The following is a 54,442-nucleotide window of genomic DNA, read 5'->3' on the forward strand; positions in this document are numbered from 1 at the left end:
TGTTGGGAACACATGGCGAGTCCTACATTGTTAAAAGGACAAACAAAGCCTACCGGTTCGATATTGAACAGTATGCCCACCACCGCCAGTTTCTTGACAAAAGAAAACTTGCATCGCATCCATTTGTAAGTTGTAATTTCTAAAAATTCTTCGATAATTCTCTTGTTTGATATTATTTTGACTGAAATATTTTATTATTTTCCCAAACTTCATCTATTTGTGCCAATTTGAAATGGAGCATATTGCTGGTTGTGGATTGCTGATATCAACAAAAAAAAATTCTATGTGCTTGACCCTGTCAATAAGCTGCCAAAAAATATACGTGATTCAAGGAAGAAACTGAACAAATTTGTTGTAAGTTATTTTCTTGTAAATTATTCAAATTATTCAGTACATGAAATGAGTTCGGTTGAATGTTGTTAATTTATTTTTTTAATTTTTGCATACCTTTCAGGGATTAATAATTTCTCAGATGAGGGTTTATGCTGGGGCAGAACCCTTAATGGAGGATGGACTAGGAATAGAAGCAGAGTATATCCTACTAAATGGTCAATGTACAAAGTAAGAATCTTCCTCTTCTATAGTACTATTTTTAGTATGTTTTATTTTATATACTATTAATCGTATTATACTCGATTCTTGCTTAGTTATGATTGTGGAATATACGTCATGAAATGGCTCGAAACAATTGATCCACAAAAAATCAAAAGTAAGATGAGATATAAATATAGAGCTTGGACACAAGTTAGTACTTTCTAAATTTATAAACTTCTTTCTTTTTTTATTTTAGTTGGGTTCATTTCTTATGTAACTAATTCCTTTCAATTGAAATGCAAGAAGAGATTGATAGCTTCATGTACCAATGTGATTTGGAAATCTGAAGCAATAAGACTCCTGAAACCATCTGATGCCCTCTCCAGCCCTTATTGTAAATTCACATCTGGGATTTAGATAGTAAATAGCATATACTATGATTGGCTGGTTGTAATTAACAATATTTTGTTTAACTTGTTTAAAAAGCAAAAAATGCTTACTTCAAATGTATATATGTCAATATTAATCTAAATGTTAGTGCTAATATTTATATTTTATCCAAGATAGATTACTCATCTGAGATATTAATTTATATATCTGTTGGAACTGTCTGGCTGCTATTTTATTCCAAGTTCTCAGTGATTGCAATCACTGTATTTACCAATAAATTACGAACTCCAAAAGAACACAGTAAACCAAAATTAATACAATAGGCGAACTGAAAGTTGGAAACACACTGAACCCCTAAACCCTGAACCCTAAACACTAAACTCTAAACCATGAACCCCTAAACTCCTAACCTTAAACCCTCAACACAGTGAACCGAAATTAACACACTAGGCGAACCGAAAGTTGGAAATACAATGAACCCCTAAACCCTAAACCCTAAACACTAAACACTAAACCCTGAACCCATAAACACTAAACCCCTAAAACCCTAAACCCTAAAACCCTAAACCCTGAACCCCTAAACACTTAAACCCTAAACCTGAAACCTGAACCCTGAACCATGAACCCTAAACCCTAAACCCTAAATCCTAAACCCTGAACCCCTAAACCCTGAACCCTGAATCCTGAGCACTAAACCCTAAAACCCTAAACTGAAAACCATAAACCCTAACCCTTAAACCCTAAACCCTAAATCCTAAACCCTGAACCTTGAACCCCTAAACCCCTAAAATCCTAAATCCTTAACCTCTAAAACCTTAAACCCTAAACCCTGCACCCTGAACCCTGAACCCCTAAATCCTAAACCCTCAACCTTAAACCCCTGAACACAGTGAACCGAAATTAATACACTAGACGAATAAAAAAACTGCATATATCAATATAGAATTTTACAAAAAAGGTGACTATTCATTAAAGACTAACAACATTTAGAAATTAATCCTGCCATAACCATGGTGAACCAAAATTTGCTCATGGGTGAACAAAAATTTACATTAATAAAAACTAAAACTTGTACAATCCTCTATTGGATAATTCATATCTGGTGCATTGTAAAGAGTGGAGCTTGACTGAATCGATGATCCAGAGTCTAAAAGGTTCAACTACAAAAGACATAATTAATTGTATATTAGCAAAATGAACAATTAAATTTTTAACTAATCAAAAGCAAGTCAATTTTACCTCACTTGGAGCTGTCTTTTTATTTTTCTTCATGGCATTTGAGATCTTTTTCCAAGATTGATCCAAGTCTGTTCTTGGGCCGACCTCTTGTTTTGACACGTGGTGGGCTTTGAAGGTCATTCACATTGCTTAATGTCGCTTCTTCGTGGGTTAACAAACTTTTTCCTTTGCTTCTCTCTTGATATTCTTCCATCTCCGCCATGAACTTGTCAAATGCTCGGTGCAAAATTCCTATCAACTTTTCAGACTCGGATGCAAATTCACATATATTGTGCAACCGAAATACCAATTCATCAAATCTCTTACTTCTTAGCTCCAGTAGAGATTCATCTTGGCTGCTCTTGATGTGTGTATGCCTCCTCTTTATGTTCTTGCTCCAGCGTTCCAATATGTATTTCGGTGCCACGTTATCCACTCGCTCAAAGCTTAGGACGCTTAGGGAAGGGCAGCACAATATGCCTCTAGACTCAAACAGCAAGCAATGGCACTTTACATCTCGTAATACTGAGTCGTAGGCGACGACAAACTTGTTGAATGTGGAGTTAGAAACCTACTCTATGACTTCATATATTGTGAAACCTAGGGTGAAATGCACTGATCTTGTGATACAGTTCACTTTACCTCTGAATTGAGCTTGAAGTTCCCTGAACTTCTCATGGGTATATACATGCTGAAAATGTGCCTCTATTATTGATTTTGTTGCGCACGGTATCACAATATGAAAATCTGCAGCATCAAATTCTCTGTCTACTTGCTCTCTGCTTGCTAGACAATTGTCGTATTGTTTCACGAATTGTCTCAATGAGCTATTCCGTGTGATGAACTTGTTGAAAAATGAATGCATGCTCTCGCTCCTTTGTGTGCTTCTCATCCCGACCCAAAAGTGGTGATCCAAGTAAACTGGAATCCATATATGCCGATCCTCGTACAACTCTGCAAACCAAAGTGAACCCATAAGGTGTGGTAAACCGAAAATAGTGCATGCTTTGGGGAAAAAAGATATGAGCATGAAAATAATTCGAATTGAAATCTCAATTACCTGAAAGCCACTTGTTGCCTCCGAGGCCGTATTTTCTAAGGAAATCGATCCAGTTTTTGTCAAATGCTTCTTTTGTGTACGAGTTCCAAATAACACGGCTCATCTCTTGTTCAATTTTGTTGTGTCCCTTGTAGGCATTTAATTTGCTTGGGATCTTCTTCATAATGTGCCAGATGCAACAGTAGCGAATTGTTGTTGGCATGCATAGCTCAATTGCCATTTGAATCGATGCACATTGATCGGTAAGAATACCTTTTGGTTCCTTTCCTCCCATGCAACGTAGCCAACACTCAAATAGCCATTTGAATGATTGGATGTCCTCATTTTTCATCAGCGCGCATCCAAGAAGTGTCGACTGGCCATGATGATTCACGCCCACAAAAGAACCTAAAACCACATTGTACCTGCATAAAAAACAAGCAGACGGTGGTGAACCAAAATATATACACGCACTGAACATAAAAAATATATATGAATGAACTAAATACATGTTTGTGTTTAGGTGGTGTCAAATGAAACCATGTCTCCGAAATAATCAAATGCAGTCCTGCTTCTTGCATCAGCCCAGAATACATGTTTAATGCAGTGATCGCCTTTAAGGTTAAGCTTAAAGAAGAAATTTTGGTTCTTCTCTTTCATTCTTACTTGATACTTCCCAAATTCTTTGGCATCGTCTTCTTTAGAAATATTTCGTACTTCCCTTATAATGTAATTCCTTACATCTTTTTCAATAAAACCTAGTTCACGGTGGCTGCTGCCATAAATGATTGGTAAGTTTTGCTCGGTCTGATTCCGGCTTCCTCGTGGGTTTCGATGGTGCGACGCACAAACATGCTAAGCTCCCTGTGTTGTTTGAGCATCTCAACCTGGTCTAGACAACAAGGATGTGAGTGATTCAAAACAACTTTGGAAATCGTCCAAAGACCAACAAGGAAAGAGGTTTTCACTGGAGTGTCTTCTATTAGATTTGTCCAGGACTTGGGCAAGTATCTTGGGGTTACCCTTAGCCATTCTAGGGTTACCCATTCAGCTTTCAATAGTGTCCTAGATAAGATTCGGAGTAGACTAGCAAGCTGAAAAGGGAGTTTACTCAATCGGGATGGTAGACTCTACTTGATTAATTCCGTTGCAGTCGCTATTTCCACATACCAGATGCATGTATCTATTTTTCTCAAAGGAATCATTAGTAAATTGGAGTCTATGATGAGGAATTTTCTTTGGAAAGGATAAGTTGATGGAAGAGGGTTGCATCTTGTTAGTTGGAAGGTACTGGTTACTCCAAAAAATCATGGAGGTTTGGAAATTAGGGATCCTTATTGTGTGAATATTGCTCTTCTTGGGAAGCTAGTTTGAACTTTTTTCCAACAGTCTGGCAAGTTATGGGTCCAATTGTTGGATACCAAATACCGATCATCTCTATATGATTATTTTGGTTGTCCTAAGAACAAGGACTCTCCCATTTGGAGGAGTCTTTGCAAGGCTTGAGAAGTGTTGAAGGATGGATTTGCTTGGTGTATTGGGGATTTGAACCAGAATTTTTAGTTTTCTAGCTGGAGGAGAGAAGGGCAGGTATCTAATGAGATGGATTATGTTCACATTTCTAATTCGAACCTCCGGATACAAGATATCTAATCGGTTGGTAGTGGCATTTGGATACTCTTTATTCTCCTTTATCTCAAAATCTGAAAGCTAATATTATTTCTTACAATCCAGATGTGCAAGCAGGCCCGGAAGTGGGTTGGTATTGGTCTATGTCTGCTGCCAAAGTCTATGATTCACGCAATGGTTACTTGTGGTTGTGTAAGCAGTTGTTTGGTTGGGAGGAGCCGGAGAATTGGCTTTGGCTTTGGCGCCAGCTTGTTCCGGAAAGCACAAGTTTTTAGCTTGGCTGTGTCTTAAGGAGGCTCTTCCTACTGCAAGTTTTTTGTTTTTGGAATTACAACGTACGTCTCTTCCCTCTATTCTAAATGGTTTTTGGAATCCTCTATCCATTGGTACTTTCAAGATTAATTGCAATGCTAGTTATCCTGGTTCAGGTGATAGTGTTGGTTTTGCTTGCGTTATTAGATATTGTAATGAGAGTTAGCAAAGGGGATGTTTGGGAATAATTGAGAGCAATAGTATTCTTTAAGGAGAATTGGTTGCTATTTGGAGATGATATCTCTTAGTTTGGGATGTAGGTCAGCGAAATGTTATTTGTGAGACGCATTGTGTGAAAGCGTTTAATCTTGTTATTAATCACCAAGATGGTTTTGAGTTTATTCATTTGTTGCTGCTCAAAATAAGGGATATCATGCATTGAAATTGGCGTGTTAACTTTCGTTTGATTATGAGAGATACAAACGCAGTGGTAGACACCATGACAAAAATGACAGTAAAATTACAACTTTATTATGTGAAATTTCTTTCTCTTTAAAAGAAATTTAAGAATAATCTTAAAAAAATTATCATTCTATTTAAACACTTCTTTTATTTTTTTATTTTTTTTGTTTAGTTTATTTATGCAATAAAAAAATCTAATCTGACGTGTAATCGCTCCCAAATAGTGGTTAAATTGTGGTACAATACGGAAAGTCGGCAGGCTATCCTCATTTAATTAGGCTTGAGCTGCTACCAACTTACTAATTAATGTATTGAATTAAACATGTTGATGTCAATCACACATTAAAGAATGATGCATCAATGAAATTGAGTAAAAGGGGCTATTATACAATTTCATAGGCTTCTGAATCTGTAAAATAAGGGTATTGCATTAAAGTTACTTAACATTAAAAAATAATGTAGATTAATTTTTAAGAAACTTTTAGTCAACGTTTTAGGTTTTAATAAAATTTAATCATTTACCTTTAACTTTTTATTTCGTTCGACAAATTAATTTTATATAAAAAGATTCATATGAAAATTCTAAAATTTTTTACAAATTATTTTATTTTTATTAAATAATAATAAAGATTAATTTGTCTATTTTTTTATTAAAATATAATGTGATGATTAATTTATCTAATAAAATAAAATATTAAAGACTATATTAATTTGGTAACTAAAATTTATTAAAAAGTAAAGCATTTGATTCAAAAAAATTAAGAATTAATTTGGAGTATTATTAAGGAAAAAAAAAAGATAGAAAGAAAGTCCCAAAAGGTCTTATAAATAGTAGTAAGACTTGGATAAAGTGTCCTTCAAGGGGTAAAGATAAAGAGAATAAAAGTAAATATTCTTTTTTAATTATAATTTATATGTATTAATTTAATTTTTTATTTTCAAATAAATGTTTGTTATTTAATTGACTTTTTCTCATCTATCCTTAAAATAATTATCAAAATCTGCTAGATGTTGATATTTATGGATAAATGACAAATGTGCGATATTCAAAGTTTGGGCTTAATAAAATTCAACACCAATTAATATGAACTTTTAGAAATAAAAATAAATGCTTCTGCAATAAAACCGAATTTGATAAGTAAATAGTAAAAATATAATTATTTTATTAGTTTTTATAGTTTTAATAAATTTTTATTTAGATTTTATATTTTTTAATTAAATTAAAATATTAAAATTAACATAATATTTTTTTAAAAAAAATATATGATTAAATATTTAATTATATTTTTAATTGAGAATATTTTAAATTTATAAAAAAATATTCAATTAATTTTAATATTTTTTATAATAAAAAATTTTAATTATAAAATTAAAAATAATTTAAAAATTTAATTAAAAAATATAAATATTTAATTAAAAATTAAATAAAATTATAAAAACTAATAGAATAATTAAAACTAAAGATAAATCACCACGGGAGCGATTTTCGCTATGGCAGTTTGGCTTCCAAGCATATACTTCATGATGTAATGTAACTAAACTACTAACAATATATTGAATATAAAAATGTATTAATAGACATGTAGACTAGTAAATTATAATTGTATTAGAATTAGTATTATTAATAAGCTAAAAAGGTTAAGTGAGGCAGATGTCAAATGTAAAAATGCTTTCTGACTTGGCTTGGCGAAAATTCAAAGCAACTGAATATTATATATACTAGCTACTAGCTACTACTTAGTTCAATGGATTCTGACTTCGCTGAAGATTGAGCATGGCATTATTGACCTTCACCAACCCAATATCACAGCTTCTTAATTTCTTCTCCTTCCATACTCGAGAACAATTAGTAATGTTGACGGAGGATCGATCCGGTGTTTTGAACTATATGTGATGTGTGAAATTTTGAAGATCCATCGGTTGAGTCTATTTGAAGAGAGTCATAGAGAGTGCGACAAATTTTATCCGGTGAGGCCAGTATTATTAATTTTTCGCACTTATTTAAACATATTAATGAATTAACTATTAAATTAATCTAACTTAGTCAATCTAAGAGAGTTAATTGTAGGGTTTCTTAGCTACACTGATTCCCTTAGTTGGGCTTGAGTTTCAATTTTATTGGGCTTTAATCCTGTGATAATATTTTATTCGAAATTTTGATTGCATAAGCTAATACAAAAAAAAAAGCTGATCATGGAATCAATATAGCTATTAGGGGTGCACAGACCCGGTCCAGTTCGAAGGTCCGGTCCGGTTTCGAATATTTTAGGAACTAATTTGGTATGATTTCATTTGGTTTAGGGTCGGTAAGGGTCTCAAAAATAGATCCAGTCATTATTTCGGATCGGGTCCGAGCCATAGTTCGGGTCACCCGAAGTCGGCCTAGTGGCCCGGTCATCATACACAATTAATATTTTTTGTTATTAGTGATGGATCATGACTATTCTTATGTGAAATTTAAGTATTGTAAACCTTAATATTTTGTGTTATTAGTTATTATAAGACTATAAATTAATGTTTTATGTTTAGAATACATAAGACTTTAGACTAATGTATAATATTGTGTTATTTGTATTGATTTAAATATTTGGTATTATTAAACAATATTAGTATTGATTGTGGTTTTATTTTAGTATTGATTGTGGTTATATTTTAATTTTAAAGAAGGATTGGTTCTTGTTATATTTTTCTAAGTGAATTTTACCATGTTAAATAATGGTTGGAGTCTTGGAAATTTGGATATTTTTACATGTTATCTTATAAGAAGGTATCAACGTAATGTAATGTTAACGACTCGATTTTCACCCAATTTTCACCCGGTATAATTATAACGCAAAAGTGTATTAATTTTATCGGGTCTAAAGTTGAATTCAGATCTAATAAATAGACCCAATGTATATTTTGAGTCGAATCTGAATCCCATCAAATTCTGCTTCACCCGCTCATGTGCACCCCCTAATAACTATTGGCCTATAAGCCTATTGCCAGTTCGCACTTTGCAACATCAGTTTTTTTCTTTTTTTTTCCCTTTTTTAATATATATAAACAAAATCAGTTAATATTATATGAAATTTTCGTCTTTCAGAAGGTATTGTATGTTGGCAGTTTTGATGGGACTAGTCCGAAAAAATCCTCTTAATTTTTTTAAAAAATATTAAAAAACTAACCAATTTTATAATTTATAATAATTAATTAATTATTATTAATATTTTTAATATTATAAGATTATATTTAATAGTATAAGATTATTTATTCTTTTATTAATTAAATACTCATCCTTTAATAAAAAATACTCATCCCTTAAACTTTCTCTTATTTTAATAGTAGAATATGATTTTCCGCCTTATATTCTTTTAAATGAAAAAGAAATTCAATAATAAAATATTACACTTTACTAAATAACTAAACAAAAAATTGAAAAGATTCACTCTCTCTTACTAACAGGGCTTTGGGAATTTTGGATGGCATGATATGTTGGCCTGCATGACTTAGTAACGGCTGACGTCCCACACAAAGACTAGACTTTGAAATGAAAATACATGATTAACCTTGACTAACAGCAACCGCTCAATATCTTCATCCTTCCTTGCAAAAGGTACTTACTGTTTCATAATATGAAGCGACATCATCAGGATTAAGTTGTACAACACATAAGAGGTTTTGCTTCACCACCTAGAAAATACAAGTACAGAAGCTACCATAAGTTAGTAAGCGAGGATTACAGCACGCACCAAAAGAAAACACAAACGGAAAAAGCGAACAAAATAACCAAGAGAACAAATATAACGTGATACTAGTGATGGCAAAAATTACCTAAAGAACTCTGTAGCTGTATCGTTAGTGTCCTTTGTAAGTTGAGATCCTCAAAAACATTACCATTATATTATGTGTAGACTTTAGTTACTAATATAAATTATATGTTAAAATATAAATATACATTAAAAATAAATTAAATCACATATATATTTATACACAAATATATAAGTGATTTATTTTAGTAGTTGATTTTGGTGTTTGGATAAAAACATTATTATAAGTAAATATAATATCCTTAGAAAAAGGGTATCCATCAAGCACCAGTGGTCTAGTGGTAGAATAGTACCCTGCCACGGTACAGACCCGGGTTCGATTCCCGGCTGGTGCATATTTTTGCAGGTTCTCTTTTTTTTTTCTGGGTTAATAAGCTCTTGTTCGTTTTATTTTTTGAGTTTTTGATGGTCAGATCCTTTAACCATTTTGTAAATACAAAACTTCAGTTGGGCCAAACCATTTTTTCAAGCTTAGCTCCAACTGTACTTCGCATAGTAATTGGTCCAAGCCTTTCTTCCATTACTGATCCAAAGAAGAAGAATAATAAAAATCTAGTTATCATGTATTTTAAGGATATATTTTAATAGTATAATAATAGGTATTTTTTAAATTTTTTTACGTATTTAATACATTAAAAATATAAAAAATTATTTTTAATAACGTTTAGCAAAATATTTTTTGTGATATTCTTAAAATATATCATTAAAACAGATGTAAGCAAGATTCTAATAATAAATATGCTTATTAGGTGTTACTAAATACTAAGGTGATGGCGTGATGCAGCATATATATAAACACTAGAAGTTACTTTGTAAAATATCTAATTAAGATTTTCTTTTATTGGTGAACGTGGACATAGTCCACAGAGTTCAGGATTACTCCATAAATGTTTAATATTTTGTTTCATAAATACCGCTTCTCTTTCGAAGATTATTTCAGTCGATTTCGAGACAGTCTCTTATATTTAGAAGAATATATATATAATTTAGAATTTTTTAAAAAATAATTTTATTTGGTGTATTAGGAATTTAAACTAAAATTTTATAATAGAAGTTGATAATAAGACTATTTAAAAATAATTCAGAATCATAATATTTTACAAAAAAATATTTATTATTTGAAGAAGATATATTTTAATTTGGAACCTAAGATAAAAAAAATATTATTTGTGAAATAAATTGCGTGAATATTTTTACTCTTATCAATAATTTATAGAATAATTCTGATTTTGTTGATTTTTTAGTAAAATTTTGGATATCACGTACTACAAGAGAACCGCCTCTTAGCTGCACCAAATTACCAACGTTCTCAGAAAACACCGCAGGTCAAGTGAGCTGCTGTGGTTTTTGTTGCGTTTCCAGGCTCCGCTCCTAATGACCCCGAATTGGTGGCTGTTTTGAACCCCAACTGCATCTAATAACCTGTTGGGGGAGGGGTTGTTCCATTTAGATACCCCCACCAAAATAATTTGGCGGCCGAGAAATTAAAAAGGAAGGCAATGGAGGATGAAGTAGCACCCGAGAAGACAAAAAGATAGGAAATGGAGGATGAAGTAGCAACTGGGAAGATAAAGATGCAGGCAATGGAGAGTGCTCTGATATGTCTATTTCAAGGGTAAGCTGAGAAGCTTCCATCAGAAGTTGTCGCATGGATGAATTCGTTGGAGGGACAGATTAGAAAGTAGATCTTAGGATTGTGGAATTTCTTTTTTTTTTTAAATATACATTTTTTTGGTGTTGACTATGCAACTCTTAACGAGAAATACATTTTATTGATATTTGGATAATTATATGAATTTTAGATTTAGTTTTGCTAATGTCGTTTTCCATTAGTTTATTTTTCAGATATAAAATAATTTAACATACTAATATTAAGAAATATTCCAAAAATAACAAAAAGAAAACAAAAAGAAAATCCTAGTACATTCAAATTAAAAAGAGCATTGATTGTCAGCGTACAATACAATATTTTTGCGGCCATTTAACCGAAACATAGCGGTGGTTATAAAATAGCAGTAGAAAATTTGAAAAAAGTGATATGAGATAGCGGCGGTTTCTAACCGCCGCCAAATACATTTGAAGAAAATAACGGTTGTCAACTAGCAGCAGTTTTAAACCGCTGTCAAATTTGTGCTGAAATAAACCTTTAACAGATAGCGGCGATTTTAAACCGCTTCTAAATCCTGCGCCGCTATTTCATGATTTTGCGGTGGTTGTGCCAGCAGTTCTTTAGAACCGCCGCAAAATCATATTACCACCCTCTTACAGGCGTCGCTTAACAAACCGCTGAAATTCTGTTTCGCGGCGGTTTAAAACCGCCACTAATCTACAAAAGAACTGCCGCAATTTTGCGCTTCCGTTGTCGTACGGTTGATCTAGAGAGATAAAAATAAAGTGATAAATATTATGACAAAGACTACAACGAAGACTCGTACTCATCAAACAAATTTTCGTTGTCTTAAAAAGAATTTGAGCATTCAACGAAACCGTTTTATGTTTTAAGTAATTTTTTGTTTTTTATTTTTTTAATTTTATTTATTCTGTTATTACTTTTCAATAAAAAAACATAGAATAACTGTAACATACATAAGTTATTTACTTAATTAATAGCAAAATCGTATATCAATTCAAATTTCAACATGATTTTTGTTCATACCCTGACCCAACGATAAGGCCCAGGTCCCAACAAAAGGCCCAACCCAAAAAGGTTGAGCTTCGCCTTGTACCGACCTCCTCCCTATGAAGTCGGTTCCTATCACGACTAACCCTAAAGAAGTCGGGGACGAAGATTAGCTGGCAGATAATCACTCATTCAAATGAGTAACTGCCCCTAAAATCTCTCTACCCACTTCTAGGAGCCATATCTCAACCTCCCTAAGATAAAGGAACAGTTATCCACCTTAAAAGGCGGAACTACTTCAGCGGTGGTTATTGGTTCACCATTATAAATACACTGACATTCCTCAGGTATCTCTAAGTCCCAATGCTCTCTAGACCTACTCACACTCTTGCTGACTTAGGCATTGGAGTGTCTTTGCAGGTACCACCCCCCATTCTTTCACATACACAACTCGGAGGCGGCTCCCAGACGTAAACCAAGTCGTAGACCACACTCCTCCAACGCTTGGGCCTCACAAACAAGCCCAACCACCGTCCGGTTCTAGGTAAGCCTCGGAACATTGGCGCCGTTGCCGGGGACCCGAGAGATCAACCAGTGATGGCGGACAGATCCCCCGAAGAGGGTCATGTGGAATCAGATTCTGAACAAGAGAATCTGGACGCCGGAAACAATGACGCAGACTTGACCCTTCACCAGGAAACCAACGATCAGCACAGAGAAGGTACCTCCGGAGTCAAAAATCCGAAGGCGAATTCTTCAGAAGGGCGCGAATCGGAGAAAGATGGACCATCCCACGCAACTGAACTCATGGGATTAGTCCACGTCCACCAAAGTCGCCTGGAACAGTTAGAACAGGAACGGGAGCGACAAAGGGAGACTGAGAAGAACCTAAAAGAGGAGATGGAACGACGAAAAGAGCTAGAAAGAAAACTCTTGAAGTTAGAATCCTTCCTCAAAGGTCAGAACTCCCGTGAAGAACGAGAAGAACCGCCCCTAGGAGGGGAGGATCCTTTCAGCGAGGACATAATGAGGGCAAAAGTTCCGAGAAACTTCAAAAGCCCCGATATGGACCTCTATGACGGAACCACGGATTCGAAGCATCACTTAAGCAATTTCAAAAGTCGAATGTACCTGGCTGATGCTTCCGACACTACGCGATGCAAAGCTTTCCCGACCACCCTATCGAAAGCGGCGATGAAGTGGTTCGACAGCCTCCCTCCGAGGTCGGTCACCAGTTTTGAAGACCTCTCAAGAAAGTTTTTGATGAGGTTCTCTATCCAGAAAGACAAAGTGAAACATGCGCCAAGCCTCCTGGGAATAAAGCAGGAGGTCGGAGAATCCTTACGAGCCTATATGGAAAGGTTCAACAAAGCATGTTTAGAGATCTAAGACCTACCCACTGAGGCAGTCATAATAGGGTTAGTCAATGGGCTTAGAGAAGGTTCCTTCTCACAGTCCATATCCAAAAGACACCCCATCTCCTTAAGTGATGTGCAGGAAAGAGCTGAAAAGTATATCAACATGGTGGAAAATGCTAAGCTGAGAGATCTAAGTTGGCAACCTGGGCACCTTCCCTCAACAAAAGAGAGGGAGAGGGAAACCAAGAAAAATAAAAAACTCGGCCTCGATAGACCAAGGAAATATCACTCTTATACCCCTCTAAAGGTTTCTATAGTGGATGTATACAGAGAAATTTCCAATACCAAAAGGCTGCCACCTCCCAGACCCATTAAAAATAAAAAAGGGGTGAGCCGCAGCGACTACTGTGAGTACCATAAAATATATGGTCACTCCACAAATGACTGTTACGACCTTAAAAATGTGATAGAAAAGCTGGCTAGAGAAGGTCGGCTTGACAGATATCTCATAGAAAGGTCGGACATTCATGGGAAGAGAAAGCGAGACGATATGGATAGAAGAGACCCACCACCGCAGACTCCGGAGAGACATATCCATATGATCTCAGGAGGGTTCGCGGGAGGGGGACTCACCAAATCCTCTCGTAAAAAGCATCTCAAGAGAATCTACCAGGTCGGAGGAGAATCATCCGACCTCCCTACCATTTCATTCACAAAAGAAGATGGGCAAGGAATAATCCCTGGACACGATGATCCAGTGGTAATAACTATGATCCTAGCAAATGCCCATCTCCACAGAACCCTAGTAGACCAAGGAAGCTCAGCGGACATCCTTTTTAAGCCCGCTTTTGACAAACTAGGGTTGGATGAGAAAGAATTGAGAGCTTACCCCGACACCTTATACGGATTAGGCGACACGCCAATAAAGCCACTGGGATTTTTGCCCCTCCACACCACTTTTGGAAAAAGGGGAAAAATCAAAAACTCTGAGTGTAGACTTCATAGTCATCGATGTAGGGTCAGCATATAATGCTTTAATCGGTAGAGCTACCCTTAATCGACTCAGAGCGGTGGTATCTACTCCCCACCTTTGTATGAAATTCCCGACCCCAGCGGGGATAGCAATGGTAAGGGGAGATCAGAAATTGGCAAGGAAATGCTACAATGAAAGCCTAAACCTGAGAGGAAAATGCAGAGAGATTCACACAATAGAACTTGGTGGTGCAAGGGCTAGAGAAGAGCTGCGACCACAGCCGGAAGGAAAAACCGAGGAGATACAGGTAGGCAAAGAGGAAGGAAAAAATACTCACATAGGAGCCAACCTAGGGAAAACCCTAAAACAAGGGTTGTCTAAGCTCCTAAGAGACAACTCCGATCTCTTTGCCTGGAAGGCCTCCGACATGCCTGGGATAGACCCCGAGCTCATGTCCCACAAACTCTCGGTCTACCCGGGGTCCCAACCCATGCAACAGAGAAGGCGCAAGCTCGGCCCAGAACGAGCCCTAGTAGTAGAAGAACAAGTACAGGCGCTCCTAGAAGCCGGCTTCATCAGAGAAGTCAAGTACCCAACATGGCTAGCCAATGTAGTGCTAGTCAAAAAACAAAATGGCAAATGGAGAATGTGTGTCGACTATACCGACTTAAATAAGGCCTGTCCTAAGGACCCTTATCCACTACCAAGTATTGATACCCTAGTAGACTCCAGCTCGGGGTATCAATACTTGTCGTTCATGGACGCCTACTCGGGGTATAACCAAATCCCGATGTATGAGCCAGACCAGGAAAAGACATCCTTCATCACGCCCAGAGCAAATTTTTGCTATGTGGTCATGCCATTTGGATTAAAAAATGCAGGGGCCACATACCAAAAGCTGATGAACAAAGTGTTTGCTCCCCACCTTGGGAGCCTAATGGAAGTATACGTCGACGACATGCTGGTGAAAACCAAGAAAGAAGTCGACCTCTTGTTAGACCTCTCGCGAGTCTTTGACACCATAAGGTTACACGGTAGAGGCGGGAAAATTTCTAGGGTTCATGCTGACACAAAGAGGGATTGAAGCCAATCCCAATAAATGTAGAGCTATCCTGGAAATGAAAAGCCCGACCTGTTTAAGAGAGGTCCAGCAGCTAAATGGCCGACTCACAGCCCTCTCCAGATTCTTGGCAGGATCAGCACTAAAATCCCTTCCACTGTTCTCCTTATTGAGAAAGGGATATCAGTTCGAATGGACTCCTGAATGCGAGGAGGCATTCCAGGAGTTCAAAAGATTCTTGAGCCAACCTCCGATTCTGACCCGACCTGTAGCTGGAGAAGACCTCGTCCTATATCTATCTTTAGCAGACAAGGCTGTCGCGTCAGCCCTGATAAGAGAAGACGAAGTCGGCCAGTATCCAGTGTATTTCATCAGCAAAGTTTTACAAGGACCCGAGCTAAGATACCACAAACTAGAGAAGTTTGCCTACTCCTTAGTAGTAGCCTCACGAAGGCTATGGCCTTACTTTCAAGCTCATACAGTAAGAGTCTGCACGAACCAACCCATGAAGCAAATCCTCCAAAAAACGGATGTCGCAGGGAGAATGGTTCAATGGGCAATAGAGCTCTCTGAGTTCGACTTGAGGTATGAAACTCGGACGGCGATTAAAACCCAGTGCCTCACCGACTTCATTGCAGAATACGCAGGAGATCAAGAGGAAAAGCCAACTACATGGGAACTCTATGTAGATGGATCCTCAAATAAAACAGGAAACGGTGCAGGCATAATATTGGTGGATGAAAGAGGAACCCAAATAGAGGTTTCCCTCAAATTTGAATTCCCAACTTCAAATAATCAGGCCGAGTATGAAGCCCTGATTGCCGGATTGAAGCTGGCAGAAGAAGTCGGTGCTACAAAGGTGATGATATACAGCGACTCACAAGTGGTGACCTCCCAGATAAGTGGAGAGTATCAGGCAAAGGACCCAAATATGAAGAGGTACTTGGAAAAAACTCTGGAACACCTTGGGCGCTTTGCAGAAACCGAGGTCAAACACATAGCTCGGGATCTGAATAGCAGAACAGATGCCCTATCCAAGTTAGCCAGTACCAAGCCAGGAGGGAATAACAGAAGCCTGATCCAGGAAACTCTCCAGGAACCCTCCGTGGTAAAAATAGAAGACAAACAAGAGGTCCTTGAGGTAGCCGGTTTAAACCTCGGATGGATGAACCCCTTGGTCGAATACATGAAATTCGACATCCTTCCCAAAGAGGAAAAAGAGGCCAAGAAAATTCGGAGGGAAGCACAACATTACACTTTGGTGAGAAATATTCTCTACAGAAGGGGGATATCAATGCCATTGTTAAAGTGCGTACCGACCTCAAGAACCCCCGAGGTGTTAGAGGAAGTTCACAGTAGGATCTGCGGGAATCATCTCGGAGCAAGGTCACTAGCCAGGAAAGTGATCCGAGCTGGATTCTACTGGCCGACCTTGCAGAAAGATGCCACAGAATTTGTGAAAAAGTGTTAACCATGTCAGATGCATGCAAATTTCCATGTGGCTCCCCCGGAAGAGCTCATCAGTATCACTTCTCCATGGCCCTTTGCAAAATGGGGAATGGATTTGTTAGGTCCTTTTCCCCATGCCCCAGGACAAGTCAAATACTTGATCGTGGGAATAGACTACTTCACAAAGTGGATAGAAGCAGAACCATTGGCCACCATATCAGCCCAAAGAAGCCGGAGGTTCCTCTACAAAAATATCATCACAAGGTTTGGAATACCCCATTCCATTACTACAGACAACGGAACCCAGTTCACTGACTCTACCTTCAAAAGCCTAGTGGCCAGCATGAAAATCAAACACCAGTTCACTTCCGTGGAACATCCACAAGCCAATGGACAAGCCGAGGTAGCCAACAAAGTCATATTGGCAGGGCTGAAGAAAAGACTACAAGGAGCAAAGGGAGCTTGGACAGAAGAGCTCCCACAAGTATTATGGGCTTATCGAACGACGCCACAATCTGCCACTGGAGAAACACCTTTCTGACTTGTTTATGGCGTAGAAGCCATGATATCAGTAGAAATCAGCGAACAAAGTCCAAGGGTGATTCTCCATGATGAGGACAAAAACATACAGGGGCACAAAGAGGAGCTCGAACTACTCCCCGAAGTTCGAGAGCAAGCCCAGATAAGAGAAGCAGCGTTGAAACAAAGGATGACCACCAGGTACAACAAAAAAGTCATTCGAAGAAGCTTCACCTCAAACGACTTGGTCCTGATCAGAAACGACATTGGAGTCAATAAATCAGGGGAAGGAAAACTCGCTGCTAATTGGAAGGGACCATACAAGATTAGAGAAGTCCTAGGAAGAGGTTATTATAAGGTGACCGACCTAAATGGCACCGAGTTACCAAGGTCGTGGCATGCTTGCAACATGAAAAGGTACTATAGTTAAAAGCGAACTCTACTCCCTGATGCACTCTTTTCCCTACTTCATGATTTTTTCCCAAAAAACAAAGGGTTTTTTCTGAAGAAAGGGTTTTTAACGAGGCATCATAGTAGAGCCTAAGGGGAACAAGTTGTTAAAAGCCCTTAGTAGCAGTAAAAAGTACCTTTCCAAATAAATAAAGATCTTTTTCAAATATCTCTCATAAAAAATCCTTCTTGTTTATTTTCTTTTCTACGAAACGCGCCGACTTAAGCTCGACAAAACGTGAAAATCCCATGAACCGACCTAGATGGTCGTCAGGATAAAATGACGAGGTACAAGTCGGTGTAAAGAGGTTATATAAGTTGATCGTAAGAAACTCGGAAACACTCCGACTTATAAGTCGAAATGAAAACCCGAGTAGAGAAGCTCGGAAACACTTCGACCCGTAAATTGAAATGAAAAACCGAGTAGAAGAAAAACGCATCGCAAAAATAACCTAAGACATAAAAGCTCAATAAACCACAAAGTTGAGTATAAAGGAATAGTGGAAAAGAGAGATCGAAAAAACCTAAGGCCAAAAGACTGTCAAGCTCATAAAGACAGACAAGCCAAAGAAAAGGTTTTTCAAGAAAAAGGTCGGAGAAATTTTCTAAAGTATCAAACAAAAACAGAAAAGCATGCACACAAAAGGTAACTTAAACCCTTATAAAAAAAAAGGGTATTTATAAATATTTTTTTTGTTACCCTTATCCAAAAAAGGGTTTTTTAAATATTTTTTGTTTACGGCCTTAAAAGGCCAAGAGAAATGTCAGTGTACCATTACTACCACAGATATAAAAAGAGTTCAAAAAAGGGGGGGACCCACAGGCCGGGCCCCCATATAGCCAACAAATTTTTTAAGTATCACCACCGGGAGTAGTAGGATCACCACCAGAATCAGGAAGAGGAGTCAGAGCGCCATCAGGACCAGGGAGAGAGGCACCTACAGGAGTTGGAAGAGAAGTCTCGGGAGTCTCGGAAGAACTCGGAGCATTGTCTGGACGGGGAGGAGACTCTATGATTCTCTGACCCCGAGTCTTCAACTCAGACTCAGATACAGGTCGGGGAGGAGACACAATGGCCCCATTAATGACAATTTTGTCAGGGTCCAAAGGAGAGAGATCCAAATCGGGAGCAAGGACGCCGACCTGCTCCTTAAAAATCCTCCAAGCCTCCTCGGCTCCCTCAGTAATAGAGTCCTCCAACTCGGCGTAAGCAGTCCGAGAATTCAACAAGTCCTTCCTCACCTCCACGAGATCCTTGAACAAGCTTGAATAACTCTCCTGCGCCTTCTTCCTCAAGCCCTCCTCCATATTGCATTGGGCTTGTAACTTTCTCCCCTTCTCCCGAAGATCATCCATCTCCTCCCTCAATTTAGCGACCTCCTCCTCCAACTCCTTCTCATGTTTCTGATATATGAGAAGCCTTTCCTCCAACTCTTCAACCCTCGAAGTTGAACCCAGAGATCTAAGAGGAGTCTTCTCAAAAACATCAAGAAACTTGGTGCACACCGCCGCCGCCCTGACACTCTCCTGAGCCAGAATAGTGAGGTGGTTCCGAACAGAAACATCATCCATACCTATACGGGTATGGGGATAGATGTATTTCCGGACAAATGCAGGAGCATCCACCTTAGCCTCACCTTCAAAAGAAGAGGAAGACTCTAAAGTCTTACACTTCTTCTTCTCTGGCTCAGGAGAAGGTCGGGGGGAGGGGCGGGTGAAAAGAAGCCGAGGAAGAAATAACAATAGGCCGAGAAGGGGTCCCCAAAGTTTGAGGAGGAGGAGGAGGAAGAGAGGAGCTAGTTACCCTGGCACCGCCAGCCGTGGCGCGAGATCTTGCCCTGGCCTCCTGGACTCTCTGGTAAGATTCGCTGGAATTCTTCTTCGCCATCTCTGTAAAAGCAATTATTAGCCAAAAAATTCAGACAAGTCGGAAAAACAAGATACAAGTCGGAAACAAAGTATAAAAGACAAAGGCTACCTAATTGTGCCTGGACAAAGGACGGCGACCCCTGGAGAAATTTTTTGGTATCCAGATATGGGGCCCTCCCCCACACTTCTCGGAGGAACCCCACAATGGCTGCCTCCACCTCATCCAAGTCATCCAAACCATATTTATCGCAGGGGGAGGCCTCCAACCAATACAGAGAAAAGCGAGGAACAAAATTTTCATCCAGGAAAAAGGGGTGGTGACCCTCTACACTTTGAACTTTGAAAAAATAATTTTTAAAGTCATGGAAGGATTCATCAAAAAGGGTGAAAACTCTCCGACCTTGTATGGCTCAGAAAGACACACATTGCTGCTTGTTATTTAGCCCACTGAAGGGCTTGGTCATATGGAAAAGATAGAAGAAAATTCTCAAAGAGGTCGGAAAATCTAAGGCGTGGCTGATAAACTGGTAAATTTTCAGAAAACCCCAAAAATTGGGGTGAAGTTGGGTAGGAGCAACTCGGCAGTGACGCAAAACAGCTATTTCAAAATCAGAAAATGGAAGAAAAACACCCAAACGGGTAATCATGCTTTCATACATGTAGAAAAAATGAGGGACCTCCTCAGTATCCCTCCCAAAACAAACCCGGTCTTCCAGACCCGGGACCACCAATTCATACTTCGACTCATCCTCCTCAGAAGTACAAATATGGTGATGAGTGCGAAGGTTGGTGATGAACTCGGCATCGACCAAGGGTTCCTCCCCCAAGACCGTAACATCAACCCACTGAGCAAGAACTTCTACAAAAGACATTTTTCCCTAGGGTATGATGAAAACCTACAAAGGGAAAAGAAAAAAGAATAAAAAACGAGAGTTCCTAAGGGGCATGAAATCTAACAACCTACGACGTCACCTTCTCTCTCTCAAAAGAAAATAAAAGGCATACAGAAGCACTTAATAAAAGGGAAGAAAGAACCAACCTTTGCCTAAAAAGGAGTAGAGGAAGATGAAAGCCTTCAACGAAAGTATCCCACGAACAGATACGAAAGTGTTCCACGAACAAATGAAAGGAAAAAAATTTTGAAAAATCGAAGAAACGAAACAACGAAGGAAGAGGGAAGCATTTATAAGCACGTTAGGGGCATAATGGTAAAAATGGAAGCGGTCATTAATGAATGCACCGTTACCAAGGTAATTAATACCTACGCACACCCCTAACGGATGCGACGTTTGATTAGATGTAACTGTGAAAATCAAAAGTCACGAAAATTCACGTCGGTTGCAAACAAATCACGTTGGTTCCCTCACAAGTCGGTTACGACCCCGAGTAGAATACTCGAACCCAAATTTTAAAGGAAATTGGGCTCGAGTAGGGGCACTGTTCATACCATGACCCAACGATAAGGCCCAGGACCCAACAAAAGGCCCAACCCAAAAAGGTTGAGTTTCGCCTTGTACCGACCTCCTCCCTATGAAGTCGGTTCCTATCACGACTAACCCTAAAGAAGTCGGGGACGAAGATTAACTGGCAGATAATCACTCATTCAAATGAGTAACTGCCCCTAAAATCTCTCTACCCACTTCTAGGAGCCATATCTCAACCTCCCTAAGATAAAGAAACAGTTATCCACCTTAAAAGGCGGAACTACTTCAGCGGTGGTTATTGGTTCACCATTATAAATACACTGACATTCCTCAGGTATCTCTAAGTCCCAATGCTCTCTAGACCTGCTCACACTCTTGCTGACTTAGGCATTGGAGTGTCTTTGCAGGTACCACCCCCCATTCTTTCACATACACAACTCGGAGGCGGCTCCCAGACGTAAACCAAGTCGTAGACCACACTCCTCCAACGCTTGGGCCTCACAAACAAGCCCAACCACCGTCCGGTTCTAGGTAAACCTCGGAACAATTTTCATGCCCATATATAATTGTAATTTTTTTAAGCTGTGGAATTATTTGAGTTTTATAGTTTTCACGATTGAAAAAATATAAGTGTTATTTGATAGCTAGAATAATGTTTTTTTTTTAATTTAAAAACAAAATCTCAATAAGCTAAGGCATGTACCTATATATCCTTGGTGAGTTGATAGCTGAATGCAACCACACATGTAAACAATTGCCCAAGCTATACGCGTATATAGTATAACGTACCAGTAATCCAAATAAACTAATTAATATAAGTACATAAGTGATTGTTATGGTGCGTAAAAAAATAGTGTTTTTATTAAAAAATAAAAAATAAATATTTAATTTAAAAATAAAAAATAATTTTAAATATTTAAAATTTATTATAAAAAATAAATTAAAGTTAAAAAGGACCAGGTGTCCAATGTATGTTATCTGTTTTGTGCCATGTTATACATATCCTCTATATATTAAGAGTTATATCTTCTACCAGGTGGCTACTTATTTGATATACGCAAATAGATAGGTTCTAGTGTGAGATTCAGATATGCATCGTAAAAATGAAGAAAAAAGAGAGTTCTAGCTAGCATGGAACTCAGCATGAAACTCAGATATGTGTGTGAACTGTGATTTGATTACTCCATCAAATTAAATAAAGAAGATTGTTCCTTGCAATTCATCAACTAATAATTTTTCTTAGTGTAATAATAATAAAGGGATAAGTATGATTTTGGTCCCTAATATAGGGGTCGAAAATTTATTTTGTCTCCAGTCTTTTTCGCTATAAAATGATCCACAAAGTTTTAATTTGTTTCAAAATCGTCTTTCGAACAAAAATACCCCATTCTTTCCCAAATCAACCAAAAGCGAAGCTGAACCCAGAAGCTGAACCCAAAAGCTGAAGCAAATAAGAAGCAGAAGCAAAAACAACACTAATAAACTCAGAACTCAAAAAATCATCATCATAAAAACTCATAAAATCATCATCTGAACTCAAACAAACAACAATAAAAGAAGAACAACAATAACAAAAGAACAACAAGAACCCAGAACTCAAAATCATCATCATTGTCAAAACTCAGAACCCAAAATCAGATAAACGAAAACCCATAACTTAGAATTCAGAAAAATCAATCGATAATGGAATAAGAAGAACAACAACAACACAGAAACTAAATTGATAATCAGAAGCATGCAGAAGCAGCAGAAACCACAAAAAACCAGAAACCAGAAACTGGCAAGGAGCAGCGACACCAGCGGCCGAGCGAAGAGGAGGAACAGAAACAGCGACCGGCGCACGACATTCACCCCTCGCGGATCTGCTGGCGCCGACGTCGAGTCAGGAAGAGGAGTAGCGGCAACATCTGGCAGTGAGATCCAGCGGAGACGACGAGGAGCAGCAGTGGTGGCGGTAGTGAAGAGTGGCGGCGGCGAAGATCCTTCCCCTTCTCCCTCTTCTTCCCGAAACCCCCCTTCTCCCTTCGCGTTCCCTTCCCCCTCTCCTCGAGGAGCAGAGCGGCAGCGGCAGCAAAGAACGGCGGCAGTTATGAAGACCGGTGGCGGCGACGAAGACCCTTCTCCTTCTTCCTCTTCCTCCCGAACCCCCCTCCCCTCTTCTCCCTTCGCGTTCCCTTTTCCCTTTCTCCTTTACGCTTTAAGAAGAAGAAGAAGAAGCGGGGAGCGGCGGGCAGCGGTGCGGCGGCATGACTTCTCCCTTCTCTCCCCTCTCCACCCTCTCCGAAGACGAAATAAATTTTCGACCTCTACGTTAGCGACCAAAATCATAGTTATCCCTAATAATAAACGAATACAGTTACTCATCCCTTTTGGAATAATATAACATATTCTAGACATACTCGTCAAACTAATTAAAGGCCGAGAGAAAAAAAAAAAAAAAACACATCATGTTCTGCATTTAACATAAGCATGTTCCACCTGCCTTTAATTTGTCCAGTCTATCATCCACAAAGTCGTACTTTACTTTATTTTACATTTTGCAATATATACTAATAAGTTAAATATATATAAGTGTTTGAATAGTTGCCATAAATAAAATAATATACCAAATTATTCCGCATGTCAATAATTAAACAATAATATTATATGAATAATAAATATTATTATTTTAAATTAATATTTGTTCACTAATAATTTATACTCATATTTATAAAAATTTATATACATAAATTAATATCATTTATATTTATATTTATTAAATTTACATACATAAATTAATATAATTTATTATTTATTAAAAAAATTGAATATTTATATTTATCAAATACTAATTACAATTATTAAAAATTATTACTTTATAATATTTCTTATAATTAAAATGGAAAGAGGCATATATAAGAATTTAATCAATTATGTTATGTATATACTATAAAATTAGTTATTAAAATTAATTATAAATATAAAATATATATTAAAATATAAATATATATTAAAAATAAATTAAATTATATATATATATTTATATATAAATATATTAATAATTAATTTTAGTATAGGAATAAAATTTTTATTTATTATATTATAAAAGATACACCCTGATGATTGGCTATTTATGTATAAAACGGAGAGTGGCTACAGTGAATACACGTATTGTATTCGTACCTTATTAACATGAAAACGACAAAGGAGCGAGGTAGTTGATTGTCAATGTTTGTGTTTGGATCGCACCGATTAATAATTTAATATGGATGTCACATTCACATTCTAATAGACATTCATTCAGCCATCGCATTTGAAGTGGTCCTAATTTAATTTTCCAACATATAAATTAAATTATTATTATTATTATGTTGAAGCTGAAGAAAATACCAACTGCAGTTGATTCGCCCGTATTCACACAAGTTGCGCGAGGAAGTATAAAATAAATGGATAATTTTTGTCCTCATTTTGGTGACTCTAACTGATGATCGTATGTGTTTGAGATTTGGATGAGAATAGATGGAGACTAATGAAAGCATGAAGACCAACGTGTCGATCTTATTGTTCATGATTGAGGACAATATAGATCTTAATCATCTACGTGTATGGTCAAAGAAACAAGTCATATCAACGGTAGAACATTCAACATTGTTTTATCCAAAATTGTTTGTTTTTACTTTTTATAATAATATATCGTGGTGATTCTAGTAGTCTGAAATGTGTTGATTTTCTTGCATTATATTCGTTTATTTAACTTGCAGGAATGTACCCGAAAAACTTGGAGTCCATCTGAGGAATTTTCTTTTAGAAACAGTTTTGTTAACTAGTTATAGCAGTTACTTTTATTTTCACTTTTTTAAAGGTGTGTTTTTAACCTATTTCTCTTAAAAATTTTAATAACAGGAGATACACGAACAATTATAATTTTATATTTTTTTTAAATAATTTTTTTTTGAATTTGTTTAAATTTTTATATAAATATTTATTTTTCTTTTTCTTTGTTTTATATTATTTTTTTTCTTTTGAAGAATAACAAATATCAGATTTTAAAACTTTTGGTCATAGAACTATTTTTTTCACAAATTTAAATTGATAAAAGGAAATACATAAATTATTATATCTCTAACTATATTAATTGCATATTTTATATTTACTTTTAAATTGGTATAAAGATAAATATTTTAAGTTGATATTCAATAATCGTGTATTCGTAAAAGTAACTATTATTATTAGTATTATTATTATAGTTATTATTTGAATAATCATTTAAAAAAATTATTTGATTATTGATTGGTATATAATGTAGAAAAGCAATTTTAAAAAAAAGAAATTGATAAAGTAATAACATGATAATTATTTATCATTATTGAATATGTGATTTTTATTATATGTAAGTCTTATATACTATAATTATTTAAGACTGGTTAAATTTTTTTTCTAGTAAATTCAAGGTTCTGAAAACCGAACCGGTCATCGAACCGCTCTAGTTACTGGTTTATTGGTTCATAGGTTCAATCGTAGTTGAACCAAAAAAATCGTTTTATAATAAAATAATAAATAAAATATAAATAAACACATTAAAATATAATTATAGTCTAATATAAATCTTGAAATATCATCCAAATTAAAAGTATTACATAAACCAAAATATAACACCTTGGTATTTTCAAAAGACTCAAAACAAAAATATTAGTGTAACACCCCAAGAATGAACAAACACATAAGCATAAAACAACATGAAGTTAAATAGCAGAAAAAGCTGACTCTTACTCACTCAAACCAGAAAATTAGTTGCAGAATTTCAATTTCAATTCAAGAGAAATAAACAAACAAAACCTACCTATCAATTAGTTGCAGAATTTCAATTTCAATTTCAATTATTCAGTTGAAACAAGCAAACAATTATTCAATCAATTATTCAATCACTATATCAGTTCACACTTCACAGTTCACATAAAAACAATTATTCAATCACTATATCACTATATCAGTTCATAGTTGAATAACTTGAATCAGAGTTCACAAAACTTCACTATATCAGTAAACCACATATCAGATATCACTATAAAAGAGACAATGGTTGCAAAAGGGGACAGAGACACCGACAGACAGAGACAAAGACACTGAGAGAAGCAAGTATGTATACCTCAAAAAACCCCTTATGTAAACAATGGAAACAATGTTTATTCACGATGAGTTGCTTACAAGAAATTAAAATGTGCATATACACATATAGAGTAGGTAGAAAGAGATGTAGAGAGTAGACTAAAAAAGTTTAATTTGGTGATTAAACTGCAGAATTCAACAAAGTAGCAAGACCTCTTCTGCAATTAAGCTCACAATCTAAACTCATATCTAACAAATAGCTCAAATCTTCAGGCCATCAACACACACCAATACAGGCAACAAAGATCAAACAAATCATCAAATTGCTGTGTGTAATAGTAACAATGCATGTTGCAATTGCTCAGATGCATTCTTTTAACTTTGACAAAAACTTCATTCAACTCAAGAGAGGGATAATAAATCTTGAATCTTCCTCAGAAAATCCAAATTAGCCATAAATTTTTAGCAAAAAAAAGTTGTAAATATTTAAACTATGTACAGAAATACTGGCTTACAACACAGCATCAGAACAAAATGAAACAGGAATTCAGAAAAAATCCTCACTGCACAAGCAAGCAACATGAATCCACACAAATGCTCCTAACTGAATCCAGTGATTAGGCTCAAATTAAAACAAGACTCAGCATCAACAGGCAGGACAAGGCAGCAACAAATCAATATGCAGCAGCATCAATCAAGCCAAATTGGCACAGGATCAAACCATACAGCACAAACAAAGCAAGAAAATCAATAGAATAGCAACACTTTCAGTCATCATCATTATTAAAAACAAACCTAAATCCACTATCCAGCTCAGATTCGCTAACCACCTAATCAACTAACATTCATTTCTAACTAACTAAGCTAATCAAAATTAACTAGCTATAGCAACAAAATGAATAGAACAAGGGAAGGGCAGAGACCTGGAATACAGAGAAGAAGCAGAGATGGGGGAAGGGAGAGTGAGAGTGAGGCGGTGGGAGACAGCGAAGGCACCTTCTCAGTTCTCCACGGCTGCTGCGGTGGCTCGACCCGTGTGAGAGTGAGGCGTTCTCACTTCTCAGTTCTCAATGGCTCTAGGTGGCGCGACGGCGGTGTCTCGACAGCGAGTCCTCGACCTGTGTGACGCGGTGACGCTAGTGACTTCAGTGAAGCAAGCTTGCTCGAAGAAGAATCATCAACAATGGGAACCACTGAAGCAGAGAGAGCAGCGAAGCCAATTAGGGATCTCAGTCTCAGCCTTGGGAGTTTTCGTGATTTAGGATTCAGACTTCAGAGGGAAAAAAACTCAAAAACGGCAACGTTTTGTTCCTAACTTAAAAACCGGCCAGGTCACGGTTCGGTTCGACCGACCGATTACCGGCCGGTTCGCCGGTTCAATTCCGATTTTTTAGTTTTGCGGTTTTGATGATTGACCGATCCGTTTTTCAGTCCGGTTCACAGTTCGACCGGTCCGACCGGCCGGTTCGAACCGGTTTTCAGAACATTGCTATAATTTTCTTATTTTAACAGAGGTTATCCTATAATATATATAAAAATTTTGATATATTGTTAGGTATTAAAATTAAGCTTTATCGTCTTTAAAAATAATATATTGAATAAATATTTTGTAAATCAAATTTAAATATATGTAAATTGTACGTGACGAAAAGATGTTGATTTAAGGCTCTAAATTATTATTTTGAGCATTATATATCTGCCTTTTCATTTGAATATAATAATGGTTTCCATGATAGTCAATACTTAGTTTTTGTGATATGTTTATTAATTATGTTACTAATAGTTTATACCCATGAAAACTTCTGTATCATTTTTTTATGGTTGCCTAGCTATACAATGGATTCCCAAAATATTTTAAACGTACTCATTAATGGTTGACATTTGACATTATCATATTAGTTAGCGTTTATCACACTTTTAATAAAAATATAATAATAATTAAATAATGGATTAATCAAAGAGTGTTGGCGTCATAAAATCATGAGAAATTCTAACCAAACACCACTAGAAATACATAAAGGGTTAATTTTGTTAGCATGTGTGTAACCAAACCTTAAATTCTTATCTATCACACAGTAGTATATATTACCGGCGGTAAAACTAACACACACTAATAAAGGTGGATCGGAATAACTTTAGTTTGAGAAACGACCGTCCAAACACACACTAATATATTTAATTTTAAGGAAAGTACGAGGAGTCAATGGAATATTTGTACAATGTGTACAATAGAAGTTTATAAAGTATTAGATATATAACCATTAGTGTTACCTTTTTCCATCAGCTGAACCTTTTGGGATGAGTGGTATGATGACTTGGTATTAGAACGCTAGATCCAAAAGGTCAAGAGTTTGATCCTTGATGAACCCCAAAATCAGTTTAATCTTTTGGAAAGATGTTTATTATCCCTAATACTCGGATAGTTATTCTAGATAGTATAGGGGATGTTCATTTTGTAACTTAATAGTCCATTATACAAATAGTCAATTGTCTCCCTAGCGGGATCCTTAATTCTAATAGGACAAATATGAGGAGGCAATAGAGGTATTGTACAATGCATACAATAAGATTAAATTAAAAGTTTAAATATATTATAGGCAATTAGTTAATTTTAAATTGTTTGAAAAAAATTAGGATTACTGTCAGTTATAGAATCAAAACAACGAACCACTCTCTCAATACGCCGTTATCTCCTTTCTCTCCATCGCTTCTTCTCTACCCAACCCTTATCTCTCTTCTTCATTTTTTCAACTCAGATCACCCCAACCATCACCCCCAAGCCAACCAACCACCGTCACCCACTCTCTCTCTTTTCGCTTTCTTTCCTCTTTCCACATTTCTCCCTGCTGTGTTCGCTGCCCCACACCCCTGTTCGCGCCTGCCAGCTCCAGAGAGCAACACCCCGGTGCAACCCAGCAGCGGCTAAATTCTGTGCCGCAGCGACACCATCACTGCCTCCGTTCTTCTTTCTCTCCTTCATCAATGCAGCTTCCATCCCTTTCCTTGTCCCCGGTTCTTTCTATTTTATATATTTCATTGCTTTTAATTTTGGTTTCTACATATAGATTAGGCTTAGGACTAGTTAATATGTGTTGCTAGATTGAAGTATTTCTGGCTGAATTTTATGGGTTGATTGTTGGTTCTATTGAACTGAATGCTCTATTTACACATGATGCACACCATATGCTCGATGAAATGCCTAAATAAAATCTTTTTGTTTCAATCTTATGTATGGCTAGCATTTGACTTAAATTCTATTCTCATGAGGCATTATAATTCACATTTGTGATTTTTTATTAAAAAATCAATTTGGTTAAAAATTCAGATGTTATCAATTGTTTGGTATATTTTTAAGAGGTGCATACCATGTTTTATTGAGTGATTTGAATGAAATGATTTATTCATGTTGGTTTTGAATATAAATGATCACATGCGTCATCACTCGTTCTTTGAAATTTTTGAGCAATTAAAATTGGTTTTCATCAAAATTATTGCTTTTTGAACAAAGGGCTGTGTTTATGTGATTATTTTATATTCTTTGACATGAATAAGTGGGCTTCTTTATTATTGCCTTGATTATTGTCTTTGTGCTAATTTTGATTAACTCTTGCAAATTCAATATACAATTGCAATAACCAAGCTTTCTAGCCTCAATTCACTCTAAATTGCTTTAGTCTAAGTTGTTTGCGCGTTAATTGTATTTATTCCTTTATTAGTTACTTAGGCTCCTTAATTGTGGAAAACCTCACTTTCTTTTGAGCATATTATACATTTTCAACCCGTTTTCCTCAACATTTTACATATTAGGTTTGTCTTAATATTATCACTCCGCGAAAGTTCTTTAATGGAGTCCAATTTGGTTGAACCGCTGTGTCGTGTTCCATCTTCCGGCGACAATGAGAATTCATCACATACACATGAACATGTAGCAAACCATGATATCATCGAGAGTGAGAAATCTAATATGGTGAGCAACGTTCATTGAATGCATAGATAATGAATGGTTATTTTCATGTGAAATAGATGTTCATACTCAATGCAAGTGGCATGTTTATTTTTATGTTTAATGCTTACCCAAATAATACATCATAAACATTCATGATTCAACCAAATTTATGAAGGTTTTATGTTCATGGTATGCTTTTGTATGTGAGAACTTTGTATGTGTTTATTAAGCATGGCATATTAATGTGACGTTGGATGAAACTAGGTCTTTCTTGAACTAACTTTTATTGGTATTTATATGACTTAATTAAAATTGCATGTATAAGCATGAGATTGTTGAATATGAAAAACAGCGAATGTTATTATCATCATTAAGATTTAATTTGATAATGAAAATTAAATAGTCAAGAGTTAGTTATCAATGGATGGGCGACTTAATATGCTTCCTACTTGTTCAGTTTAGAATATACATATGATCTAACATGATAAACCCTAAATGAATAAAAAAAAACAACTCTAGTCACCATTGGCTCTGAAATTGATGTCTGGACTATGTGCTTGGTAGTTGTATCTACTGCATGTTCATGTATGCGATGTATAGTGACGTTGTTTGTACTGGTTAGTGAGGTTTCTTTTTTGGTCTATGTGCTTGGTAGAATGATTGACTTGATTTCTTTTTTATGGTTGCATTGTTTGTGCTGGTTAGTGAGGTTTCAAGCAAATGATATATACTAAGGATTTATCTTTTTTTTTGGAATTGTAGGCCATGCAACTGTCGAATGTTATTGAGGTTGGAAGTGAATAGACGGATCTTGGTTACGAGGTTTGGACTCTAGAGGTCGGTGCTCATGTTGGTTGCAATGAGCCCCACCAATTTGGTGGGTTCATGTCTTTGTTAAGCTCATTCGACAATAGTTAGTTTTTGTTGGACATGACTTTCAGTACATAATTCATGTATTATATACTATAGACAAAAACGGCTATCTGGTCCAGAAAGAATGGGTTTATTTAAAAAAAATTTGGATGTTCGTTGCTAAATATTAATTATGTTCACCGTTATTGTATCCATCCGGATGGTTAATTAATTAGACAAGATGCATGTTCATTCTGATTATACGATCCCACTTATTGATTATACGATTATCGCTACTCACAAATGTTGGATGTTCATCTTTATATATAACTGGATGTTCAGACCGTGGTCACTATAGCGTCTATTCAGGACGCTTCGTGAAATCTTGGCTCAATGTCAAAATTCAAGAACTCAATGCTTAACAAATTCAAGTCATTTGACTTTGGAAAAGTAAACATAAATCTCTGAATAAAGACTGGACGTTCGTTATAATAAGAATCTAGATGGTTACTTTTACAGAAAAAATGGATGTTCACTTTTGTTGTAACATTTGTTCAGAATGCTTCATGAAAACTCGACTCAAGTTCAAATTTCAAGAACTCGATGCTTAACAATTTCAAGTCGTTTAACTTTGGAAAACTAAAGATAAATCCTTGAATAAAAACATAGTTAGACGGATGTTCGTTTTAGCTAAAATATGGATGGTTCCTTTCACAGAGAAAATGAATGTTCACTTTCATGCATTTTTTAGAATGTCATGCTTGAGTGAATGAAGACCAACATATTCACAAAATTACAAAAGGTAAAAGAGGGTCCACAGTTACGTTCTCCTAGTTTCACATAAATAAATTTCCAAGACTAGAACCAGTGTATAAGCAAAACAAGTATATCAAAAGTTACACTCTAGTATGAGTATGCTAATTTTTCCTGCCTTTGGCCTTTTTCACTGGTGGTAATCCTTCAGCCCATCGCGTCAACGTCCTCGTGCTAGGTGCTCTGAGTATGCTAATACCTGATCACGCAATTGGTCCTCTGCAATGTAATGCAAGGTTATTTTCACTTTATAACAAGGAAAAAAAACATAACATGACAAATTAATAATAAATAACCTAACTGCTACTTTTGACCCAAACCACATTCCCTACAAAAATAAGTAGAAATAATGCACAAACCCCTCTAGTGCGCACATTAAACATTGATCACTAGTTCACCATTGCATGTTTAAATAAGTTACTAGACATCGAAACTACACTATATAAGTCATTGCAATATTATAACAAGAACAACTCGAACAATGGTCACGCCAAATGGCTTAACAAACAATTAGCATAATAGAGGAAGTAGCACAGCAATAAAAAAAATCTACATAGAGCACTCCTACATGCCAACAAAAGGTACTCATATACAAGAGTCAGCAACTATAACAAAAAATTGAGTACATATTATTCTTCCCGCGCTAAACTTAAATCAATTGCAACCATCTAAACCAACATATTATTCTACATGTTCAAACTTACTGAAACTGCAACTATTGAGTACATAAGAAATAAGGATCAATCATCTCAGCAAAATAATCTGAATCTATAATAAGATGAAATAGAAACAGGAATCATTCACACGAGAAATTGACCCACTAACCGTAGATTTTTGACGACGCTCGGGGTTAGGTTGTCGTAACAGATCTGAGACTGTGACCCTTCCAATGGTCACGGCTTCAACTAGCAGGCGCAGGAAACAAGACCCAGGCCTCAGGCAGACACCAAGATGTCGCGCACTAGGGGGTTCGGTGCTGCAATTCATGTCAGCAATGATGGATGTTGACTCCTCAGCAGACGGATGTTTAGCCGCGTGAGGAGCAATGGAGTTTCTTCCCGCGAGGGCGTAAGCGCGACGAAGCTGGGAGCTATAGCTCTGGTTAGAGGAAATAGAGGCTCCACGTTGCACAGGAGCAGATCGGTTGGCTGCAGGTTACTGCGCGGACAGCTGGGCGGCAGCTGGAGTGGGTGGGGTCTTGCCGAACGAACAATGGGATTTGGGGGGCTAGGATCACGACGAGGTAGAAGGGTTAAACGGAAAAAATTTGAATTAGGAAAAAATTAAGGATAAAAGGCCATATGAAATGAGGGTTACTGATAGTTAAATTATATTATTAATTCATATTAGGCTAAATAAACAGTCTATTGTACGTATTGTATAGATATCTCATTGTCTCAATAGCGAGATTTATTTTAGGGTTAACCACCAATTATATCCCCGAATTTTGTAAACGCTGACAATAATGCCCCTCACTTTTATTATAGACAAAAATATCGTTGGATAATTTAAAAACGTGCACCAAATGCCCATTCGGCAAGTGATGCTTTCTCCGTTGATAGAAGTGTGTGATGTGGCAAACGGAAAAGCTTGTGTGGCAAACGGAAAGCTTACCTGAATTCATTCCCAATTTTCCTAATTCAATAACCCTAATTCCTAATTAATAACCTAATTTCAACTAATGTATTAAGAAGTTAAAAGATTTTAACACTATGAAAGAGGGTCAAAAAGAGTAAAAGAGTTAACACTTGAGTCATAGTAGCCTCTCCATCTTCTCCTTTTCAAGTTACCGTCCAAGACGATCGTCAGTCTATCGTCGCCGCAACGCTGGTTTGGAGGGACATTGTTGCATGTTGGTGGTTGTTCATCTGACAAGGTACGCGTAATATCTTTGCCTCTTTGCCATTAGGAACTTTGTCTTCGTTCATGTTGCTGTGGCTATATGGTCTTTGATGGAAAAAAATGACAACTAAGTATGTGACAATTTGGATTTCCGGGCATTAAAGTTTTGTCACTTGATGCATGCGTTGTTTGTCGTATTGCATTGGTTTAGGGTTTAGTCAGGGTTTTTTTTCTGTTTTGGATGAACAATTTTAGTAGTTGATTGGTGCTGTACTAGTATTAAAATGTGTATTTTTTCTGTTTGAACTTTCAGATGTCAGCACTCATAACATTTGTGATACACCACATGGGTAGGTTAGAAAGCAATCAAATGGGTGGAATGCAATATTCTGGGGGTACTGTTAGCAACATTGACAGGGTATGTGTGGATACTTGTAATTTATTTCTGGTAGAAGAGTTGTTTCTCGATTTAGGTTACACAGGGTTTAAAGACGTTCATTGGTTGGAGCCTGGTTTTAACTTATCAAATGGTTTAAGGCCGCTTAAGAGGGATGCTGATGTTGTTAGTATGTGTGATGCTGCTATGAAAAATGGTAACATTGTTCACTTGTATTTTGAGCATCCTGTTCTAGAAAATCTTGAGTATGTAGATGAAGTCGAGGTATCTGATGATGAGGTAGAAGTTGTAGAGGTAGACGATGAGGATGTGTATCGTGATGAAGAAAGGCAGGGAGAAGATGAGGTGATGGAAGATTAGTACAATGGTAATGGAGAAGTGGGTCAAGACAAGGGTAATGTTGATTCTGAGGCGTATGATGAAAACAACAATAGTGTTAAGACTACTAATGTACTACCAACTGAAGCACCCCAAGTTGAAGGAGATCAAACTGCTGCACATGAAACCAATGAGGAGCAAAATTGGGAGAGCCAAGCGGCAGTAATTGGTGACTCAACCACCGAGGATGTCGGTAGATATAGTAGAAAGAGAATTAGAAAGAAACATGCAAGGCCACCACCATCGAGAACCACCAAAGTAGTAGGGGAACCACCAGTTGAAGAAGCTAGAGGAGAAGAAGAATCTGTGCAGAATGGGTCAAATGAAGATATGAATCCACATGTTGAACCTGCAGTAGAAGGTAATTTCATTTAGAAAATTATGTAATTTAGGTTTCATAAAAATACTAAACTGTGATGTTGTTAACAACGAATTATTTTATTTTATGTTATTGTATAAGAGAATCATAATGAGGAGGGAGACGGTAATTTAAGACAATCAAGAAGAAGGAAGAGACACTCAAGGCCACAACCATCAGGTCAGAGAATTATTCCTCCCAGGGACAATGAGGTCCCAACAGTGATTGTGCCTGTACATGAGGGTAATGCTGATGGAGTTGATAAGGGTGGAGAAAATGAGTTCCAGTATGAGTCTGAGGATCTTCACAGTTTACCTGAATCAGATGATGAAAACGGGGTTCCGATATTTTCACAACACAATCCTCAAGCACGCTTTGGCCAAGTTAGACTCGAGCTGGGCATGGAGTTTGCAACGATGCAAGAGTTCAAGGATGCTGTTAAGAAGTTTAACATTCAAATTGGGAGGAAAGTGTTCTTTTTAAAGGTGGAGCCTTTAAGATGCAGAGTAATTTGTTATAATCAAGACTGTCCGTGGGAGGTGTACTGTTCAAGGAGAAATTTCCCACCAAGTTTTCAAATCAAGACGCTAGTTGACGAGCACATATGTCCAAGGAGTAACAAATCTAGATCAGTAACATGTAAATGGGTGGCTGGAGAATTAGTTAACAAGCTTAGAATTTCTCCTAATTTGATACAAAGGGAGGCAGAATAGTGGTTCAAGGTAGAATATGACATAATTGTAGGTGAGCAAATGGTGTATAGGGAAATGGAGATGGCAAAGGACATCATTGAGGGGACGGAGAAGGAACATTATGGGAAGCTACGCAATTATTTATCAGAGCTGCTTAAGGCTAATCTTGGTTCTACATGTACTATGAGCACACATCCACAGCCAGAGGGTTTGCCTAAGTTCAGAAGTTTATATATATATGCTTAGAGGCATGTAAGAGAGGATTTAAATATGGTTGTAGGCCTTTTATTTGCCTTGATGGAACCTTTCTTAAGGGGTATTTTGGGGGTCAACTACTCACAGTTGTAGGACAAGACGCGAATAATCATCTATTTCCTATAGCATATGCTGTGGTTAATGCTGAAACAAAGAAAAATTGGAAATGGTTCTTGCATTTACTTTATGAAGATATCAGGGATTACAAGGAATTTGGGTGGAACTTCATGAATGACGAGCAAAAGGTAATTTATAAATCTTGTCCAACTTACTTATTTGTATTTATGCACCTATGTTGTACTGTTGAATGTTGTACTATTGAATGTTGGGTTTTTGCCATGTGGTTTAGGGACTGGTTCCAGCACTCCAAGAAGTCATGCCAAGAGTTTCACATAGATTTTGTGTGATGCACATGTGGCAGAACTTGAACAAGAGATGGAAGGACAAAGAGTTAAAAGGAGCTCTGTGGCAGTGTGCTCGGGCAATGACAGACTTGAAATTCAAGAATGCAATGACATATGTCAAGCGGATCAATGTAGGAGCTTGGGAGTACCTGTCAAGTTATGAACAATCATCATGGTCGAAATCAGGATTTTCTGAATGGCCTAAAGTGGATAATGTTACCAACAACAATGCTGAATCATTTAATGCAACAATAGTGGGCATAAGGGGAAAAAGTATCCTAACAATGCTAGAAGAAATGAGGTTCTACATCATGAGGGTTATGGCACAGCACAAAGATACTTTATCATCATACACAGGAAAGCTGGCACCTATTTAAATGAGTAGGCTGGAAAAGGAGAAAAAAGAGGGTAATTACTGGGAGGCCCAGTAGGTTGGGGACGATGAGCATAACATATTTGAGGTGAGGAGACATGGACACAGGGTTACTGTTAACACTCTTGAAAGAACATGTACCTACAAAAAGTGGCAACTGACTGAATTGTCCTGTTGTCATGGAGTGGCTGCTATCCAAAGGAAGAATCACCGGCCTGAAGACTATGTGCATCACTGGTTGTGTATGGAGCACTACAACAGAGCATATCAGTTCCACATTAACTCTGTACCTAGTGAAGAGTATTGGGCTGACTATGAAGGTTATCCTTGTCTACCTCCTCCATACAAAAGACCAATCGGAAGACCTACAAAAAAGAGGGCACATCATGAATTTGAGCGTTAGGGTAATAGCCAATACAAAATGCCGCGAAAGTATGGTCAAACTACTTGTAATTGGTGCAAAAAGGTAAACACCTCACTTGATATTAACCCATTGGTTTTGTAATCTAAATCAGTGTATACATGACTTGTTACATTTGTATTCTAAATGTCTACTAACCTGTTGTATATGCTGCAGCAAGGACACAATGCAAGGACATGTGAAGAGAAGAAAAAAAGTCTTAAGGGACAAACTAGTGAAGCAGCCGAAACTGCGTTTGGATCAGCAAATTGACAAGAAGATGCTGCTGATCTATCAGATAGAGAGCAAGAAATGTACTATGAGGAGACTCTTGAGGCAGCAGATGAACAACAAGTTACATAAGGGCACCCCCAATTTCAAATTGATAATGAGGTTAGCTTCATAGTTACACATTTGTACTTGTTTTTTCTGCAACATACACAGACTTCTGGAATTTGTGTTTTGATTTTGTAGCAAGCCCAAGGGTTGGAATCAAACCCTGCAACAGCATCTGATTCAACCACTGCTATCAACAAGTCAGCTCCACCAAAGGTTGCTGGTGCTGTAGCTGCTGCTCCAAGATTCGTGAGGAGGGGTGCATCTAGTGCTAGGGCAAAGATCCCCATTATGAGACCACCATGCACTATTGCACCAGCACATGATCCAATTAGGCCACCACAGGTCAAGCCCAGTGTGGCTGCTGCTCCTACTGCAAGGGCTACCTCAGTAAGGCCCAATGTACCTTTTAGACCACCACAGGTTAGGCCCAATGTGGCTGGAAGGCCCAATATTCCTGTGAAACCCAATACTTCAGCCCAAGTGCATGTGCCAAATTCTAGCTCCAGTGCTCCCTCATTGGTTTCTCACCAAGCAATGAATGCAGCAAGCAAAGATACCACAAAGAGATTCATGAAATTCATGCCCACACCTGCACCTTCAAAACCTTCACAAAAACCAAAGAAGAAGCCATGATGAATGTGTTGTTATATGGTCTTTTGACATTGTAGAACTTATTTAGGAAACCTTTGTTTTGAGTGTTAATGAATTTTTTGGCTAACTTGTTTAAGTTGTTTTCAGAGTTATTGAACTAAGTTGTGTTTGACTCTGTTTAGTACTTTTATTTTTCAGAGTTATTGAACTCTATTGACTTGTTTAATTTCTTTTTAGAGTTATTGTCACTTGATCACAGGTTATGCTTGAATTACAGGCAATGTTTATTTACTTTTTGGGGATTGCTATAAATGTTATGTAACCTGTTATGGTCAATGTGATCAGATATAGTACATTTAAATGTTAATTACCAAGTTTGTACTACAAGTATTCTATTTGGTTTTACTGCACTTTGCAAAACACAACACATATCAGGTTCTCATCAAATTTATAGTCCAATAATTTGGTACACTCTTAATACACATCAGGTTCCATGAAAATACAATCCAAGAGTTGTGATTCCCTATTTCAACCAAATTTGGCACATTCACAGTTATCAAAATACACACTAATTATTCACATTTACTCTTCATCCACTATTTAACATTATTCCAACTCAGTTCTTAAACAGAGCAAAGAAATTAATGAAGACACCAATTGCAACCCCAATGCACATCATGATTAGAAGAATTTCAATCCTCCTCAATTTCTCCTTCAATTATTTTCTAAGAACAGGTAGCACCATGGGGTCAATGTCCTCATACTGCACTGATTCAGACAGCTTCCTGGTGCTCTTCTGTTTGAGTTTTTCACCTGAAGATAGCCTGGTTTGTTGTTCCAAGAACATTCCTCCTCTTCAACCATGTCTTGCTCTTCCAATTCATCAATCCATTGAAAATATTTGCAATCCTGGTTTTTATTTTGTCAAGAACAAAAATTGAAAACCCATGAAGAACAGATCAATCATAACGTGTGAAACACATATTAAAACAGGAATAATAACAAAGACCCATTAAAGGGCAAAACCCAGTCATGCTTACCTTCCATAGTGGGCACCGAAAGAACCACCTCCCTGGGTTAGCATTCATCTTCGATCTCAGAGCAACAACAGCAAGAGAACAGCGACACATACCGTCGTACTGCTTCATACCAAAGTCTTCGCACCTATCGTTGCCGCCTTCTACCATTGATGCAGACCTTCGCTTCATACCTGTTGCATCCATGGTTGAACGGCTCTTCAGATGCATCACGTTCTCATTTTGCAATTGGGGATTAGGGTTAATGAATTGGAAAATTGGGAAACGGGTCTAGCTAAGCTCTCTATTTGCCACACAAGCTTTTCCGTTTGCCACATCACACACTTCCATCAACGGAAAAAGTATCACTTGCCGGACGGGCATTTGATGCACGTTTTTAAATTATCCAACGATATTTTTATCGATAATAAAAGTGAGGGACATTATTGTCAGCGTTTACAAAATTTGGGGATATAATTGGTGGTTAACCCTTTATTTTAATAAGAGCAATGCTAGGGAACCAAAAGGGTATTAGCCAAAAACCAGCTAAATACCTTTGGGTGAATTCAAAATCTCTACGAGTTAATATATATAGATGTTTCTTCTGTTAAGTATTAGAATGTTTCTTTTTCATACTAAATGGATGTTCTTTTATATTTAATTATTTTTACTAAAATATAATTGGATGTTTCTTTTATTAAGTATTAGGATTTTTTTTCTTATTAAATGAATGTTTTTTATAATTAATACTGACAAATAGCAATTTTTCATAAAGTCGAAGCTCAATTTACACCCGAAAGACCGCATGTTGGCTTTCTCCCTAGTCCAGGTCTAGGCCATGTCACACCCTTCTTTGAGCTAGCAAAGATCCTTGTGACCAACCATGGCTTCCATGACACATTCCTCAACATCACCACCGAAATTTCTTCAGCTCAAAACAGTCTTCTTCACTCACCAAACCTTCCACCCCATTTCGACATTGTTGACCTCCCAACCATTAATATATCCAACTTGGTCAATAGCGAAATTCCGGGCGTAACCCACCTTTGTATAAACACAAATGAAAGTTTAAAATGTCTGAACAAAGTACTAAATCAATTACCAAACAAGCCACAAGCGCTTATCATAGACATATTTTGTACGCAAGTATTTGAAGCATGTAAGAATGTTGTTCCCAACATTCCGGTTTTCACCTTTTTCACTGCCTCCGCTCGATTTCTTGCACTCTCCTTGTTCCTTCCTCAACTAGAACGTGACGTGGAGGGAGAGTTTGTGGACCTTCCACACCTAGTTCAGGTACCGAGTTGCGAGCTGGTTGAAATCAAAGATTTGTTGGACTAAATCAAGAACTGGGACGTCAGTCTCCGGCGTCGGTGACGAAGTCGAAGGTGGACTTTGTGTTGGATGCGCTTGTTGAGGGTCGCGAAAAATATGGAAGTCGCCGGTACTTCCAGCAGCATTGGTAAGAGAAAGATATATATGTGTGATTGTTGGAGGTGAATAGATTAATATGAGAGAAAAGATAAAGATTTTTATAAGTTTTAATTAAGTTTATTTAATTAATTTTAAATTTTTTAAATTTTAAATTTAAAAATTTAAAATTAATTATTAATATAAATTAATATAATTTTATTTAATTTTTACCGGATAACCTTTTGGTTTCGTATATTTTTCTTTTAATAATGATCAGGATTAAGATCAGATGAAAACGCAAGGAATGAATTAAGAATTTAAGATAAAGATTTTGACAAGTTTGGCAATTGTATATATCGTTACACGGAAAGAAACGACACATGCCAAAAGCAAGAGAAACGTTTGCTTTCAAGTCTCAACTCAACTGCGACGACACGACGCGACGGCGTCATTGAATTGATCCCATGGAATTACAAACAAGCCCTTCGACCTAGCCACCTAATTAAGTACCTTGCATATTTATCAAGAGAAAATAATATTATATGGGTTTACCTTATATATATATATATATATATATATATATATATATATATATAGAGGATACGGCTTAAGATGAGTACAAGTAAAAGGTTTTAATTTTTTATTTTAATAAATATACAATAATTATATTAAAAACTCAATTTTGTATATTTTTTTATAATAATTTTTTTATTTATAATTTTAACATATGTCTTAACAACACATGTTAATTAAATTCATATTATAGATACTATTGTTGTATATAATTTTATTGTTGTATATAATTTTTTTTATTAAGAGAAGATAATACATATATATATCATACTTGTTAGAAAATTATTTTTTTTAGTAATAATTAATGAGCAATATAATGAATAACTAAATGGTTAGGTTTCATACGTCGTATTTTGCTTTTAAAAAATAATGTCATTTAAAAAAATCTATGCAGCACGGACATTTTGTTAAATTGTCGTATTCGCGTGTCAGACACATTTTAGATATGATATTTATCGACACTCGTCCGATACGCATGTTTGTTGTGTCTAACTGTGTCTTGATAAAAAAATAAATTTTTTTTAAACACAATTAAATACACCTAAATACCATCACATATCAACATGTCTAATCTTATTGTTAACATGTATTTTTAAAATGAGTTTAGAAATAATATATATTATTATTTATTAAAACAAAAAATATTTTAAATACTTTTATATAGTTAAAAGAAGACATTAAAAATAGTTAAAAAATTATTTTATATTTTAAAACCAATAAAATATAAAAAATTCATTGTAATTTATCTAAAAAATATTTTATCTTTTATATATATATCGTGTCCCCGTGTTTTATAAGATTTTAAAATTTATGTGTTCGTATGTCACGTGTCGTATCATATCTTGTGTCTATGTCAGTGTTCGTATATTATAGAAAAAAAAAATAGATATAGAGTTTGGGTGTGGGACTTTAATCAAGATATATATTAATTGAAAACAAAGTTGAGTTTTATTAAACTTTAGAAAATTATGGTAATTTAGTTTTTAAAACTCTATAGAATTATAACGTAAATACCGTAAATTTAAACTAAATTATCATCATATCTTTAAAAGAGAACTAAAAAAAGCATTTAACTTTATTATTATATGGACAAAAAATCAATCTAAACATGTATAAAGAATTAGAATTTAATCAAATATTAGAAAATTTTTAACTGAAAACGAAAATTCACTATATTTATGAGAAAACAAAGGACATATAGATTTCAATTAAAAATATTTATTTATTTTTATGCAGTTTAAACTGTAACTATTCTATAATAAACCAGCTAAAATATATATAATAACAACAAAGTTTAAAGAAGGTACAGGTATTATATATTATGTTTGAATAAAAAAATAGCATAATTCGGGGCAATAATCCAGAATCTAGAATTTACCATAATTAGGGAATAATTAAGACAGAGAGGGAGGAATGAAGGCCCACTGAGGCAAAGGATAAGCCTAAATGAGCTTGCAAAGAACGTTGCTTTTCTCTCTCATCACATAGATTAGGATATAGGATTGGGTTTTGGATCGAAATTATTGAAACTAACTGACGTGGATCCGTGCTGTATAGAACAAAGTTTATTACCAGAAAATAAATAAAATACAAATAATATAGCAAGGTATAATGCATCGATCCTAATGAGCCAGTGAGTCCGTGCCACGTGTGACTATCACATGGCCGCGGCGATCAGAGATTGTTGCCCCCAATCCGTTACGCTTCTGTTATAAAACCCACCATATTCCACAATCATGCCATGAAACAAATTAAACAGCACACAACAATACAGCATTTTGTTGTGAGAAACAGTCAACAAATAAAGACCTAATTCATCCATTTTTATAAATAATAGTAAATACTAAATAGTAATAATACTATTATTCATTTTAGATATGGGTGCTACGTCGATGGTTCGAGGTGGAGGCACCAGGTTTCTCCCTTTGGGTTTCAGCATGGAACCGTTGTCGCCGGGGTGTGACAGCAGCAGCAGGGTCAATTCTTCTTCCTATGCAGAGAAACCTTCAGATCAAGATATTAATGCAACCAGATTTGGCGATGTGGAGTTTGAGTTTCTTGGTGATATTTCCCTCCTTGATAATAATGGTCATCATGATGATGACCTCTCTCACCGCCATAACAATGATCCTATGCAGTTTGACGACGATGAAGAAGAAGAAGAAGACGGTGATAGTAACAACAATAACGGTGACGCTAACGAGAGCATAACCTTCTGGCAAAACCAGTACCAGCTCTTGCAGGTATAAATATAATAATTCATTTAATTTAATTTAAGAATATTGTTTCTGTGTTTTAGTTCCTTTTGTTCATCGGATTTTTTGTGCATTCAGGCACAGCTTTGTTATTTATCCTTTTTGTGTTCTTTTCGAATTTCAAGTTGAGATCTGAAAATTGAGGTTTCATTAATTAATTTGACAAAAGAAATTAATTATTACCGGGCAGGGGAATGGATTCGTTTATAAAAAGTGTATGTTGCGTTATTTTGGGAGTTTTGACGAATTGAATTTGTAATTTGGAGCGCAGGCGAACATACAAAGAACAAGTTCGTTGGAATCGCGGATAAGGAATGAGGCGAAAGAGGCGGTTGAGGAGCTAAGGAGGTCGCCGGAGATGGTGTGCAGTTGCAGCGGGAGCGGGAGACAGGTGGATGCCAGGTCATGCCGTAACTGCCTCATGAGACAAGTCTCCAGGCGCCTCCAAGGTGCCGGTTTTGACAGTGCTATTTGCAAAACCAAATGGAGAACCTCGCCCAACCTTCCAGCAGGTTCAATTCTAAATTCTACTAACAAATTTATTTCTAACGCTTTTTCTATTCATTATTGTCTTTCTAATAATAATTAAAAATAAAGGGACCTTCGTATAGGATAAGATACTATGATCTATCTAGATCTAATATATATGATAAAGATATGAAAAGAGATTTAGTGTATAATTAACCAATATCATTACTGCATATATGTGGTTAATAAAAACGTAATACCTTAGTATCTATTAGTATCTGTTAATATATTAGTATATATATAGTTGTTAATTAGTTATTTAAAATTTTTAACAACCTTATCCCATCTTTATAATTTTATTTTTCCATAAAAGTTAACCAAATGTCTCTTTCAAATCCCTAGCCTATCGTTCTTATTACTTTCACTGTACAATCGCAGTTTTTAATTTGGTGAATTTTAAGATGACTATCTTATGGTGTTTATGGTAATTATGCAAATGTTATTAAAATTAAAATTATATTTTTTAATATTTTAATAATATTTTTTAAAATATTATAATTACTGTAACATACTCATATTAGAATAATTTTTTTAATTTATGTCGATCATCAACTTTGTTCGATCATCATTAGCTGTAATGCTGTATCAATTAATAATCAACTATGCTCTATTAACAAAAGTATTAGGTCCACGTTGAAAATTATAAAATGTATTATAGCTGCTTTGGGTTAAATTTTCAATGGCAACTTGTTCTATTGAATATTCAAGGTACTAATTAGGTTATATGTACAAATGTTTCCAAACATCGTATACCATGTAACGAGGATAATGATGAAGCGCGTGTGTGTGTGTTACATTAAAATAAATCAAGAAATTAATAGTTATCAAAATCTAACTGTATATTGTGATAACTACCTATGCAGGAGAGCACACTTTTGTGGACGTGATAGATAATACAAGCTCCAAGAGAGGAGACATAATTAGGGTGATCATAGAAGTGAACTTCCGAGCAGAGTTTGAGATGGCGAAGACTTGTGAGGAATACAACCGCCTGGTGCAGCGGCTGCCGGAGGTTTTTGTGGGGAAGGTGGAGAGACTAAATAACATAATCAAAGTATTGTGCATGGGAGCAAAGAGGTGCATGAAGGAGAACAAAATGCACATGGGACCATGGAGGAAGCAAAGATACATGAGTGCTAAGTGGCTGGGTCCATGTGATAGGAACACTTCAACAACACCGCTTTCAATGGGACACTCTCAGTCTAAGAGAATGCCTAAGCCAAAGGCAAAGGCATCCATGCTGACAGTGGATCTGCACCACCTAACGCCGGCTGTTAAAGTTCTCTAAACAATTTTGTTTAAGGAGTAATCAAATTATTTAATTTGATTTGATTCTATATTTATGTATTGGTGGTATTTGCGGGCAGCACCTGATTTTTTTTTTCTATATTCATATATGTATATCATACATATTTTTTAATATAAAGTTATTGTTAGTGATTCTTGAAAAGTAATAATAATTTATCAATTATTCTTTACATACAAGTCATTTTACTATATAAGTTTATACAAGTCATTTTACCTTAAATTATCCTCACGCGCGCGGCTTAAAAACCCGTATTCCATGTGCCTCTTAATTTAACAGATTTTTCAATTAACGCGCAAATATATAACTTTCTTTTTTGAAAGGTTCTCGTTTCTCTTTTTGAATTTCGTCTGCGTTTTCTTCCTTCGTTTTCGTGTGTTCACTTTCGTTGTTTTCGTTCGTTTCTCCATGCGTTCTCTTTCTTCGTTTTTTTTAATTTACTTTGTTCTCTACGTTTGTTTTTTAAATCAAGCTCTGAAATCCCTTTGAAGATAATGAATGATTCAAGTTCAAATTGTCAGCTGAACCAGAGCGAAGTGGATTATTGTTTTGAATCCAATGAAGTGCTTGAAGTGTGGTTGAATTCCAGTTAATGTTTTTGTTAGTAGTTTATGATTATCTAGGTGAATAATATTGTAAACCTTGCTTGTGAAAATTGTTGTTCATTATTGATTATTTGAATTGAATGTAATGTAGTTATTCCGATAAATCTGTCCATTGCTGTCCATTTTATATTAGATTTTTTGGGGTAAATCAGACATATTTTGGAGTAATAGGGGAGATTTTCGGTTTATTTACATGTTCTGACTTTTTCAATTGAACGATGGTGAATTGTATTATTGTTTTGAATCGAATCAAGTAGTGAGGTGTGGTTTGAATCTAGACAATATAGTTTGTTTATAGTTTAAGATTTTATAGTTGAATTGTTTTAGTTGCTCTTTGATGTTGATTCTATAGTTGTTGTTGCATTCTATAATTTATTTCAAATGTCGTATTGCATCATTCACATTTTTACTGTACAAATCAAGCAAAGATGTTTAAACAGCACAGGAAACTAAACATATCCGTGCATTGTACAATAGAAAATAACGAGGAAGCTGAAATCAGACCAAGCAAAACATACCAATCATTTGTCGCAGCACCGTGAGTTAAATTTTATCGAAAAAAGACGTGAGAAATTACATCACAAGAAAAGTGCTGAATGTTTCGGAACTAGAGGATGCAAAAGAATTCAGGAAATACTTATTAAGAATGAAAGAGAAGAATCATCATTTCTTTTTCGAGGTCGATCAATCGATTAAGATTACCTATTGGGCAGACGCAAGGAGCAGGGCTTCCTGTGAGTATTTCGGAGATATTATTTTATTCGATACCACCTACAATACAAACAGGTAACATTCAGTTCTGGTTTATGCTGTTCATATAATATTGTTTTCTAAATCTGCAGCAGAGGTACACATTGCATGTTTTTGGGTGTAGAGAGTTATTATTTCGGCGGATTTAACGATTTTTTTCTATTTTGTCATATTCAGGCATAATCTGATTTTTTGTTCTTTTGTCGGGGTGAATCACCACAGTCAGTCAACACTTCTCAGATGTACTTTGATGAAAAATGAGGATACTCAATCATTCAAATGGTTATTTGTATGTTGGCTTCGTTCCAAGGGAGAAAATGCTCTGAAAGGCATTCTTACTAACCAATGCGCATCGATGCAAAGGGCTATCGAGACTTGTATGCCCACATCAATTCACCGATGGTGTATTTGGCACATCATGACGAAAATTCCAAGCAAATTAAACGGCTACAAGAGACACCAAGAAGTCGAACAAGAGATGAGTCATGTTATTTGGAACTCTCTTACAAAAGAATCATACGATAGGAATTGGAATGATTTTCTAATGAAGTACGGTCTTGGGGAGAACAAGTGGCTTTCAGGCAATGTTGTTTTTTAAATCTGCAGCAAAGGTGTACATTGCATGTTTTTCGGTGTATGCTAGTTCTGATTTAAGTGTTTTTGCAGAGCTTTTCGAAAGCCGTCATTTATGGATTCCATTTTATCTCGATCACCACTTCTGGGCCAGGATGAGAAGCACACAATGAAGCGAGAGCATGCATGCTTTTTTTAACAAGTTCATTACACGGAACAGCTCACTAATCCAATTCTTCAAACAATACGATAATTGCTTAGGAAGTAGGGAGCAAAGAGAGAGAGAATCAGATGCTACAGATTTTCATACAGTCATACTGTGTGCAATAAAATCCTCAATAGAAGCTCATTTTCAACACGTGTATACTCACGAGAAGGTTAGGGAAGTTCAAGCACAATTCAGAGGAAAGGTGAATTGCATCAGAGGATTAAAGCACTTTGCTCTAGGCTATACGGTATACGAAGTTGTAGAACAAGTTTCAAATTCAATATTCAACAAGTTTGCGGTTACATACGACACGGTAGTAGCCGAAGTTAAAAGCCAATGCTTATCATTCGAGTCAAGAGGGATATTGTGCCGTCATGCTCTAAGCATGTTAAGCTTTGAACGAGTAAACAAACTGTCACCGAGATAGATATTAGAACGATGGAGCAAGAACATAAAGAGGAGACAAACACATATCAAAAGCAACCACGACGAGCCTCTGTTGGAGCCAAGGAGCAAGATATTGGACGAATTGGTGTTTTGTTCGTAGAGTATATGTAAATTTGCATCAGAATCTGAGGAGTTGACTGGGATTCTGCACCGCGCTTACGATAATGTCATGGTTGAGATGCAAGAACACAAAGCCAAAAGCAAGGGGACATATTTGTTATCTCACGAAGATACTAACTTGGAAGCTATTAACGAGCTTCAAAGTCCTCCACGGGTGAAAACAAGAGGACGTCCCAAAAATAAACTAGATTCAAAGATGAAAAAATAGATTGCAAATGCTTCAAAGAAAAAGAAAACGAAAGCTCTAAGCAAGGTAAAAGTGATAATGTTCTTTAAACATGGGTAATTAAGTTTATTTTTGTTAATAGTTTTGCTAATATGTGAGTTTATTTTTTCGCAGTTGAACTTTTTTTATGGCAGATCAATGGTGCAGTCAAATTTAAGCCAATATCATAGACATATTATAAATTATCAATTCATAGATTCAGTAACAGGATAGGTTTTGGGGTGTAGAGTGACACTATTTTGGTGTACGATGAACGTTTTTGGGTGTATTCTGCATGCTCTTATTTTTGACATTTTCTTATATATATATATATATATATATATATATATATATATATATATATATATATATATATATATATATATATATATTTTTGAGATGCTACTATTTGTGTTGAAAATTAGTGCCTTGAACTATCTGGACAAATTTGTTTATTTTTAATTTACAATACGTATACAATTCAATACCTAAGGAGGGTAACAATTCAAATTTCTGAATTGACATAACTCCTGGTTAGATTTTAAAGAGAAATATGTAAGTATGCAATTCTGGTGTATTCTAGGTATTTTTCGGTGTATTATAAAAGGAATTTAGCGTATTAGAATATTTGATCTTGTTTTCCTTGATTTTTTTGAACTTGTAATTAACAGCTTTTGAATATAGCACAGACAGCTTCATAGAATTTTATTTATGCAAACAAAATTTTTAATAAGATTGAATTAAATATTCACAAACTATACAAAAAGTATGTGTTCAAACTAATCACAAACTACACAACATTCAAACACAGTAAAACTAATCACTGTCAATATCATTTGAACCTAATTGACAATATGGGCTCAATAATGCTGCAGACGGCTTGGACAATCTGATTGCTTCGCTTTCTCAAATGACTCTATCTCTTTCTTGATTCATCTCATCAAACAAAATCCGTGAAGCATATTCAACTCTGAAATGGTCCACCTCTGCCTATAGTTTAAAGAAATTTCTTTTTACTAAACTCCGTTAATTTAGTAAAGTAATACAGAGTTATATATTTTTAAACATAATTACCTGCGTCCAATTCTGCCAGTCATATTTTCCCTTTTTAATGTTTTTCAGTTCGATTATTTTGAGCCATTTCATTACATAAACCACACAATCAAAGCTAAAAACAAAAATAAATTATCAAAATAAAATAGGACAGTAAGAAAAAAACACAAAATTTCTCAGAGAGAAAGATTTATACCTCATTTTTTGGCCCACAATGTTGACATATGGCGATTCAATTTGATCATCCTTTTTAACGAAAGGTTGCCCCCGGCAAATACCTTCATTCTAGAAATCACATAGGCTTAAAAACCAAAAAATGCAAAATATAAGAAACTACATTTAAAACCTGACTACACCCAAATGATCTAATAATATACCTTATTTTAAACAGCACTACACCTAATTCTTATATTGCTAACAACATACAAAAACCAATGAATTTATAGAAAAAACAGAATCAACTTACAACAATTCTATTAAGTTTCATTCTTTCTTTCAAGGGACACTTCTTGTGATACGGGTCAATGACACGAAATTTTCACTTTTTAATATTCGTCATCCATATCCACCAATGTTCTCCATAGTAAACCGGGGCAAATATCTGAAGTTTGGCCAGATGGAACAATGTTTTAGTTTAATTGGTACCTAATGAAAGAATTGTGATAAGAAGTTTTAGAAATAAAAACTTACATATGGATGAGATGCCAACTTTTTCAAGTCCAAATAAGGGATGAACATTTTGTAGTCCTGAATGTCGAAAGGCTTTTTTATTTTTAAATATAAGAACTCGCCGCCGCCATGATTCCATATTCTGTAGAATTTGTATAACACCGAAAGAAATAGTTACTACACACAATACATTACATAAATTTGTTGAAATTTTTGAGCTGAATACACCTTACCACAATATCAGAGGGGAGATAGTAAACTTGTTCTTCAAATATTTTAATTTTTTTTATTGAGAATTAGACACATTGCAATTACAATATAGAAAAACAAAAAACTCAAATTAATTACATTACAGTCACAACTAATAATAAAATCATTAATCTTATTCTAAGATTACATCAGTTTCAATATGTGTACCAGCTTTTAAAGACGCAAAGTGAATTTTTGACATCTCCATTGTTTGTTGAGTATTGAGGATGCACATTGTCTCCCACTCATTAGTGCTTCCATCATCATAGGTCTTTATATTTGTGGTCTAGAGAAAGCACTTTTCTTTTAGGTCGTCCGACACTTCACTCCTCCTCGCAGGAGTTTCAAAGTATTCAAAAAAGTGCTCTGCAGGCTGCACATTTTGGAGTGGGAGACTTCTATTCTCTGCAAAATTCAAGGCCGCCGCAATCCCAGTGTTTGCAACTTGCTCTACTAGCAATCTTCAACCAGTATTGGACTCTCTTGACTCTTTTCCTTTTCAGACGTCGGTCGCCCCTCCTGAGTCAGTGTCTCTTCCTGACTTGAATCAGTAAAGTCAAGGCTGAATGATGGCATAGAAAATTCTTTTGATACAAAAGGATGCTGTCCTGGCCATGATCATCAATGCAGCAGTGGCTTGAAGGGGGGTGGTTGACTGCATGTTGACATATAAAATACTATAAGAATAAGAATAGACAAATGATATCGAAAGAGAGCTATATTGTGTAAAGTTTATATTTTAGAGGGAGCTACTGGCTCTGTGAGTGTGCCATTAGCAGATTGATGGGGTTGTGGAGTGCTGCAGGGTTAAAGAAAAGGTTTTAAATTAGAAAAAAAACAAATTCCACCTTAATTCACAAGAGATACACCGAAATAAGAACCAAATACACCTCTATAAAAAAAGACATGTAATAAAATATTATTCCTTACCCCTTAATTATTTCTTCTCTAATTTTCTCGTTCGAAGACTTTAGAGGGGTTGGTTGACTCTACAGAGGGCTTGATGCTCTCATCTCTGACGAAAGTAGACATACTTGAAGCAGAACTCTAACCAAGACAAAAATAAAAATTTAATAAACTCTCTTAAAATAGAAGATTAGAAGGTTGAAATTTAGTTAGAAAACTCACATTTCGAGCGGTTCAGATTGCGAATGTGTCTCTTTCCGACAACAATAATTTTTTAGTGAGTTGGGTCGTTGAATGATTCTTCTTCTACACCCAACATGAAATCCACCTAAATCATGTCAGAATACACCTCAAGCATTGAATAGAAACACAACCTCTGTTTTATGAGAACGTACACAGTTGCAGATTTTTCTTTTTTTTTGTGCCTTTTTTTTCTTGAATAAAACATTAAAGGACTTTTTTTTCTAAAATAAAATATATACAGAATTAGAAGCAAAAGATGGTAACACAAGAACTAAGCAAATGGCAATAGAAATAAAACTTACATGCTATCACTTGGTTTGTTTACACTGTTTTGAGCCATCTGTGTTTGAAACACACAATCATTTTCACTTCCCAAGTTCACCTCCAACATTTTAAGGACAAAATAAACATCATTCAGTAAAAGTAGACTATTTAACTACATCAGGCTCTACGAAATTTTATCAAATAAAAGATCTTACGTTTCGGATGAATCATAGTGAGCTTCCATCGAGGGGAACTCAACTTCCAGTATGTCTGCCCTTTTTTCCTGCATCTTGGAAAAGCTAAAACAATCATCAGCAACAAAAACATCTTAAAATCGGTAATATACACCCAAATTCAACATACCCTTGTGTAGCATTTTCTTTTTTTTTTCTTTTTTGATTCTCTAAAAAATTATTGTATTTTTTCAGTTAGACACCAGTTCTAACATTACATGCAAAAGAATAAGTTAACAAATAAAATTTTGATGAAAAAGAGTAAGATAGCTTTACAATGTATCTTACAGATCATCTAATTTAGTTTTTTTTAGATGATGAATTCTCAACAACGTGCTTTTTTTTTGGATTGCATCCTGAAAATCAAAGAAGTATCAATCAAACAAATACAACAAAATTGATGATAAAATACCCCCCGAATGCAACACATACTTTTTTGGTGGAGTCTGAACTTTTTTTTCGATTTTTGTTTTATTATTGGCTCTGATTCTTCACTTCTGACAATAAATGAGAAACACTCTTTTAATACATAAAATTTTGATATAACAAGAAAATATAGCAATGCAATGACAATTTCAGAATCTTACTCATCATCAGATTCACTTTTGCTTTCCAAAGAGGAATCCTCTACAATCTGCTTCCTCTTTTTTTATACCATTCTGGACAGCAAATAATCATTAACAAAGAATACTATAAAAATGACAAAATATACCCAAAAATATTACTAACTTTTTTGCTATTCTGGTTGGTTGTTTTCTTATTTTTGTTGGTTCTTCTGAGTCTTGTTCAAACTTAGACTCAGAAAAAATAACAATATCACTCTCTGATGAAATGTCCTTTTTTTGTCTTTTTTTTCTCTCTTTTCTTCTTTTTTCATTGTCTTCAATTTTCTTTTCAGTTATGCCCTGAAACAGTTAAAACATTAGTTTACACCATGTACATAAAACAAATACACCCAAACTAGAGAAAAGATTGTGTTTAGTTACTATATGACCGTCAATTTCATATTTGATCCCCTGAAGCAGTAACTCCCTATTCCAATGCCTCACCCAGAAAGGTCCAGGGATTGCATCTGTATTTTTGTTTATGTGTTTTGTTTCAAGAAAATATACAATCATCAAGGCACAGAGGCAGCCATTAATGAATTTTTTTCTTTTTCAAGTGGTGATCGCCTATGCCCTTGATGATGAATTCGAGGACATGACTACCCCAATTCCACTCCTTTATGTTGTCCAGATGAAAAATTGGAGACATGTGAATTAGAGAAACTTTGTTTATCGTTGTTGGCAACAAGAACACTATTTGAATATAGATGATGAAAACCCTCTTGAATATAGATTCTTTAATGTTTTGTCCTGGAACCTTCTAAAAACTTCTTTTTCCTCCTCATATAACTCTTTAAAATTATTTTTTTTTCTGAAAATAAGTCCCTTACAGAAGCAGCAAAATAAGATCTCCAATTCACTTGAAATACACCAAAATACCAGCCATATATACCTCAATTTATTTTTTGATTACATGAGATAATATGAGTTCAGAATAATAGATTACAAAGAATATATTACAAAGAATGCAAATATAAAGGTTTTGTGCAATCAGTTACCAGATGCATTCAAGCCAAGTGCAGCTCCTATATTTTCAGGGTTGATGAACAATTCACCGTGTCGGGTGTCCAATTTGTTTCTTATCACATTAAAGCTATATACCAACTGCTTCAAGAGTTTATGTGGTAGATTTATCGGAGGGATATGCATCAAACCATCAAATCCCAATTTCCGGACGATGACTTTCTTTTCATCGCTCATGTATTGAAACTTTTCATTCAATAGTCTTGTTGAGCATCTCAAATTTTTAGTTTTCTGTAAAGAAACAAAACGAGAATCATTTAAATAAGCTATATTTATACAATGAAAAATAGAGTTGGTCTAACATATATGTGCTTACATTGGATTTTTTTCCACTATGGTTCTTGCTTGCCATTTTTACTGTAAAGAAAAAAATATTATTAATAGATAAAAACATCAACAATTACATTCGAATTCGATTGATATATACTCAAATACCATTCATATACACACAAATACTAACCATATATACCCAAATACCAGTTACATACACCTCTATTATTTTTTGTATTACATGACATTATATGAGTTCAAAATGATATTCAAGTCAACCAAACATACATAAATAACACCAGAAGCACAAGACAATACTCTGTTTCTAGCTACACTAGGTATAGGACAACAGCACCAATTACACTCGAATTCGATTAATATACACTCAAATACCAGTCATATACACCAAAATACCAGCCACATACACTTAAGTACCAGTCACATATACCTCTATTATTTTTTGTATTACATGACATTATATGAGTTCAAAATGATATTCAAGTCAACTAAACATGTATAAAATGACACCAGAAGCACAAGATAATGCTCTGTTTCTAGTTACACTATGTATAGGACAACAGCACTAGTTACACTCGAATTCGATTGATATACACCCAAATACTAGTCACATACACCCAAATACCAATCACATATACTTCTATTATTTTTTATATTGCATGACATTATATGAGTTCAAAATGATATTCAAGTCAACTAAACCTGCATAGAATGACATCAGAAGCACAAGTACAAATTCATGAACAACAGCACTAGTTATAGTCAAATTTACTTGAAATACAGCAAAAGTTTCTACTTATACAAACTCAATTCCAAACATGCACAAAAATATATTAAAATATATGTTAAACTATTTGCGAAACAGAACGTAAAACAGTTATCATCGATTGAACAGTTTGACAAGAACAGTAATATCTATTTTTAACTAAGAACACATAATGAATCTACTTAATAAATAGAAATACAACGATATAGTGTTTCGTGTTCAAAATGAGAAAGAGAAAAGTGAAAAACCTCGAAAATTAGTGAAATGATACCTTGAATAATCTTTCTTTTTTGTTTCGGTGTTTTTTTTGTGGAAATTTTAAAGTTTTCTTGTTGATTTTTTTGAGTGTTGGCGACGATTTTGA

General features: G+C 35.6%; 1 protein-coding gene and 1 non-coding gene across 2 annotated transcripts; both read left to right on the plus strand.

Annotated features, from left to right (window-relative positions):
- Positions 1 to 9,597: 9,597 nt before the first annotated feature.
- On the plus strand, positions 9,598 to 9,668 carry TRNAG-GCC (transfer RNA glycine (anticodon GCC)). Its single transcript has one exon. It is a non-coding gene; the product is annotated as a tRNA-Gly (tRNA).
- Positions 9,669 to 42,188: 32,520 nt separating this feature from the next.
- LOC112791479 (uncharacterized) lies at positions 42,189 to 45,043 on the plus strand. The gene is made up of 3 exons (XM_025834331.2): positions 42,189 to 43,025; positions 43,309 to 43,549; positions 44,429 to 45,043. The coding sequence occupies exons 1-3, from the start codon at positions 42,660 to 42,662 to the stop codon at positions 44,851 to 44,853; spliced, it is 1,032 nt and encodes a 343-aa protein (XP_025690116.1). The 5' UTR covers positions 42,189 to 42,659; the 3' UTR covers positions 44,854 to 45,043.
- Positions 45,044 to 54,442: the final 9,399 nt, after the last annotated feature.

This window comes from Arachis hypogaea, chromosome 3 (assembly GCF_003086295.3).
Source record: "Arachis hypogaea cultivar Tifrunner chromosome 3, arahy.Tifrunner.gnm2.J5K5, whole genome shotgun sequence".
Lineage (NCBI taxonomy): Eukaryota > Viridiplantae > Streptophyta > Magnoliopsida > Fabales > Fabaceae > Arachis > Arachis hypogaea.

Bases quoted from the DNA above. Each gene is read 5' to 3' on its own strand.
- LOC112791479 (XM_025834331.2), top strand. From the start codon at position 42,660: ATGGGTGCTACGTCGATGGTTCGAGGTGGAGGCACCAGGTTTCTCCCT. The intron at 43,026-43,308 runs GTATAAATATAA...TTTGGAGCGCAG, and splicing joins ACCAGTACCAGCTCTTGCAG to GCGAACATACAAAGAACAAG. The intron at 43,550-44,428 runs GTTCAATTCTAA...CTACCTATGCAG, and splicing joins CTCGCCCAACCTTCCAGCAG to GAGAGCACACTTTTGTGGAC.